Here is a 70135-nt window from a genome sequence, read left to right as displayed (position 1 = left end):
CTGTGTGCTCCCAGCCAGCCAGCGTCCTGGCCAGGAGCCCCCGGTGCTGAGGGGAAGGCCCAGCGCTGCCCGCAGCCGGCCAGCAGCCGCAGACGCCCCACGCGCACCTATTCTGCACCTTCAGAAGCCACTGCCCTCTTGTGAGCACCTGCCGCATTCCTTGTTGGTGCCTTTCTGGCCTCGAGGGAAACGCTGTGTTGAACCTTCAAGTTGGCAATGGGGTCCATCATGGAGGACAACGAGACACCAGTTCCCAGTCAGACAAGGTCCCCCAGGGGCTTATTAAGGGCAGGGGACCTGGTGTGCCACCAGCCCCAGCCCAGACCCTCCCCAGCCCCTTGGTCCCACCCTCCCCTCCCACCTGAAGCCACGTGAAGGGAACTCCCAAGGGTCACCTTGGAAGGGGCAGGGGCTGAGATTCAGAGATGAGAAGCCGGCGAGGAGACCCCAGGGCATCGGTGGGTCACTCGCCACTAACTGCCCCCAGAGCCAAGGACAGGGCTGCAGAGGGGGTATCTGGTAACTTCAGGGTGTGCACAGTCACCCAGAGCCAGGCACCGGGGCGCAGCGGCTGTGAATTGGGCATCGTGATTTCGCAGGTCAGGGCTCTGCAGAGTGTCCCTCAGCTCCGGGTGGCACAGATGGGGTCCTCGGTGGTGTACAGCTGGGGAATGGGCTGCTCGCTAGCTTGGCTGGAAGAAGAAGTAGGGCAGGCTCCACTGTGCTGTTGCTGGAAGCTTCTGCCGTCTCCGTCTCAGTGTGGCCCACCCTGGGAGCCTCAGATTCCTATGGCTCCTTGCCCGAGAGCTCAGGCCTCCAGGAGGGTCCATGGCAGCCCCAGGGGTTTAGGATCCAGCATCGGAAGTCCCCAAACGTTCCTTCTGCTGTATTCTGTCAGCAAAGGAGGCCGCCGAGGCCAGCCAGCCTCCCTGGGAGGGGACGTCTAAAACCGGAAAATGACCAGGACTCTATGGGAGCTGCTGAACGCTCCTTACGGGAGACTAGACAGAGCACATTCGGAAGCCAGAGTGAACGGATTGCACCGTGACTGAAGTCAGACGACACGGTAAATGGACAGCATTTCCATAATCGCCCACGTGGGCGATGCAGCTCACCAGGGGCAGGCTTGCAGGATCCAGGGCGCTCATTTCTGAAGTACGGGGTTGAAGCTTCCTCCAAATGCCTCGCTGCACGGGCCCCCACCTGTACTCCGAGATGCCGGCAGGGACCTGGCACTGTGCAGGAAACTCTTCCTTAAGCTTTCAGGTTCCGTAACAGGGGGGTGTGAATTAAACTAAGAAGACTGACAATGGAAAAGGCCCCGGGTGTGAATTAGATATCACAAGCAACGGAGCCCATCGGAGAGGAGTGAAATTCCAAGAAGCCCTTTGGCTTGACGTTCTCGTACCCTTTTAGCAAAGATCAATTTGGGGTCAGGGATGACAGTTGTGAGGAAGTAGCCACGATGGCTTTATTAAGGTCTGTTTCTGCAGACTGGGCTGGGGTGGGCCCCTCGTCCCGCCAACTCTTCTGTCCCCCGTGCTCTATGTTCGGGGTCAGTCACCCAAAGGAAGGCAGCCTCTTGGGTGGACAGTGGAGTGAGGGCTGCCGAGGGGTGACATCTCAGAGGCAGCTGGAGAGAGGACTCCAGCTGCCCGCGGTCCAGCAGGCTCAGGGGGAACTCTGCTCACCACACCAGGGCAGAGAGCGACACGAGGGAGTGAAGAGTAACCACGAGAGTGACCGCGTCGTGGGGACAGGTGACGCTGTCTACAGAGGGCTGGGTGGGGTGTAGGCGCACGGTGGATACGCAGGAGCCAGGGCAGAAACAGGTGACCTCACCACCCTGACGCTGGATGGGCCTGGAAAGGGGAGGGCGGTTCTGGGGACATGGAGGCGACGTGGGCTGCTCAGGAGGAGCCACGACCCTTGCAGGAGGCTGCCAGCCCAGAGCACCTGCAGAGGGGGAGACCGGGAGGAATTGGGGGATCCCAGCCCAAACCAGCGGCCAGGCAGCCCCGGGGGGGGGTGCCGGAGGAGACTGTGGACAATACCAGGCACGGTAACAACAGAACCGCATCTGTCATGGGCCCCGTTCCAGCCCCGGGCCGAGCATCTCAGGGCCGTTTGTTGACCGAGTCCTCACCTCGCGTTGGCGCAGCTTCTATTAACATTGCTAGATCACAGGGGGTGACAACTCACCAAAGTGCCCGGCATGTCACACAGCGCAGAAGGGAACACCTGGATCTGAGGCCCAAGCCCTTGACCCTGGACGACCCTGTCTCTAGGACACAGACAAGCACCGGGTCTCAGGCCCTGGCCTGAGTGAAGTCCACCCTAGGAGTTCTGCCATCAGCTCCCGGAGGGGAGGTCGGGGCCATTCTTCCTCCTCCAAGTCTCAGGACCCCTGGAGGAGAGGGGGGACAGTCAGGGAAGGGCGTGGGGTGCAGGCCGCGGGCTGCGGTGGGGGAGGACGCCTCTGGAAAGTGAGAACAAGTCCCGTACAGATGACCACAGGTCCGGGACTTCACCCACGAGCGATGCAAAATCAGATGGTTTGTCTCGGGGAGTGCCGGGCCCGGGGACAGGGAGAAGCGCCCGGGTGGCTTCCCCGACAGACGCGCAGGAGGCCCGGATGAGCCACCCCAGAGCGGCCACCTCGGCCTGAGGACGGTTGGAGCTGAAGGCTTCTCCCCGGGCACAGACACAGGAGGGCTCCCGGCCTTTCTGTGTTGGCCTCAGAGCCGGACATCCGTTTCCAAAGGTGACCTTACCCACTGCCCACCAGGAAGGACCAAGTTCACCACCAAAGACCACCTTGGGCCCTTGGCATGCAGAGGGCTCTGGACGTCCACTGACCAACCGCGCTGACCAGCCCTTACGAACTACTGACTTGCCCTCCCTCCGTTCCCCGTCCCACGAGGCCCAAAGTGCTTTGCCTTTGTCCCGTCACTCTGAAAACGCGCCCCGGTGGCCCCGTGACCCTGGGATCGCAGCCAGCCCCACCTCCTTGGGAGCGGCTCCTTTCCCTGGGACCTGCCACCTGTGCCCGTGGGCTGTGTGCCTGTGTCCCTCTAGCTCATCTCTGTCCCAACCGGGAGCTCCGACCTCATAGGGGGAATTATTCTTCCTTCACTCATGGAACGAACGCGGCCATCTTCCAGGGACCCCGCCGTGGGACGGGACTCACCTGCGCCGTTATCTGTTTTCAAATGGCTCCTGAAGACCATTGAGAGAGGCAGAGTCGGGTAACCCTCCCCAGAGCGCCCTTGGATTCTCTGAAGGGACATCACCTACTTCAAACGCTCTCCTGGTTACTCCTGATGGCCACTCAGGAGTCTGGAGCTTGTCACCTGCTCCTGGTGCTTCTCAGGCTTGGCCACCCCGGGGGGGAGGGGAGAAGGCACGGGGTGACAGCAGAAGTCCCCTCTCCCAGGCTCCTCCTCCTGGGCCTGCCCCAGACGCCCCTGCCCCTGGGTGGACGTCCTTCATTTCTAGCAGGAATCCCCCCGCCCTCCCGCTCTGAGCCTTCTCTCCTGGAGTCTCCTGGTGATAGACCTTTGGTGGCTAATTCACTAGGACTGAAAACCCACTTCCTCCTCTCTCCTGGGCAGCCGGAGCTTTAATTAAGTCTTCAGTCCTTTTAAGGAGGGGAGATTTCTTCCTACTCCATTCTTCAAGGTGCTAAAGAAAAAAAATAAAGGATGCAAAAATGAAGACCCGACTGCAATTAAGGGAGATCGAAACTCTGTGTTAGAGCTTTCTTCCTCGGTGAGTGTCCCTGCGGTGTGACCTCGGCTGACCACTCTGCTTCACTTGGGAATCTCTCGCTCACGCGGCTGAGCTCCCCCAGCCTACAAGGGTGCGCCACACGTAGCTGATGCTCAACAAACGCTGTCCGAGTGGGTGACGGTGGCCTGGGCCACGAACACCCTTTTCCACATGACTCATTGGCTGGAATTCCGGGCTGCACACGGCTGCCACGTCACCTCCGCGGCTACCCTGCATCTTCTGCCTAAAGTCAGGGATCAGGAAGCAGGAGTCAAGTTCCAGCGCCCTGAAATACGAATGAGACTGCCCAGTCCAGGCTCCTAGGGGCAAGAGTCTGGCCTCTCGCCTGCTCCCAGGTGGGGAAGACTCAAGTGCATGAGCCTTGAGCGCTTAGGCATCAGTAGGGGGTGGTGCTTGAAGAAAAGGCATCAGGTATGGAAGTTGGTGTAGAACAAAAGAAGTGGTCACAGGGGGCCTCTTAGCAGGCCTTGGGGACCTGGATGACTTCTCTCCGAGGTGTCCTTGGGCATTTTCCCAGGAGGGTTCTACAGGTGTGCTGGCTGCCACCTGGCCCCCCTCCTGGTTCAGAGGAGCAGCCTGGGGGCACCCCGCTGGAGAGATGCAGAATCCCGAGCCCTGCCCAGGCCCACTGAATGGCAGCCCTCCTGGAGGAAGGTCCTGGGGGCTGATCTGTGGGCCCATGAAATCTGGTGACTCTCCCATAGGTTTATGGCGCTGACCTAGCGCCTTGCTTTGGCTCTGCAGCCCAGGAGCCCTGCAGCTGCCATTTTACCAGCCTGGGGGTGAATCCTCCTCAGGTGTCCTCATGACAGGGTTGGGCTCACTGCCCACCAGGGCCACAGTGTGCCATCTGAGAGACCAGACTCTGGAATTCGGATCAGGCCCTGGCTCACAGCAGGTTCTCTGCATTAAGGGAGCAGGTGGCATCCCGACATAGCCCGAGGGGACCTGTAGTGATCAAACAGAGCACGCGTGGGCAGGCAGGGGGCTCCTGGCCCTCCTCAGGGGGAAGGGGACGGAGCAGAGGCCACCTGTGTCCTGCCTGCCTCCCCTCGGGCCTCAGCAGGGCAACCTGGCCAGGGCTTGGCGCCTACACCTGAGGGCCTGAGCGGCTGGGACCCTCGGCCAGGGACTGAGGACAGGGGCACGCTCAGCACTCCATCCAGGGACTCCCCATGGGGTCCCCCGGGTGCACACCTGGTTCCTTACCTGAGAGCAGACGTGCACGGACCTCCTTCCTTCCCTGCCTCACTCCCCCGGAGAGAGCTTCCTGGGTTCCTTATCAAATGGACGGCTGGGTTACAACCCTCAGGCTGCTGCTGGGGTGGAGGGCAGCAGGATGGAGCAGGGTCACAGGGACAATCCCAAACTTATGTTTCTCCCCCTGGAAACCAGGCCGCATCTGCCCATGCAGACCCCTCCTGGGGAACAGCTCAGCTCAGGACACCCCAGGAGCCGCAGAAGGAACCGGAGGCCAGCCTCCCTGACTCCACCCAGGGCTGACTCGGTCCTCTCCTCATCGGCATCTGGACCAGGTAATTCCTTGCTGGGGGCTGGGAAAGGCTTGGGGAAGCCGTCTCGTACTCCCACCCCTGAGATGTGGCCATCGGATACACTTCCAGATGTTGAAAACGTCTCTTGGGGGCGCAGGTCGCCCCAGTTGAGGACACTGGGCGAATGGAGCCCCTTTTTCTTTGGAGCAACGGGAAGCAAAATCCAGACTCTGGAGCAGTGTCCCACCCGCAGGAAACCCACAGCCTTTGGTTTGCCTGGCCGCTCCTGCCCCCTGCCCTGCCTTCCTTCAAGCCCTCATTAGAAAACCCACTTGTCCCCACGCCCTCTCCGCGAGAGCATTTCCAGGTCCACTGCCAGCGTCTGACTGGGGCTGTGTTTCCGGTAAAAAGGCCCCACAAACGGGCTCCCTCCTGCTCTCGGGGTTCCAGAGTGCCCTCCAGTGGCCAGAGGCCGCCATCCTCTGGCTCCTGCACATTCCAGGCAGCTCTGGAAGGAACTGCTATGGGGGAGGTGGAACCTTCTAGAAAACCCATCTGCTCACATAGCCAAGCTCCGCCGTGGATCCCCAGGCGGCTTCCAGGAGCGCACTGTGGGGCACGTGGGAGAAAGGCGTTTCCTACGGCGGGGTGTGTGTGTGTGTGTGTGTGTGTGTGTTTTCAAAGCCTGATGGACAAGAGGGGACCGAGCACCACTGAGCCCTGAGCGCGATGGCCCTGGAGTGGGCAGGGGCGTCATGGCCCTCAGGGAGCGGGGACGTGCCCACAGAGCTCTTTTAAGTGAAGGCGTGATTCTGGCTGGAGGGAGGAAAGGCTTGGGGCACAGGGTGGCATCCGCCCACCCGCCACTCTCTCCAGGTTGGGGGGGGGGTGGTTGGCACTCTGCTCTCGGCAGCCGTATTTTTAAGCCACTAAAGCACAGAGAACTCAAAACAGGTTTGTCACCTGTGCACGTCTCCTGAGTGCCAGTTCTCCACGGTGTAGAGGGCTTCTCCTTATCACCCTTGCTGAATTGCGCAAGGCCAGCTTCCTGGACAGCCTGCAGGCTCTGGGGACACCATGTGGCCTCTGTGTCCCTCAGTGCTGGAGCCCTGGGGGCTGCACAGGCTCTGGCTAGTGGATGAGCTCAGCTGTGTCTTGCTGAGTGAATATCCAAGGCAGGGAGGAGGGGGGTTGGCAAGACAAAAAGGGAAGAGAGAGAGAGACCAGGGTCAAGAAACACGCAGGGCCTGATGCCCAGCGAGAAGACGTGTCCCACTGGAGAGGAGGGCTCAGATGGACACAGAATGGAACTGCAAGGTCACGGAGGGTTCAAGGTTAAGGGAACAACTGATCTTAACGTCCCCAGGCATAATCTGTTTTGTTTTTTTTTTTGGTGGGGGTGAGGGTACCAGGGATTGAACTCAGGGACGCTTAGCACTGAGCCCCATCCCCAGCCCTATTTTGTATTTTATTCAGAGACAGGGTCTCACTGAGTTGCTTGGCTCCTCGCCATTGCTGAGGCTGGCTTTGAACTCGCAATCCTCCTGCCTCAGCCTCCTGAGCAGCTGGGATTACAGGTATGCGCCAGTGTGCCCAGCTAAAGAAAATGTTCCCAGCCATGGTCCTAAAGTTCTACCTTGCTTTTCTTAACAGATATGCCCTCATGCCCTTTACCACCCTGAAACGAAATTTATCTTAAAATTATAACTTACCTACTCATATAATGTTTTAAAAAGCATGATGGCCCAACTCTAGTAAAAAGGAGAAATCAGAGAAACGCTCTTGGTAACATCATGTGCATAGGCCTGGGCTCCTTAGGAGTGCTTGCAACTCAGAGGGGGAAAAACTGAGAGATAAGAAATATCAGATAACCTCCAGCCAAATCTGCACATCTGTATGGGATGGTCCTGGAGGCCGCAGGTCACATCTAGACTGTTATCGGCGTGTTGTTTGGGTGTCCAAGGTGCCCTGAGAAGCCTGGCTACTGTCAATTTTACTTTTCAAGTGGAGAACAGCTTTCCTATAGAGGAAAAGTACATTATTCCCTTGATTTACATAGTGGTTGCATTTCTAGAAACTTGGATACCTATTAAAACTGCAGAAAAAAAAATGCTGTACTTGTATGTAGGTGGGGAATTCCGACAGGGCACAGAGAGACAGCTTGTCTCTGCTCCGTGCCTCATGGGGTCCCTGATGGAATGTCCAAAGGCTGAGGTCCAGAGCACCTGAAGTGAGGCAGGGGCTTCACGATCCACTTCCTGCCTTGGTCAGCTTTTCATTGCTGTGACATAACGCTGGAGAAAATCAGCTGAAAGGAAGAAAGGTTATTTGACTCCTGGTTTCAGAGAATTCCATCCCTCGGATTGGCTGGTTGCTTTGGGGCTGGGGTGAGGCAGCTCATCCTGGTGGTGGGGAAATGAAAGAGAAGAAGGAACTAGGGTCCCAATGTCCCTCCAAGGGCATGATATTGACCAGCTTCCTTTCACTAGGCTCAGCTTCCCAACCGTGCCACAGGCTGGTGACCAAGCCTTCCACACATTGGCCTGTGGGGGACTTTGAAGATCCAAGCTCTGTGGCACCCACACAACTGGGAAGTGGGTGCCGGCTGTTGGCTGGAGGCCCCAGTTCTTCTCTGTGGAGACTCCTCCACAGGGCTGCTTGAGCGTGCTCTCAACATGGCTGCTGCCTTGCCCCAGAGCTAGCCATCCAAGAGACGGGGAGGACAGACAGAACAACCGTCCTCCTCGCTCAACCCCAAATTGAGCCAGCACCACTCTTCGGAGAGGGTCCCTGAGTCTGGGCCACACTCCAGCGAGGGGAATGAGGCTCCATGCTTTCTTTGAAGGGTGCATCAACAGATTGACAGACATATATTAAAAACCCAGCAGCTCAGCCGCAGAGTGCTGGCCTACCGCGCACGCAAGCCCTGGGTTGGATCCCCAGCACTGCCCCGAAACAGCTCAGAAAACTCAGAATTTTGCCTACACGAAATCTAATGATCCCATGTGAGGTGCGGGAGAGTTCATCACGTGGGCCAGTCCCTCAGGTGACAGGGTGTCTGATACCCTGGGACCCCACCCCTATGCCGGCAAATGCTAGCAGCCCTTCTCGTCACCGTGGAAACCAAAAGCATCCCCTACATTTCCACAGTGGCTTTTCCTTGACAGCTACCCCGGTGAGGAACTCGAGGGCAACTGAAAATTTGGGACAAGGAACAACGAGAGCAGACCCAGGCTTTACGATCCCTCTAGAAGAAGGGCACAGGGGGGCCTCCCATGGCTTGGACGTTGTGCCCATCACACGCCACCCCCCCACTCCTCCAGCCTGGCTCCCCATGAACAGCAGGAGAAGAGACGGCCCGGGGTTCTCTGGGTTCGTTGCTTATGCTCAGGGCCTTTGCGCCTACTGTTGGTCTCCAGGACACTCCTCTGACTCCTAGATGTGCTCACTGCCTCTCGGGATGCCATCTTTTTTTCTATTCCGAAGATACCCGGTGCCCTGGAGAGCTCCCTTTACCTCTGTGGAGCGGTCACTGCAGTTTTGCTTATAGGTCTGTGTGATTATTTGTACCGTTTGTTTCCCCTGTGCAAATGCGAGCTCCGTGTTGGCAGAGAGAGGAAAGAGAGGAGGAGGAAGGAAGGGGGGGGGGGAACGCTCCCATGAGTCACCGAGCTGAGTAGCCTCAGGTGCCAGGGAAACTTGATCCCTTGTTGGCGCCCCGGACCAGCAGGCCCACATATCACCTGGCGGAAGGCAGGCGTGGGAAGGGTCCGGTCCCTTGTGAAATTTCGGTGAAGATATATTCCTGACGGTGCCGTGCACACATAAAGAGGCTTATTAGCTCCCTGGCTTGCCATGAAAAACCACAGTCGCTAATGGTGCTGCGAGACTGCTCTGTCCACCGTGATTTTCTGTTTCAATTACTGCAGCGCTGGTGATTTAGCGGCCACACCATCCGAGAAATGCTCCCGAGAGGTTGGTCCTAACTGCCGACGGGAAAGAGGGGGCTGGGGCTTCTGATCGCTCGCTCTCTCCCCGGCTGCTGCTCGGCCTCTCGTGCCTGTGGGGAGCTGGGCCTGTTCGGGGTTCGTGTGGGGCTTGGTAAGTGCTGTGCACCCTCTATGGCCCCGCGGCAGGGCTGGGCAGTCTCCAAGAACGCTCCCCTCCGTTGCCACACAGAGAACTGTGGTGTGTGCCAGGCGCTCCGGCTCATAGGTAGACGCGTCCCCGCCAGGCTTGCCCAGACAGGACTTCTCACCACCACCCAGTGGCTGCTACTGTCACCGGAACCCCCACTTCACAGCGGGCTCACGGAACTCGGAGGAGTTTCCAAATCAGTTGCTTCAGGTCAATGAGGTGGAACCCACTGACGCTCGGGCTTCACCAGGTCCCTCTGCCTCTCCAGCCTGAGCTCTCTACCTGGCCCAGTGCTGGGGACTCCTGTCCCACCCGCCAGCCAGGACGGACAGTCCCATTCCTCTGTCCCTGTCACCATTCACTGGCTCTGCCTGTGGTGCCTCTGAGGGCCTTGGGGTGACCTCCAAGGCATGAGGGACCCTGGGCGAGCTCAAAAAAGAAGGGGAGGGCAGCGTGCCAATCTTCCAGCAGCTGGAGGCGCCCCCTGCCGACCGCCCTGAGCACCTTGCAGTGGGTGGGCTCGAGGATCCCTGTGACCCCACGAGAAGAGCCTCATGCCACCAGCACCCCATCTTCACGGCCCCCCACGGTTAAGGTGCTTGGTGCATACCTCTGTGTTGAATGCTCTGAGTCTGGGCCCCGCAGTCGTGGGCATGAGGGGCAGTTGTGGGGGCAGCAGGCTTCCTAGACCACATCCTTGGCAATGCCTGGAACCTGGAGCCAAGTTGCACCCCGACTCCTGTTCCCCAGCCCTTCCGCTCACTGGGTCATCTTCTGAACCCTGTATCCAACTCTCTGCTGGAAAGACCTGGGGTGGTTTTGGTTTCCAGCAAAGCTGACTCATGCCACCCTCTTCCGGCACCCCGGGAAGTTGGTTGCATAACTTTCCTGAATCTTCCTTTGGGTCCTCCCCAACAACACACACCGAGATCTGTTGGTCTTTTTCTTCTCATTTTCAGGTGTGTTTTTTCCTCACCACGAAAGATACATGCTCGGTCTTTTATATTGTCTCATGCAATCTTCCTAAAAAGCTTCCAAAGTAGGCATGACTTTAAGTATTTTGGTCAGCTTTTTCACTTCTGTAACCAACAGACCCTGAGATCTTTGAAAGAGGAAAAGTTTATTGGGGCTCATGGTTTCCGAGGTCTCAGTCCATAGGAGGCTGACCGTCTTGCTCTGGGTCATCGTTTGGCTGAGACAGAACATCATGGCGGAAGGGCGTGGAGGAGGACAGCAGCTCAGGACAGGGCACCAGGAAGCAGAGAGAGCTCTGCTCAACAAGAACAAAATATATACCCCAAAGGCACAGCCGCAGTGACCCACCTCCTTCAGCCACCCCCACCTGCCTACGTCACCTCTCAGTTAATCGATATCAGGGGATAAATGCGCTGATTGGGCTAAGGTTCTCCCACCCCAGTCATCTCACCTGTAAACCTTCTTGCATCATCTCACACACGAGCTACGGGGGACACCTCACGTCCAAAGCACAGCAGTGAGGAACCCGAGGCTCAGACAAGTGAAGAGGAGGCCTTGGCTAGCTCTGGTGGTCTCTTGAGAAGTTGAAAAGAACACCTCTTCTTGGAGGAAGACTTTCAAAAGGGCCCTCTCTGACTAAATGACAAATCACTCGGGCTGATGGGGGCCCAGAAGCAGACGGCACAGCCAGGCCAGGCACACAGAGGAGACACAGCCTACCCCAGTGTGGGCAGCCCCCCGTGGCCACAAAGTTCTGAGTGGTCGTAGGGCTGGGTTCTGACTCGGTCCTCTTCTTTTTAAAATAACTGTATTATGCTCTTGGATAACAATCTAACTCTTTGCCAGCATTTCTCTTCGTGCTGTCACTGGATTTTTGACATCTGTACATGCACATTTGTGGATATTGATTATTAGCACCTCGGGCTGTGCCTGTGCCTTCAATCGGTGCTCCCGGATGAATGAATGAGTCGTTTTATCAAATGGATTATAAATGCATGAGAGGAAGGGGCTGTGGCCTGTACCACTTGCACTCCTCTGTGTTGGGGACTAGTCCTTTTATGCATCAGTCACTGAGTAGTGATACCTTGTTAATGGTGAGGGTGACTGTGTAGCAGGGAGTGCTGCTGAAATTTGTCAGGGAGGTCACTGGAGAAGGTTCCGTGGAGGATGGAGACCTTGACCGAGCCTTGAAGAATAAGACTCCCATAGAGAAAAGGCGGGGGCGGGGGGGGTCTCCCTAGCTGAGGGAGTGGGCTATACAGGAGCGTGGTGGGTTTAGAAGGAAGAGCCAGGAAGATGAGCCCGAGCAGGAGAGAGGACGCGTGCCGGGGAGCGGTTGGTAATAAGATTGGCTGGAGTTAACCCCAACCCCACATCCAGCTCTGCCATATGCAATTATCCCAGACCTTTATTTACAGAGAGGAATCCGTAGCCGAGGCCACAAAACCAATCCATCACGGCTCCCCAGGGACTCCAACCACAACCAATGACATGAAAAACCACCAGGCTTCTTGGGCCCTCAGGACCTGGGGAGGAGGATGGCCATAAAGGACATGCTGTCATTAAGACCGTCAACCACTCTGCGTCTAGTGTTTCAGGCTCCGTGGGAGAGCACGGGGTGGGGAGGAACCGTGCAAGGAGGGGGCAGAGGGGGACACGCTTTGCCAACTCCTGCCGGCCTCCCTCAGCTGTGCGTTCTGCCCCCCGGGCCTCCACAGTGGTGTTCTCCGCCACGCAGATCTGTCATGATGTAATCTGGGGCAGTGATATTAGCCGAGGTCGATATGAACCAGGCCAGCTCTTGTCCTCCCTCGGCTCGGCTCCAGCTCAGGGAGATGGACACCTGGACGCTCTCTCCCAGGCTCCTGTGCTGGCTGGCGTCCACCTGGACTCCATCACTTGGAAGTCCTGGTGGGATCCCGGAGGGCAAAAGGAGGAAGATGGGACATTTCCCTCCTGTCCGTGCTCAGGTGACATCCCAGGTCCCTTTGCTGTCCCTCAGTGGCTCCGGCTCCCCCCCAATAGAACCACCACAGCTTCATCTTCTGCTGAGTGACCCAGGGCCTGGGGGCACCAGCACATCCCTCTAGGAGTGGCAGAGGTCACCTTGCCGAGCCCCCCTGACTTTCTTGGTCTCTTCCATCACCTGTGGATCCAGTCCTTGTGCCCAATGGCTGTTTTAGCACCTCGCGTGGTGTTGACCCTCCTGACTGGTGTGTCCCCAGGGGAGGGTCTGAGCGCTAGGTCTTTCCTGGGATGCGTGTGTGAGCCTACGTCGGCTTCCTCATTCTTGGGTTTAGACACAGTGACCTCACAGACTCTGACATGGAGAGTCAGAGCTCAGTAGCACTGTCCCTAGAGAGAGAAGGGGCCACTCCTGGCTTGTCCTGTCCACTGTGCACATCCTGCCTGCCCCAAGTGCTACGCAGGGACATGGGCTCCAGGCTGACCTCTCAGAACGAGGGCCTGCACCTTCCTTCTGGATGCCCCGTTCCAGGACCCAGAGGCACGACTGGTCCTTATTCCTTATTGGGGAGGGTCCTCTCACTGTGCCTGGGATTCTTCCATCAGCATTAACTACGTTCTTTTAACAAAGACATCATAACTTCTCCAAAGGAAACTCGATGCATTCCAGTGGAAGCAGGAAATGCAAATGCATAGGACACAGAGATGTTTCTGAAAACTTGGGTAAAAACACACAGGAGGGGTATCGAGGAGGGGCCGGGTGGAGACTGCTTCTTCAGATTCTCTTCCGCTTCTCTGTTAATGACATGCCTCTCCTGGACCCCAGGGTGTTAAAGATCCAGGGACCCCCAGGAGGGCCACCGTCCCCTGAGGCTCTACTTCCAATTCCCAGGGAGGGAGAGTCTGGTTGGTAGCCACTCAGCTACCAACTCAAGGGTATGGCTGTCAAGGGGGCGTATTGTGAACGGCAGACACCCAGACGGGTGACCTGAAGCAGGTGGAGAATGAAGCCACATCACCCCATCCAACCCTCTGGCGCATGGAGCAAGCATGGTCTGAGAGCCTGCGGTGGCCGGCAGCACCGTGAGAAGCCGTGACAGTCCACCAACTGCCCTCTGGTCTGCGGGCGGCGCCTGGCCAAGCTGCATTCTGCTCCTCGTCAATCCAGGCCCAGGCTGGGCTCCTTGGCTCAGGGCTTTGGGCTTCTAACAAACGGGCTTGGCTCGGGAGTCAGCCTGCGGTCATCTGCAGGTGATCCACGGGACGCTGGCCTCTGTCTGGCAGACCCTGTTGGCAAAGTTATTGCCCATTAACAGATTCTCGCGGCCCTAACGCCCACCTTGGAGGACAGCTTCATTACCGCGCTGTGGGTGTCTCTGCGCCTCTGTTTACTTTGCCTCCTGCGCAGCTGAAAGCCAGGTGCCACCTGCTCTGGGGAAGGTTAGCGAGGCAGAGAACAAGCCATCTGTCCCCAGGGAAGAGCTGGGGGAGCTCCAGAGCCGGGGCTTTGCAAGGTTCTTTCTTTTGTTCTTAGAATAAAAATAGCTGCTCCGTTGAGTCCCTGATGTGTACTTGTCACTCCGAGAGTGCCCCCATGGTCATCATCTCCTGCCACTCATGCCCTAGGGTCACCCCTTCCTGAAATAAATCAGCTGACCTGTGTGACCAAGAGGCTTCTAGAGAAAGGACAGTGGGTGGCTTCCCAGGTCAGGTGGTAAAAGCGTTGAATCTCCTGCTTTCCCTCCTGGACAATGTGTCCTGGGGAGCTGCTGCCATGCTCAGAGGACACCTGAGCAGCCTTCAGGGAGGCCCAAGTGGAGCAGAACCCAGGCCTTCCACCAGCTGCCAGCACCAGCTCTCCAGGCCAGGTGCCGTGGGCATGGACGCTCCAGCCGCAGCCTTCAAGCCTGTGGCCTCTCTGAGGGATGCTGTCCTCCATCCTCAGTTTGCAGGGGAGGGTCCTGGGGTCAGGCTGGTTTCTTCCTAACCTATTCCACAGAGATACATATGGCTCTGTGGTGGCCTGTCCACATCCCTCTGGCCCACCCTCCAGTCCTGCCACCTGCTACTATGACACTCTGCCTCTGTGGACTCCCTCCCCACCTCGCATGGGCTGGCTAGAACTGCACAGAAATTGACCCTTCTGGGAGCAGCCCTTGGCTAGGGGATTGACTGCCTGATGAGTTATGAGATTGGCAGCCCAGCCTCCTTGCTTCGGGAGGGTCACTGGGCTGTGCTTTAGTGGTCTTCCAGTTTTCCAGCAAGACAGAGCCAGAGAGGGGCCCGATGGACACACCCCCACAGGCACCTCACCCTCCAGCAGTGCCTCCCACCTGAGCCGTTTGTGCGTCGATCCTTGCTTCGGGGCCAACTTCTAGCAGGACTCAGTAAGAAGGGACAGAGCTGGGGTTGGAATCAGGCGCTCAGACCCAAGGCAGCTGTGTGCACCATGACCCGACATTGTCAACCCTCACACAAACCAGACTCTGGGTGTCTGAAAGTCTCATTGTCAAATGCAAACAGAGCAAAACCCTGGTTAGACTGTGGGATGCTAAGTTGCAGTTAGAAGGGAATAAGGTATTTTTCCACATTAATTTATTGGTGCATTAATAGTTGTACATACTGATGGAATAAGTTTTTGTTCTGTTTTGTTGGGTACTAGGGATTGAACTTACAGAGCCCCATCCCCAGCCCTATTTTATATTTTATTTAGAGACAGGGTCTCACTGAGTTGCTTAGTGCCTCAATTTTGCTGAGGCTGGCTTTGAACTTGCCATCCTCCTTCCTCAGCCTCCTAAGCCGCTGGCATGACAGGCGTTCACCACTGCGCCCAGTCCTGGATTAAGTTTTAACATGATACTGCATAGCGCTGGAGATAGAGATTGGGTAGAGGGTACCTCCAAAGCCTACAAGAAAGGGTTTTGAATGTTCTTACCGTAAACAACCGATAAAGATCTGCCATGGTGCATTCAACCCCTCACACAAGGCTACGCGTCTGTGGAAACATCATAGTCCGGATACGATGTTCCTGTAGACTCGTGCATTTTAATACAATGTACATCCATGTATCAGAACACTGACAGTAAGACACTAACAGACACAATTTCTGTGTTTCTATGTGGCAGTTAGAATTCTATTAGATAAAAAAAGCAGAGTTGGGGTGACCTGCTGTTTGGTTTTGCACAAGCTGCTCCCTCCCTCCACGGAGATGGCTGAGAACTGGCCCAGGCCACGCGAGGCAGGGAGAGCCCCTCGGGGCTGGTCTGTGTCCTCTTCGTGTGGCGGAGCCAAGCTTGTGCTGAAACTCTGCCTTCTCCGGACTTGGCCTGGCCGGATGCCTCTGTCTCCAGGGCTGGAGCTGCTGCTGCCAGAGCCTTGGCCACCAGCGATGGGCGGTGAAAGGGCTGCCGGTCATTTCTGTCCCTTTGTTGGCTCTCCTGGAAGCATCGGTGCCTGCAGGAAAGCAGAGGCTCTGGAAAAATCCATGTGCTCTGGAGCAAGCCGGCCTCCCGGGCCTGAGCCTCCAGTGCCCACTTACCCGCTGGCCTCCCCCCCCGGAGCTGCCGGGTCACTGCTCCACCAGGGCAGCAGGACACTAGCACCTGTCTCTGTCTCTCCTTGCCAATGGGGTCTGCAGGAGGCCTCCTGTCCAACACCTACCTCAGGCCCCAGGCCGAGCTCAGCAGGGGCCTTTCCCTCCTCCATAAAAATGCAAAGAAGGGAGCTGAAAGGAAATTAGCAGTGGAAGAAGCTTCCTGGAAGCCAGCACCTCCACGCCACTGCCCGGGCTGCCGTGCTGGAGAGGGGACAGGTGTCCTGCGGCCACATGCGCTTAGGGACACCTCACTTGGAAACTCTTCAAGAGATTGTTAAGACTCATCAGCACAGGAAGCGCTCAGACAGGGCCCGCAGCCAAGAAACCCACCCAAACCAGTATTTTCCAAAACCCGGTGACTACACGCAGCTCTCCTGCTTTGTAAAGCTATGCATGGTCAGTTGCGGTGGCCCACACCGGTGATCCCAGGGGCTCAGGAGGCTGAGGCAGGAGGATGGCGAGTTCAAAGCCAGCCTCAGTAAAAGCGAGGCCCTAAGCAACTCAGGGAGACCCTGTCTCTAAATAAAATTCAGAATAGGGCTGGGGATGAGGTTCAGTGGTCGAGTGCCCCTGAGTTCAATCCCCGGTACCAAAACCCAACCCACGCCTGTAGGACCATCTGGTAGAGCTCCCTATTGTGAAACGTTTGGCGATCATTACCCCAAGGATCATAATCCTTGCCCTCCCCTGGCCTTGTCCCCCGTTCCTGCTGGGCATCCTGTTTTTGAGACAGAACAAAGCCACAGCCCTCTGAAGGGCCACTGAACTCTTCAGATTTCAGAGACGTCCGATGAGCACAGGAGACTGGGGAACTCCGTGCGTGTGCGGCAGGTGGAGGCTGGAAACAGAGTTTGAGACGCGGGACCTGCTGGTTGATTGATGCCAATGCGTCAGGAGAGGAGCAGGAGGAGGCCGGACAGGGAGGAGCAGGGCCTGGGGCATTCAGTGACGGCGAAGGCCAGCCCTGGACCCTGGAGCTGGGTGGCTGGGGAGAGGCGTGGGCTGTCACACCCCTGCGTGGATCCATCACCAGATATGGCCACCCCCGAAAGGAGACTGGCCTTGGGTGAGGAGGCCGTATTCCCCAGAGGCAGCCGCTGCCTGGGGCCACCAGCAGTTGGGAGGGTAGACCCCTCATCCCTGGTGAGGGACCCGGGTGGCATGCCAGGGCCCCTCGGTAGTGTTCCATAAAGTTCCAGGAGATCAGTGATCCATGTCCTGACCCTGTTTAGCCTGTCACCTGCAATCTGCACTTCTTTTCTGTGTAAGTTTCCCAGCCTCTGGTGTTTTTGTTATAGCAACACAAAACAGTCTAAGGATCAGATCACAACTTCCCCTTGATACGCACCCACATTAGGCAATGCAGTCTCTCCCGACAGAGCCAATTCCCCCTCTGAAGTAGCCAAAGGGCCTCTGAGGTTTTGCTTCCCTTGTGTCCACAGACCTTGACTCTGAAATGGGCTTCTCTCCCTTGCTCCTTGGTAGTAGTCATCCTTGGTCCTCTACCACTTTTCCCACCTTGGCTTGTGCCCCCAAAAGGGCTGGCCTCAGGGATTCAAGAGCCGGCTCTTGTCTTCCAGCTTCTACTGTGGTCGGGCTCAGGCTGTGGGAGGCAGCAGCAGGAGCTCGGGGAGGCTGGCTTGTTCCCAGTGGCCACGCTCCTCTCCCCGAGGCCGGACTCCTGCCCACTTCCTGGAGCTCCTGCACTCCCAGGAGCCCCTCCCTGCCCTTGTCCCTCTAGGCCTGGGTCTGAGGACAGTGAGGCCCGTCCACGTATCGGCTAGGGTGTGCCGAGCTTCCCTCCGGGTCCCCGGAAACTTCCACTCATTCATTGCACTTTCATGAACCTCTCCTCCCTCAGCCCTGTCCAGTGTTTCTCTGCCTGGATCCCGACTCTCCGGAAGATCCCCCTAATTCTCCTTAGACATCCCTGTCTTCTTGTGCAGAGGGGAAGGCACTTTGCCCAGGGTCTCCTGAAAGGCCAGGAACCAGGGACGCTCCGTGCTATCTGCGTGTCCTGGTTCTTGGAGCCCCAGCTTGGGGTCCCCAGGGCCCAGCTCTGCTAACTTCCTCTGCTCCCCTTTATCTTTGGTCCCCAGGACAGTGGTTCTCAGCCCTTTTAAGTGACGTGATTCCCACTGGTCATCATTCAGAGGCCTGCTCCATGTGGATGTCCTCCTCCTCCCTGCATCTTGTCCTCAATATCAGCTTATGCAAAGAAGGAGTGAATGTCTCTGAGCCTCAGCCCCTGAGGATGAAGGGAACAACCCCATGAGACACTTCTCAACTGGGTGTCCTCATGAGCACAGTCTTACAGGGCTGGAAGGGAGGGGCCAGAGGAAAGAGCAAGGTCTGAACTTGTACCCATCACTTTTTTTGGGGGGGGGGAGTACCAGGGCTTAAACCCAGGGGTACTTACCCACTGAGCCCCATCCCCAGCCCTTTTTAAAATTTTATTTAGAGACAGGGTCTCACTGAGTTGCTTAGGGCCTCCCTAAGTTGCTGAGGCTGGCTTTGGACTTGTGATCCTCCTGCCTCAGCCTCCTGAGCCCCTGGGATTACAGTTGGGCACCCCCGCGCCCGGCTGAACCCATCACTTCTGACTGTAGATAATTGTGCTACAGCCCATCACCCTTCCAGAGCAGTGAGAAGAAACCAGGGCACTCTTAAAAGATCAGGAAGACAACAGGTAGACAAATAGATAGACACATTTTTTTCCTTATTATTTAGAATCTTAAAAACCGTAGTTGAAATCTGCCCTTCAGTTCCTCTGGGGACCTGGGCTGGACACATCTCCCTTCTGACTTCCAACATGGCTCCAGAAATCCATTATCATCCAGACCCTTTGCCTGTCCTTGGAAGAGTTCTGGGGTCTTGACCTAACCCCCCCACCCCACCCCGTTAGCTTTAACGACAAGGTCGAGGGCCTGGGGGTGGCAGAGCATGGATGGATTGGGCGGAGCTGTATCAGGTGCCTAGGGGCCTGTTTCAGACCCCCAGAGCTAGGTTTGCCCACCATGAAATGGGAAAAGGTGTTCACTGCTCAAGGTGACAGTGAGCGTCAACTGTGAGGACCGGCCAGCGCAGAGTAGCTGCTCAGGAAATCTAAACCTCACCCGCCCACCTCCAGGGTCCCAGCCACTTCCTGGGCATTGGCAGCATTGGCTGCCCTGGGTGGGTGCAGGGGAGAGCAGGGTCCCCGGGGGTCCCACCCTGCTCTGCCTTCTCTACAGAACGTCACCTTCCCCATCAGCCAGGCTATGGAAGCCAGCCACCTGGGCTCTGCTGTGTGTGGTGGCACCGTCTGGCCAGGACCCTGCGGCAGAGCTTCAGAGGTCCCCGTGTGTGGCCACCAGCACCTTGTCCAGCCCGACAGCCACCATCTGATGTGAATGACCTTGAGAGCCAGCAAGAGCAGAACCGTCCGTGAGACGCAGAAATGACCCAGGGGGAGAGAAGCCGAGCGTGTGGGGGATTCGGGGCGGTGGGTGCCAAGTGCTTCCTGGCTCCACGGGGCCTGTGGGGCTCTGTGGGCGGAGGTGGAAGGATCTAGAAGTCGTTTGGATGTGAATAGTGAGGGCTACTCATGCCGGCTGCTGAGGTGGCGCTGAAGGAGAGCTAAGCCAGAGGGCTTATCCCAGGGCGGGAGCCTGCAGAGAGGGAAGTCCCAGCTCTGCGGTTTGGCCTGAAAGTCTCTCTCTCTCTCTCTCTCTCTCTCTGTCTCTCTCTCTCTCCCTTTTATTTTTTCAAATTGTTTCTTGATTCAAAAAGAAAGAAAAAAATGGCAGGAAGCCCAGCAGCTGGCTCCCGGGTCAACCCGCTCCAGCAGGGAGGGATGGCAAGGACCCAGGGCCTCAGGGCCTGCCTTCTCCAGGCTCAGAGATGGCCACAGATGGCTGGCCAGGGTGCCCCGGCTCATCTGGGGCAATAAGTCCATTCTGCGTGGTGGCCTTCCTGCCCAAGCCCGCATGCTTCCTAAGCACTGCCTCCTTTGCAAGGAGATTTGGGTGACATCTTTTGGCTTCCTGATGATGCCCGCTCAGGCGGCCCTAGGCCTTGGAGAGGTCTGTTCCCTCTGTCTAGAAGGCCCTCCAGCCCGGCTCCTTCTGCGACTTGACATCATTTCACCTTCAGCTCTCCAGTTACACTTGAGATGACAGAGCCCCGGACCCTCTTGTGGTCATCGGTTTCATGCTCTGGTAACATCCAGAAGCCAAGGACTTTCCTTCGCTGTGTTAATCACAAGTGGAGTGACCTGTCCATTCCTGTGATGGTTTCCTGTTAGTCCCCTACGCTCAGCCGTGAGGTCCAGAGGCAAGGATTGCTTCTTATCCATGTCTCTACCTCCGTGTGGTCGGAAGGGTGGGTTCCTGCTCCATTGCCTGTTGTTCTCTAGTGTTGGTCAGCTCTCCGTCACTGTGACACAACACCTGAGAAATATCAACTTAAAAGGAGGAAAGGTGTATTTTGGCTCATGGCTTCAGAGGGTTCAGTCCATAGCCACTTGGCTGTCACTCTGGACCCGTGGTGTGGCAGCACACCATGGCCAGAGCATGGTAATTGCTCATGGTGAGCAGTTTTGAAGCAAGGAGAGAGAGAAGAAGGGACTGGGGTCCCAGTGTCCCCTTCATATTCCCAGTGACCTAACTCTTCTCACACAGCTCCACCTGTTAGCGCAATTCCACACCCTCCCAGGGGTGCCACATGCTCCCAAGTGCTCAACACATGGCCTTCAGGGGACGTCTCAGGCACAGTTATAACATGGAACCACAGATCCTAAAGTGACTTGCTCCTTATCATCTCGTTTTTCTGATAAGGACAGGCCAGTGAGCAAGGCCACGAGCCTGCGTCAGCACTAAAGCTGCAGGGACCGGGGTGGCCTCTCAGACACCCCAGCCCTTGCTGCTCCTCCCCGCTGCCTGCAGAACAGGCCAGCATCGCTTCCTTCCAGGACCCAGCCCTCACGGCTGCTCAGGACATTGTCCCACCTGAGCGGCACTTTGCTTTGAATCCACGGCCCTGAGAGATAATTGGCGGGTTGGTCTCAGGCACCCCAAACCCTGGCCGTGGGTTAAAGTCCAAATCCTTCCTCCCTGCAAGGCTCTGCTCAGGAGGGCCCTGGGGGTGGGGGGGCTAATCAGTATCCCCCAGTGACCAGCCGGGAAATGGGACCCCCGGGGTGCCTGGCTCCTGTCTGATGTTTCTGTCCACTGTGGCTACCTGGAGAGGGGACAGTAGAATCCTGCAGTGACAAAAAGCTAAGCCGACCTTTTTATTTAAAGGGAACGGAAGAGAAATCAGAGCCAGGAAGATGCAGGAGGGCAAAGGTTGTCACATGAGTGGCCGGAGGAGGGTGTGTCTTCCGCTTGCTCTGAGTCTCAGTAGCCCAGCACCTGGGGACAGGTGGACTCCCAGGGAGACTCTGGGGCTGCAGAGCTGGCTGGTAAAGAGGCGTACGGCACAGCTGGGCCTCGGATCTCATAAATATTAACAGCCGTGATTAACCAGCCACGGCAGGCCGCGGTGCCTGGTGGGAAGCTCTTTTGCTCGGTTATTGAGTAACCAGGAGGATTGTTGTGCCCAGCAACGTCCCCAGGTGAAGTGTGGTACTCTGGCCGGGTGACAGCGAGGCAGGGGAGGAGGGAGCCGTCAGCTCTACTGAGCAGGTTGTTAACTGAGCACTTACTGTACTCCAGGCGTGGCACGAGGGGCTCAGGGTGTTTTGAGGAACAAGATGCTCTGGTCAGTCTGCGAATATGTCAGAAATCCCTTCTCCCTTCTGAAGTTGCCCCAAGTGGTGTCAGAGAAGGATGTGGAAGAGACGGACCCAGCCGCCAGCCAAAGTCTTCATTGAAACTGTTGCCCGTTGGGGTCCTCAGGTGTGGACCGCAAGGAAGACAGGGAGCGAGCTCCCCGTGGCAAGGCACTCAGGGGACATTGCTCGTGTTTGTCACCAAGGCTGGCAGTCGGCAGAGACGCAGGACAGCTGCAGGGGAGCCCTGCCGGAGGCTGTGGGGACATGCCTTGGGACTGGCTTGGAGCACACGGTGGGCTTCCTCGGTTGGCTTTAGGGGGGAAGCAGAGAGGAGGAGCCGGGGCAGGTGTCATGGATTCGCCCCGTCCTGCTGGTTGGGCTGACTGCTCCGGAGTCCCTAGGCCTCCCCGGCTTGCTGCTCCCGACGCAGCCTGGATTCCTGGGCTGGTCCCAGTGTGTGGCAGCCGGCTGCTCCCGGATGTGGGTCAGAGCTCATTTTGTGTGTGGCGTGGCCATCGTCCACGCGGCTCTCGTGGGGCTGCCATCACCCACCGCGTGGCCAGAGAGAGCAGAGACTCATGCGGTCATGGCTTTGGAGACTCGGGGTCCAAGATCAAGGTGTCGGCAGGCCCTGCTCTCTGCTCACGTCTGGTGCTGACCGCCGGCTGCTGCGCCTGGCTTCAGTGGGTGGCTCCCTCTGTCTTCATTGTCACGCCCGTGTCTTCCTCCTGTGCACCCGTGACATCACCTGGCCTTCTCCACGCGTGTCTGTGACCCTTCTCATGAGGATGCCGGCCATTGATGAAGGGCCACCGTGAGCCCTTACGACTTCATCCTAGCTTGGCCACATGTCGGCTGGGGAGCCCTGTGCTGGACCCTCCTTCCTGGACATGGCAGTGCGTGGGGCCTAGAGACGGTGTCTGGGTCGCGCATGGATTCACTCTGCATAGCCAGAACGGGGTGAGCTCCTGCGGGGACTTGGCCGGATTCATCTTGCAGACGGGAGCCCCCCTCCATCCTTGCCCTCGTTATAAAGCCGAGGAGCCCCCCCCCCCGACGTGGCCGCCCAGTCTCAGTCTTTCTAACTTCCAGGACCTTGAGCAAAGGAGACGTCTGTCCTCTGTGAATTCCCCAGTTCCAGCTTTGGAAATGGACTAGGCCATCCGCAGAGACCCGGCTTCCAAGGAAGGTTCCGTTCCAGGGGCCAGGACTTGAAGGTCCCACTCAGGCCCCCTGGGTTAGGACTTGACCGTCCCGTTCTCAGGCACCGGGGGCCAGGACTGGAGTGGATCAGTTTGGAGACAGCCAGCCCCTGTCACGGGGTGGGGGGGAGATGTAACCGAGCAATGGAGCTTGTTCTGACGGGTCTCCGGGGCGCTGGAAGGAGCAGGCAGGCCACGGTCCAGGAACGGTCACTCCAGGGTGGTTCCCAGGGGAAAGAGAATTGCTTTTTGTGACAATATGATGTTGTGGGGAGGAGAGGGGAGGGGCACTTAGGGGCAGGGTCTGCACTGAGGGGGTGGGAGGAGCAGGGGGAGGACCCAGGAGGGCAGTGGGCCGGTGGGGTGGGGGGACTGTCATTTCCTCAGCGTGTCCCAGGGGCCGTGGCTAGAAATGGTGGTAGGTGCTGGGGCCTGGAGAGTGTCCAGGACCTTCTGCAGACGCCCAAATCACAGGTGCTGCAGCCCCGTATGTAAAATGACATGGTGTCAGCACATAACCCACACCTCCTGTCTACTTCCGATAGCAGCTCGATGGCTAACAATACCTGATATAAGGGCCACAGGAATGGTGGGCATGTTGTTTTGTTTGGGAATAATGAGCCAAAACAAATCTGTACGTGTTCAGTGCAGACGCACTTATTTAAATATATATATGTATATTCCATCCAGAGTCGTCTGGATCCGAGGTTGCAGAGCCCACAGATACTGAGGGCCCATGGTGAGCTTCCTGTGGTCCCTGTAACACGGTCCCAAACCCTGGTCCCCAACCCTCGGGGTCTGCTCCCTTGTGCCTGTGGCTGCAGGTCCGAGGCCGGGGCTGGCTGGGCGGACTCCTTCCTGCTCAAGGCTCTGGGGAAGACTGTGCCCTGCGTTCCCCCCGGGTGCTAGCCCTGACCTGCCGTCCCGGGCGAGTCCAGGCTGGAACCTGACTCCCTGCAGCCTCTGGGCGCTGTGCCCACACGTCACACCCGTGGTCTCCGTGACTGTGTCCAAAATTTCCGCTTCTTCTGAAGACGCCCTTCCGACGGCAGGAAGGTCCACCCTAGCAAGCTGATCTTTGTCACTTCTGCGACAACCCTATTTCCACATGAAATCAGGTATGGGGTGAGAACGTCAGGGTGTCCTTTGGTGGCCACAGTGTGACCGTGACGCCGGGGATGCAGGCAATGACCCACGGCTGTGAGTCCCGCGTGGGCCGGGAAAGCCGGGGAGCCGCGGGGCTGAGTCCGGCTGGATTGAAAGCCACAGAGGCTTCAGAGAGCAGCTGACCTCAGGGTTCAGGCTGCCCGGGTGAGCGGGCATGGACGGGGCACAGGGGTTCCCGGAGGTGGGTGGCGCTGCCCAGGCCAGAGCTCGGCACCTCTGTGAAGTTCTGTCGGGTTCAGCCTGGACGGAGCACGAAGAACACGGGAACAGGACGAGATGGGAACCGGGGGAGGAGAAATGGGGCTGTGCCTGCTGGGACCTCCCAGTCACAGACACCGAGGTGGGGGGGGGAGAGGGAGGCACTTGGGGACACTTGTGGGACATTTTCCTTATGCTCCAGTGTCCGAGTCACCTTCCTATGTGCACCACGCACTGCGAAGCCGGCAGACCTGTAGCCAATGGCCTGGCGCAGAGGGAAGAGCTGGGGTGAGTGACAGGACCTCCCTCTAGTGAGCTGGGGGACACGGCTGCCCACCGGCCGTGCGGCACCGAGCACCCGGCACCTCGGGGGAGACACGGGGCTCAGACCACCCTTCAAATAAACATTTAACTACAAACTCAGACACATCAGGAAGGACAGAGTTGTAGGGTTTCTTCCCTTTTAAGATGCCACAGTCACGGGGGTCCCAACACATCAGTTCCAACACATTTCTCTCTTGTAAATGAAACTCAGAAACAGCGAGAAGGGTGGCTTCACAGCCATCAGGAGCTCAGGAGCCATGGGGGGTCTGGGCAGGGCTGGGGGTGCCTGGTGGGTGGGACATGGGTGCTTTGAGCACCTGCTCTGCGTGGGTGGCGTCAGGCCCTGGGACCCAGGGGGTGGAGACCCCCGGCTGCGGATCCTGGTTTCCTGGGAGGACAGCCACATCCTGACTTCTGCTGAGCCCTGTGCAGGAAACGGAGGGGGTGAGAGGAGGGTGAGTGGCAGGACCCACTGGGGGTGGCAGCAGTATGAAGCAGGGGCCACCAGCACCCCAGGCAGATGGCCGTGTTGAGGGTCTGCCAAGAATGCGTTACTCCTGGAGGGAAGTCAGGGAGTGAGACGAGGCCAGGCCGGGGTTAGATCACTAGAGGCCTTGTGAATCAGGCTAAGGAGGTGAGTGTGAGGGGCCGGGGGAACGTCAATTGAGGCAATAACGTGACACAGGTTGAGGTCTAGAGCCTCAGTGCCGGCGGCCTCCCTCAGGAAGGCAGAAGGAGGCAGGGCTGCAGTTACTCAAACAGGAAGCTGCTTTCCTTGCACGTGAACTTCCGCCTGTTGGGATCCCCATGAGTTCTAGCGCTGTGGGCGCTTCTGCTCCTTGTCAAATACACGGGGTCGGGTCGACTGCCCCCATCCGAAAAGCAGAGATCCAGGGAGCTCTGAAAACGTGACCCTTTTTTTCCGGTCGGCCATTCGACAGCGAGAGCTGAACTCAGCCTGGCTTTTCCGGTCCCCAGAGCTGGCTTCACCCGGCAGGAAGTGACCTGCAATCGCCTCCGTCCACTCGGCGTGAAGAGCGACATGTTTTGCTGTTTGGAGAGCTCCGAGGTCTGGATGTCAGATAGGAAGTGGCAGGCGGTATAGGTTGGGTCTCACCTGACACCTGAAAGATTCCAAGGTGTAGCCTCGCGTGGCCCAAGAGTTCTAGATAAGGGGCGTGGCTGTGCGTGTGGCCCAAGAGGCCCTGGGTTCAGGGTAGAGCGTCCTGGGCTGGGGCTGCGTTTGCAGATCACTGGAGCAGGTCCAGGGAAGAGCTGCTACGGGCCACGGACGGTGAACTCAGCCTGGACCTGCAGGGGCCCACGGGAGCTGGACGGTAATAGCCCCAGAGGGCGCGTTCCTCTCTCCCTGGTGGTAAATCCAGAGGGGTTCATGAGGCTGACTTAGGGTTACCAGGACCCAGCCCTCCTCCCCACAGGTGGCGGTGGTGATGCATCCTACACAGGCTTTAGGTGGTGTCCACGGCCTTCCTGAAGATGTCCTCTTTAGTTCCTGAACCAGCCACAGGGGAGGGACGTTGGCAGTGCCGACCTACAGCCAGGAGTCCAAGCTTGGAGAAGGGAGGCGACCCGTTCACAGTCTCTTAGGTGACACTGAGACACAGGGCCCCGGGCCAGATCTGGTTTTCAATGACCTTCTTCGAAAAAGGCTGATAAACTTTAAAAGGATCTGCAGCAAAGAGCCAGCAGAATAAATAGGACCCCAACCCATTCCAACTCCCGGGCTACGGCCAAGGGGCAAGCTCAGGTGGGATTCTGAGGCTGTCTACCTGGGCTTGGGAATCCATCCACCACGACTACCAAGGTGTAAGGCCGTGGCATGGTAGCTACGTGGATCACCGTCCATTCACAAGGGTTGACTTTTCTCCCTTCATTTATTGGAGAACCTATTCAGGCCAGACAGAGTGGTGCACACCTGTCATCCCAGTCATTTGGGAGGCTGAGGCAGGAGGATCACAAGTTCAAGGCCAGCCTGGGCAACGTAGCAAGATCCCACATTCAAATAAAATAAAAAGATCTGGGCACGTAGCTCATCGGTGAAGTGCCTCAGGCTCAACCCTCAGTACCCCCCGCAAAATTACTAGATGCACACGGGGTGCCAGCAATGCTAGCTCCAGGAAGCCTCAGTCCCTATCCTTGGGGCAGTCAGCAGGCCCCTATGCTGCCCCAACTGTATACAGAAAGGGCTGTGGGATCTGGCACGCTGCGGAACCACAGCCCAGAGAGGCGAACTGGTCGCCATGCCCCCCCCCCCAGCCCGGGCCGTGGAGGAGACTCGTCCCAATCCCACTTTGCTGACAAGAGCCAGTGGGGAAGGGCGTGCCCCAGAATCACGCAGGCCTGTGTCCACGGCTGATGAATTGGGGGACCCTGGGGACGGGGCTCAGCTTATCTAAGCTCCAGGTTCTCCGTCAGCTAAAGAAAGATAAATGAATGGAAATAGTAGTGATTGGCTCAGAAGATAGTCGCGAGAGTCACAGGTGCTGACGGGGTGACGGCCACGACGGGCTGAGGGTTTTGCAGGCCCTGCCTTAGACCTTCATGGGTGGGACCCACTGAGGCAGCGCTGGTGAAGACGCACACCTGGGGTGCCAGGCCCGGCTGGCTCGTGGCTCAGATGGCTGAGGTCCTGCCGCTGCTGCCAGGGCTGCTCACACCGTCCTTAGGAGCTGCCCTGGGTCTGGAGTCTGACCCACGGCTCCAATCTCCGCCACCGGCACTCTGGGATTGGGGACAAGTCACTTGACTTCTCCAGGGACTCAATTTCCTCTGCATAAAGAAAAGTTTTGATTCGGGAATGGTGGCGTACGCCTGTCATCCCAGCGGCTCGGGAGGCTGAGGCAGGAGGATCGCGAGTTCAAAGCCAGCCTCAGCAAAAGCGAGGTCTCAAGCAACTCAGGAAAACCCTGTCTCTAAATAAAATACAACATAGGGCTGGGGATGAGGCTCAGTGGTCAAGAGCCCCTGAATTTAATCCCTGGTACCAAAAAGAAAAGAAAAGAAAAGTTTTGATTAGATGAAAATTAAAATGGTGGAGTCTTTTTGAAAAACACCACGCCTGGGTTCCTTTCCCTACAAGCAGGAGCTGGGCTGGGAACCTGTCCCACCCCTTACGGCCTCCCCTGACCCTTGCCCACACCCTCCCCCACAGCAACGCCCTAACTGCCTTTTCTGCAGGTGCCCCTCCTTCCTGTGAGACCCCGTCCCTCTATTAATTCTACGCCGAGGCACCAGTGCAGCGTCATCTGCAGCAGGAAGGAATCATAATTCCTCCGAGTCACACACAAGCAGGTTCTGTGCAGGTGCAGTGCCCCGTGGGGTCTCTGATCTGTCAGGTTTCAGCCTCCTGGGGACGAGCCACCTTGGAAGGTGTTTTCAGACCCCATCGGCTGCCTCTTCCACATGCGGAGCGTCCCAGCTGACAGGTTTGAGTCAGCTTCCACCTGGTGGCAGGGACGCTCACCTGGACCTCAGCCTGGCGAATTGAAGCCGGGTCTTAGCATTGGGGTGGCTTTGCCACGGAAACCGCCGGGCACATTCAGGAAGTGATTAGGACCCCGAGATCTGCCTCTGGCAACAGTCCGAGCCATCGAGTGGACGCCCAGCCAAGAGTTCCACCGGGGCATCCTCTGTCCTCAAGGATGGATATGGCCACCCCAGGATTGAAAAGATGATCACAGCTCCAACCCAGAGGAGCCTCCCCTCCTCTGATTCCCTCCAAGGAAACCTCTCCCCATATTGACCCCACGGAGTCAACGCCTTTATTGGAGCCTTACCCTAACTCAAACTTCTAATTACAGAAGCTTCTCGCTCTTTGAAGATTGGGTTCACTTTCGGGAGTTTAAGATCAAAAGCCTCTATTAACCACTCCTTGGGCATCTTTCCGAAGGAGACATGTTGTGGAGACTGGCCAGTTGGAGGAGCCACGGGTTGGCCCAGGGTGTGCCCAGGGCCAGATCCGTTCCCAAAGGCCTGGGACCATGTGCAGGTCAGTGCCTGTCTCAGGGGGTAAAGGCTGTGCCCCACCCTGACGCGGGGGTCTGCAGCGTTTCTCCATGAATTCTGAGAAGCGATTTCATCCTCCGGATGCTAAATCACAGCCCTGAGTGGAGAACTTGGCTGGGGAAACGCCGTTCAAGTTTGGAGTAGCAGAAATTGGCCGGGGATCACAGCGTTTGCTGCTTAAAGATGCATCACCAGGGGCACACGGCCGGGTACTTGGAGAGTCGGTGCCAGGCAATGTTTTCCTCGTTTGCTTCTACACGAAAGCGTTTTCTGCCGAGGCAGGCGATTTACATTATTCTAGTTTTCAAAGCAATCCCTTCAGAGACCCGGCTGCTAGCACCTAACCATCTGCAGAGACCAGGCTGGTCCCCAGCCATCCCCCTGTGCAGTGACCGCCAGAGAAAGAGGTCACAGATACAGATGCCTGCACATCCACACTTGGGTAGGGAACTGAGCTGGACTCCAGCTGCAGAGTCATCTAGGTGGCAGGAGAAAGGCGCACCTATCAGCCACCAGCTCCCTCCCACCCTCTTCCTCTGGGTCTGCTATTCTGCAATGCCCTGTGGTCACCACTGGTCACTTGGTACGCTGAACTACAGACCCCAGAGACAGCAAGCCCGGGTGCCCAGCCCTGCAGCCCTGCAGCCCAGGAGGCAGTTAGAGACTCATACTGTGAAGCTTGGGCACAGAATTCTTCATGGCTGAGATGACCTGAGAAGGACCGGGAGGCAGGGATGCAGGAGACAGGCCCAGGAGGAGGTGGACCTGCAGGCCGCTGCCTGCTCAAGGCAGATGGATCGTAGCAGGAGGGCACCCAGTCCCGCTTCCCAGGGCCACCACACCCAGAGGTCCTGATGCAGTAGCCCAGAGAGGTCTGGAAACACTGACCCCCTAATGGACCTTCTTTCCCTGTGATTTGGGCCATAAGCGACAGGAAACTGGCTCTAGACCTTCCACCTTGTCCCCTGGCTCTGTGCTGAATTTAGAAGTGACGAGTGTATGTGTGTGACCTGAAGCTTTTGATGTCTGCCTTTCAGGCCAGCCTGGTGACGGAACTGGTTCCAGACCCACGTCGCCTGGCGTTTCCGCCACACCTCGTCCTGCTCCCACAGATGCGGTCCTCCGGCTCATCACGAGGGTCGTGCTCCACTGGTCAGTAACTGCGATGCATCTGAAGGGACCGGGGAGGTGCATGTAGGTCTCAGGTGTGGAGAATAATAGGACAAGAATGTGACTCAGAGAGCAGCAAGGATCACAGACACGGAGACTTCCTGGGAAAATGTGTCAGTCCCTGAGCTCAGGCTTCAAGGAATCCATCAACAGCCCTTGAAAAACTGTACCTCCCGTAAAAGTGTCACAGTGTCACAATGAAGGTGCTGCTGGCTAGGGGTGGAATAGATGGCCCATTAATACTCATTGAAGGGCTTATTGATTGGAGTGTCAGGGTAATTAGCCCCAGTGATCTCGGATCAATGCAGCACAGGAAAGGGCAGGAGCCAGTGTCTCCAGAGCAGGGGTGAGGAGCTGTCCCCAGGACCCCTGCCTCACCCTGTAGCCCCAAAGCACCCTGCGTTCCTTGGGGGCTCGGTTTCCTCACCTGTAAAATGAGACAAGAGCAGGTCAGTGCTTCTCTCAGGGGTTTCCAACAGACCTTGGCTCTTTCAGTGAGTATCTATTTTTCTATCAAAAGTGTCAAATGATCAGACTTGGGTCACAGTGATTTTAAGCAAATTATGTAGGGCTTCTAAGAGCTTTGGGTGTGCTAGATATTAGGAGTTTTTAAGAAGAAGGTCATCCAGCAGCTCAGGAGGCTGAGGCAGGAGGATGTCAAGTTCAAAGCCAGCCTCAGCAAAAGCGAGCTGCTAAGCAACTCAGTGAGACCCCGTCTCTAAATAAAATATATAAAAAGGCTGGGGATGGGGCTCAATGGCTGAGTGCCCCTGAGTTCAATCCCCTGTAGCAAAAAAAAAGATATAAACACTTGGAACACATAAAAACACACATTTTTTTTTTTTTTAAAAAAAAAGGACATAAGACACACTTGTCCTCCTGGTCCACATTAGTGAGCACCAAATATATGACAGGCTCTATACTAGTTTCTGAGGACGTGGCAGTAAAAAGGCCCAAGTCCCTTTGTCAAAATATTTGCACTCTAGTGAGGGCATACGAATAGAGAGGCTGTCCACCAAGATAATGTGGCAATAGGCTAAATCCTGGGCACGGAAACAGAAAGCCACCTGTGCAGCAGGAAGGGGTTCTATTTCACACGAAGACGTCAATTTCCTCTCTGCTAAGGGGACGTTGGAACAGAGACCTCAAGGAAGCCACCGAGCAGGTGATCTGGAGGGAGGCTGAGGTGGTGCATGGGCCCTGAGCTAGCAGCTGGTTTGTTCTGGTCCTGAAACCCCAAGGAGGCCGATACAGGGGGTGCAGGTGCAGCCGTGAGATGACTGAGAACCCAGAGGGCAGGGTCGTGTCCCGGCTGGGCGGGGAGGCCTGCTCTTCCTGACCGCTGAGCTCCAGAGTTTGCACAGTGAGCTGAACAGCAGGCCTGACGGACAGACGGGCGGGCGAGCTGCTCCCCCAGCTCAGGCTGTCGCGCGGGGAGCTGGGTTTTCAAACCGCTTTCCCTGGGATGAGGCAATTCCTGGGACCCGTGCCCACTGGGGCAGAAGGTTCCTAAGAGCCGTGCTAACGAAACGACAGGGTGACCGGGTGGAATGCTCTCAACTCCACAGTGCAGAAAGCGAAACCTGGGAATCACACAGTTGTGTCGTTCTTCTCCTTTTTTTTTTTTTTTTTAATTCATACCAGATTTTCATTTGTTATTGAGTTCTCCAAATCCAAAGGAATAACTGGGCTGTGTCCACCACCCCTCCGTTCGCCGGCTGCATGTATCAGGCAATTATCTATTTGACCTTTCCAGATGTTGGCGTGCTCACCTGTAAGATGGTAATACCCCCTGTTCTGCCATGGTGGCCAGCGTGAGGGTCACCTCTGAGGGGGTGACTCGAGGGCTTAGCACAGTGCCAGATGGAGGAGGTGCTCTGGAAATGTCCCTGCTGTGACTAGGAAGGTTTACCCCAGTTACACACAGAGAAGGACAACACGGACCCAGCACCCGCTGTCCCCAAGGCGTGGTGGCTGATCCTCGGCTGCTCTGCATGTTCTGCATCCCCGGCTGCCGTCCTCCACAGCGTCTGTCCGTGCTCTCACACAGGGAGAGCCGCGTCCCTTGTCAAGTTCCATGTCACCTAACTTATGCGGCTGCTTCCCCAGGAGAGCGAGCTCAGGACTCAGCCCGTCTTCCCACAGCACTGTGGAGGAGAAACTGTGCTACAGGGCACGGCACTGAGTCACCTCTCTGCCCTGAAGACGGCCAGCCGGGGCACGGGGCTAGGGGAAGGCAGCAGCAAGCCAGTCCTGGGAAGTGAGGCTCTGCTTGACCACTCCCCTCTAGAGCAACCCTGTCCTGAAACCCACCCCTCCCTGTGGATGTCTCAGGTTCCAGAACCAACAAACGGCTCGATGTTCTAGCAATTCTCGTTACCATCTAGGAGAGGTCCACTCAGCCAATCGAAGAACAGGACACAGAGACAGCAAGCAAGCAGCAGATTTACTGCAGATGAAACAGAGACAGACTTCTCCAAAGAGAAGAGCCCAGAGCTAGGAATCAAGTGGGATTCTGTGTTGGAATTTTCTCCTTTCCTACCTCCTCCCTGTCCATGGTCTTCTCACTATGACTGATCGGTGGCCCCTCTGTCCACACAGCTGTCCTGGTTTTTCTATTGGACCCCCGGCTTAGGAGCACAAGCATGGGAGTGTCTGTCTGACTGGGTCCCCACCTGTGTCAACGGGCACTTTCGTCAAGCAGGAAGTTGACCTCACTGGAAGACCCTCTCACGCTCCTTGTGCTGACCCTGTCCTGTCCTCCTCACTCGCCATCTTGCCCTGGCCACCCAAGCCCTCCTGCATCTCCCCCATGCTGAGTTGGATTTTCCCTTTATATTACAGCCTGAAGCATCCAGATACCAATCAGATAACTTACCCCATCAGATCGCCATGACAACCCTGCTTTAAGACGCGTCTTCAATGCATTTCGCCTGTGGAGGAACATGCGGAGACCATGGCTGGCCCACTTTGGGGCTACTTAGGGACCCCTTTTTTTAGTAGAGTGGATTGGGGGGGCGGGTCACAGGTCTGTGTTCCTGCCTTGATCTAGGGGCTCTGTTTCCTCCTCTATAAAATGGATATAGTTGTTTAAAAAGAATTGAAGGGCAGGACACAGAGTCAGCAAGCAAGCGGCAGATTTACTGCAGAAGCCATAGAGGCAGACTTCTGTTCTCTGGAGCTCAACACGGGAGCTCAATCAACTTCTTGGCAGGAAGCAGCATTTACGGTTCCTACACCAGGGTTAGTCCTCGTGAAAGTTGTAGGTTGCTGGCCCTATCAGCCCAGCTCAGCTTATTCTTTGATGCAGGCGAACGCCCTGGTTTCTGGCTTATACTGATATTTTGCTGAGCAAACCCATCTTTTATGGCCAGTAAAGATCTGGTGTGGTTTGGACGTGAGGGGTCCCCAACGGCTCCTGTGTTCATGCAGGAATGTTCAGACGAGCGATGAATGCACTGGGAGAGCTGGAACCTGCTAAGTCCATCCTCGTTGGAATGGACCGATGGGGTGGTAACTTTAGAAAGGTGGGGTGAGGGTGGCTGGAGGAGGGGGGCCACTGGGGGCTGCCCAGAAGGGGTCATCTTCCCCTCTGGCTTCCCGGCTGCACCCGGGTGAGCAGTGCCCCCCCACACGCACACACACCAACCATATCCTTTTGCCATGATGCTGCTTCCCCTGGGGCCCAGAGCCATGGACTCAGCCAACCGTGGACTAACCCTCTAAATTCGTAAGGCAGAATAAGATTTCTCTACATTGTTCTTGTCGGGCATTTTGGTCACAATGGTGCAAAACGGACGAACACAGAAATTGGTACTAAGAAGTGGAGTCCCTACTGTGACTAACCTGCCCATGTGGTTCAGAAGCCTTTGGAGCTGATTTGTGAAAGGGATTTGAAAAAAAAAAATCGTGGATACAGGCTGGTGAAGTCTGAGAACATTGTAAGTAGAGTCTAATGGGTAATTCTGGGGGGAGCTCAGAAGACCAGAAGGCGGACAGTAAAGACTGTGCTCCTGCAGTTTCAGCGGGAAGGAGGCCTCTGTTGGGAATTGGGCTAGAGGCCCTTCATGTTCTATTTTAGCAAAGAGCTTGTCTAAAATTTTGTCAGCATCCTGAGATGTTATGTGAGGCTGAATTTAAAGGTGATGCAGTAGTTCGTCCGGGGGAAGAAATTCCAAGGCAGCCCAGCATTAAGTCACGGGGTGTGGATTTTGTGGACACCTTTTAGCCAGGTTCACCGTGAGGATCAGGAACAGAGTGAAGAGCTGACAGATTTTAAAAACGTGGCAGTTTGGCCAGTCAAAGTCTCTGTACAATTAGGGCCAAGGAAGCTGTGGTAGTGAAAGAGCTTGTAGCCACTAAAGAGATACTAAGTACTTTGCACAGAGACAATTAAAAAACAAAACGACTGGAGGGCATCTCTGGAGTTTGTGTGATCACACCCACTTCAGACTCAAGGACGCATTTTGCATTGTGAGATGAACAGGGGTTTTCGGGGGACCAGGGGTGAATTGCTCTGATTTGGGTATGAGGAGTCCCTCAAAGCTCCTGAGTTAACGTAGGCATGTTCAGAGGTGAAGCGGTTGGACTGCGAGAGCGTAACCCACTCAGTCCATTCCAGCTTGAATGGACTGACGGGGAGTAACTGTAGGCAGGTGGGGGGTGATCGGAGGGTGGGTCACTGGAGGCTGCCCTGGAACGGTTCATCTTCCCTCTGGCCACTTCTTCCACTACGGGGTGGGCTGGGCTCCTCCTCCATGTCCTTCCGCCATATTGTTCTGCCTCACGTTGGGTCCAGAGCAAGGGACTTTGCCGACCATTGACTAAACCTCTACCTCCATAAATGCATGAGCCAAAATAAACTTTCCCTCCTCTAAGTTGTTCTCATCAAGGATTTTGGTCTCAGTGATGCAAACCTGAACGCAAGATCCAAAGTCAAACCTGGCCCCTGACTCCACGGGTCATAAATGGGGACTGAGCCCACTCTCAAGCAGCTGACCTGCTTCTCGCACCCACCCTCGAATGCCCACCCCAGGGCCCCCATCTTCTTGGGTCCCCTTGCCCTGCGCCTTTTCCATGGTGGATTGGTAGATTTCCCTATGTCGTCTTCGCCTCCCAAATGTATATTTTGTACTTCCTGCCTTGGGGGATTAGAAAGATAAACATGTGTCACCATGCAATTTTCTCTTGTTGGGCATCACTTGGAGGTAAAAGTCCCTGTGGTTATCGAGGGTAATGGAAGTGAAAGGCGGTGTATAATTCAGACAAGAGGCTGAGAATTTGTCCTCACCACGGATATACCGGGATGATTTGCCTAAATGATCTAGAGTTGACTTCCTCAAATAGATTAATCTCGACCACGGCGTGTGCTCCTCTTTGTGCTGTTTATATTAGGATGGAGTGCTTGTTTGACAGGGCCCTGGCTTAACAGGCACCGTAGAAAGGAAACCCGTGAAATAGATTTATCCCTGTTGTTGGAGGAATGTGGGCTCTATTGTGCACACTTTGCCTCTGGCTATAGAGAAAACCATTTATCCTCAAGTCTTCTCCTTGCTTTTCCTGTGCCTCGAGGACCAAGATTAACGGATGCTTTAACAGCCTCGTTCTGGGCTGTATTTATGAAGAGCAGCTCTTCTCACGCAAATAACTTCTAATATTTTTTTTTAAGTCGAAGCATCTTTCATAAAGATGGGATGGTAAGACCTTCAGTCATAAAAGCTGAGATATTATCTCACATTAACCACTTGAAAGGCATTTGAGGGTATTTATTTTTCAGGAAAGGAAACACCAGTTGAGGATCGGAAAAAAGGGGGATTTTTGACGTCACCATGACTTGACTTGAACTGGTCGGGTGTCAAGGGAGGTAGGTCAGACTAGGTCAGACTCTGGGTGACTCTCCAAGCAGTGGGGTGACAGGGCATGTGGCTTGTTTTCTTTCCCGCTGATCAAAGGCCTTTAAAATACACTCAAGGCCGGTGGTGCTGTCTGTCCATCCCGCAGACTACGTATGTACAACCTGTTTACACGGCCTTGCTCAACGTCAACTGTCGGGTTCCAAGGAAGGAGGGTAATTCAGGTTCAAGGACAGCGCTTTAGAAATGCTTTCCTTTCTGAAAGAAAACCCAAGCGTCTCTCTGTTTACGAAATGCTTGCATTTCAAAAGTAATTTTTCTCTGCTGCTGGATTTAAAAAAAAAAAAAACATACTCCACATCTGGTACTACTTACAGAATAGGTCTGATTGTTTTTTTGCAAATTGAACAATTAATTCAGGCAAACAACCCAAGATTTAATTCAATTTAAAATTGAAAAGGGTGGACGGCCACACTGGCTGCAATCCTAGGCTGGTGGACTTTGAGGCTCCGGTAATTAGTTTTAGACAATATTGTGACCCAAGCAAGTCCACGCTGGGAAGAAGCCCAAGTGTGTTTGGTACCAGTGCCCGGCCTGCTTTTATAAAGCGCTTCCCCAGAGTGCCAGTGAGGTGACAGAAAATGACCAGAAACCACGGGCAGAGATTTGGAGGACCCCGTGGCCTTCCGCATGGGGATCCAGCACACGGCCCAAGGGAGTTTGACCAACGCTTTGCATCCGGCTCTTGAGAAGCAACGCTGGACATTTCGCCAGCTGCCCAAGGCCAGAGAGAGCTGGCAACGTGACCTGAGACTGCGAGGGGCGTGGGGGAGGCAGGAGCACCCACCTGTACTCGGGGGGGGGGGCAAGAAGAGGCACAGGAGAAAGCCCCAGTCCAACTGCAGATGGCCTCAAAGACACGGTCACGCGTCATGAAGCCTGACACAGGGAACAGAATTAGAAAAGGCGGTGAGGTCATTGCTTTTCCGAAAGATTCCGTCACTTGGGGAAAGAACTGCGGAGTGTGGAACCCAGGGGGTTCTAGAACCCTCTCTCCTTCCTCTATGGCTTAACAGGTCGGCTCGCTTCAGGCAACCCCAGGTTTCCTCCTTTGGGCGTTGGGTCTCCCTCCCCCTCTTTATCCCTCCTCCCTCCCTCCCTCCCTCCCTCCCTCTCTTCCTTCCTCCTTGCCTTCCCTCCTCCCTTTCATTTTCCCTTTTTTTCTTTTATAAAATAAGTTGTGCATGCCTCTCTGCAGTTGCTGCACAGGGATAAATCCAAAATAAAGCATCCTCATTAATGCATCCTGGTTAATGCAACGTGGTTAATGCAACCTGGTTAGTGCATCCTGGTTAATGCAACCTGGTTAATGCAACCTGGTTAATGCATCCCGGTTAATGCAACCTGATTAATGCAACCTGGTTAGTGCATCCTAGTTAATGCATCCTGGTTAATGCAACCTGATTAATGCAACCTGGTTAATGCAACGTGGTTGGTGTAACCTGATTAATGCAACCTGGTTAATGCATCCTGGTTAATGCAACCTGGTTAGTGCATCCTGGTTAATGCAACCTGGTTAGTGCATCCTGGTTAGTGCATCCTGGTTAATGCAACCTGGTTAGTGCATCCTGGTTAATGCATCCTGGTTAATGCAACCTGGTTAGTGCATCCTGGTTAATGAAACCTGGTTAATGCATGGATGTGCGTTAAACCTACCAAGGTAAGATCAGCCTGGGCAATATGGACGGGACCTGTCACAACACCACCCCATTCCCACCTCCATTTTCAGGGCTCCTTGCCCAGGCAAGTCCCGCCCAGCCGTTGAGCTCCAAGTCAAACAACCTTCCCACACACTTCCTGCCTCATCCTGGCAGACCTCGGGGGGTGACCCCCTCCACCGAGCACCCGGGTCCCCTACAGACAGTTCCTGTACACCACTTCTCAGGGATATTTTTTCCTCCCAACCTGTTTTTGTTTGTTTGTTTAACATATACTTGTTAAGTAACAGTGAACTAATGCTGGGTTAGGTTTTGCATCACCAGGACCAATGTACCCAAGAACAACCACCTAGAGGGGGAAAGTTTACGTGGGGCTCCCAGTTTTGGAGATCTCAGTCCACAGACTCCACAGCTGTGGGCCGAGGCGGGGCCCATCATGGTGCAAGGGCTCAGTGGAGGGAGGCTGCTCAGCTCATGGAGGGTCAGGAAGCCAAGAGGGCCAGGGCCACAGGGAAGCTGCACCTTTCCAAGGTGTCCCCAGTGACCCCCTTTTTGTAGTCACGCCCATCTGCCTACAGTTACCCCCCAGGGGGTCCATTCAGACTCGGAGGGACTGATGGGGTCACAGCTCTCACCGTCCAGTCATGGTACTTCTGAATATTTCTGCATCGACACGGAGTTTTGGGGGACACCTCACCTCCGCACCATAACAAATGCAGAGGAAAAAAATCCCCAAATGGCCCAAGACCCCTTCGCCTGTGCGCCAATCCCCCTTCCACCCAGAAGCCATGACGTCAGAGCTGTGGGCCCCGCTTCCCGAGCCTCCTTCTAGGGGAGACACACATGGCCACGCACCTGCAGACGAGTCCTTTACCCGGGCCTGTGATGTCACACTGCAGGTGCACCTCAACACCATGCTTATCTCTGATCATGCCATACTCCATGTCCCCACCGACTCGTGTCCTCTTGTATCTGCTGATGGCCTTCCTAGGGGCATGACCTGGTGCCTCACTGTGGCTTTGATCTGCCTGCGTTTCCCTGGTGACTCGTGCCCGTGGGCACCTTCTCGTGGGCTCACTAGGCCCCGGTATGTCTTCTCGGAACTCTCTGCCCGTTTTTAAGCTGGTGATTTGTATTGTTATTATCGGGATATGATCGTGCCTTCCACTTTGTGAAAAGAAGTCCCTCGTCAGGTGTGCAGTTTGCAAAGATCCTCTTTGACTTTGTGGGTCGTTTCTTGGCTTTCTTGATGGCGGAGGTTGAAGAGCCATGGTACCTCATTGTCATTGAGTCCAGTTCACTGTGTGTTTCTTTCATAGAGCGGCACATTCGAGACCTTTGGCTGGAGACAGACGACAGTGAGTCAGGGTTGGACCTGAGCTATCTCGATATTTGGGATAAATGTTGCTTTTTGCTGTTGGGGCGAAGGGTTCTTGTAATCCTTGCTCAAAGGCCGTTGGGCCTGGGTTTCACTAAGCAAAAATTAAAAAGGACAGACCGAGGAGCCACCTGACCACCTGGCCCTTCCTGTCCCCTGCGCGGCTTAGAGGAAAAGGCCTATGTCCAGGGGCTGGCTCCTTGGGAAACACCAGGACCCGGTGATTTCCCCACGCTGTTTCCTCTTCACCCCTGTTCCCGCCCGCCCACGGACGCTAATTTGGTTTCAATCTGCTCTTCTGTCATTTATCTTTGAGAAAGAGGCAATTTGGGGACGCAGCGCAGTCTATTTATTTATCCGATGTCTCTGGACTGAGTGTGAAAGCCAAGAAGACCAATTAGCGACGTCATGAATCAGGTTCGATTGACACTTCACTTGTAGGGGAAGTCGTTTGTTAGTTTAAGACCATATGAGTTAATTACCGGCCTTGGTTCTTCAGACCGTCGGCCGAGCCTGGGTGTTTTCACTCTAAACAGAGCATGAAATCAACACACTGCACTCGCATGTGGCTTCAATTTACCAGGGACCTCGGCTGGAGTCAACGGTGCAGCTCGGCGGCAGAACCCAAGCTCGGTGCTCTCGGGTCTGCTTGCTAATTGTTCTTCTTTCCCTCCCTCCCCCTTGTCCCCAAACCAAGCAAGGTCAAGGGCCCGTAGAGGGACAGTCTGGGACGCTTGTGACCCACAGCCCAGGCCCACACACACTCCTGGCCAAGGTGACGTCAGCCACTACATTGAAGTCTCCACTTCTCTTTCCCCGCGTTGTGTTTGGAGAGACAGCAGAGTCGAACTTGTGTGGGTGACGGTGACCCGTCCACCTCGGGTCAGCTGGGTCTGTCTGAGAGTGGAACTCGGAAGGCCTGGAAAGGGGGGGCCGGCTCTTGGGGATCCTGGTGACACTTCTGGAAACTCAAAGACGGAAGCCACATGGAGCCAGGAACAGAACTACAAAGCCAGGCGGGAGCTCTGGAAAGGCAGCCGCCGGCCCTGCCCCGATCCTCTCTGTGTCTCCTGGTGCGGGGGTCTCTGCATGCATGCACCCTGTCTCTCGGTCTCTGGGTCTCTGTGATGCACGCTCACCTCCTGTGTCTGTTCTGTCTCCAGGTACCCCCTCTCTCTCTGCCACGTACACACCGACTCACTCTTTCCACCGCTGTCTCTGAGTGCACGGGATTCTCGCTTCCTGTCACCCACAGTCTCTCTCTCTGTCACGTGCTGTGTGTGTCTCTCTACATGTCCCTCTCTGAGTCTCTCCCCTGTCCCCTTTCTCCAGCCTCCTTCCCACTTTGCTCCTGCAGAGCATCACGGCGGCCCTGTGACCCCACTGAACAGGGTGGGCAGCAAGGGCTCAGCAGGGTCCTACCTCCCGCCGCCCCGAGCTCTCCACGGCCCTTGTCTACCTGCTGCACTGGATGGTCAGCGTCCCCTGCCCTGCCTCTCTCCAGCTGTGAGCGCTCTGGATGGGAAACGGCTTAGTTCACCATGATCACTGGTGCAAGGAAGAAGCTCAAGAAATGTTTTCAGGAGCCGGTCGCCGTGGCGATGCCTGTCATCCCAGCAGCTCGGGAGGCTGAGGCAGGAGGATCGTGAGTTCAAAGCCAGCCTCAGCCAAAGTGAGGCGCTAAGCAACTCAGTGAGACCCTGTCTCTCAGTAAAGTACAAAATAGGGCTGGGGAGGTGGCTCAGTGATCGAGTGCCCCTGAGTTCCATCCCTGGTACCAAAAAAAGAGAGAAACATTTGCCAGAGTCAATAAACTGGGGCCGCCCCCTGGTCAGGTGAGAAAGACTTTGAATCTCTCTGCCACACACACTGCCTGTCCCATCAAAACCAAAAGCCCCACGTGGTGGGAACGGATGCTGGGGACACAGTCCACCAGGCTTTGGCACAGGAGGGGTGGGTGGACGGGGCAGCACGGTGGGTCCCAGCTCTGGGTCCCTGGACGGCAGTGGGTTCTGAGGATCCACTCATCAGGAAGCCCTGAGCCAGCCAGCGCTGCTCCCGGCCTGGGGTTGCTTGGCGCCTGACCTGTGGCCTCCCCAGCGGTTTCCTGTCAGCTTCCCCATTGATTCTGAATTTTATTATCGGCTTTCAGAGCGCGCCAGGACCCGGGGCTCTCCTCCACATCGATCTGCTTGTTCCTGGCTGAGAGGCTCGCCTTCCCATCTTCATCTGCTGCCTGGTGACCGGCCCCCTGTCTTGTACTTGGAGCTCGCTGGCGTGTTCTGGGTCAGGTCATTTCCTCGGACATCTGTGACGCGGAGTCAACCCGAGCTCAGTTGGAGGCTGCGTATTCCCCGGAGCACGTGGCCCGAGCTGAGCTGTGCCTACTGCACACTGGCCGTGTGTGACCTCACTTCATCGTCCCCAGGACCCGGGTGCATGGATGATTCATCACCGGATCACCAACAGGGAAACTGAGGCTCAGAAAGGCGCAGCTGCTCAGCGGCCCTAGAGGATTGGCCTCAGCTCTACAACAGAGCTGCAGAAGCTCCGCAGCTGCTGGGTAGTCTCAGCACCAGCCTGAGGCACACACATCTCAGGCCACACACAGCTCGTCCCCACGCCCACGCTGCTCTGAGCCACGCTGGACAAGACAAGTCCATGGATCACACACTGAGCTATCTCGACAGCGTGAGATAGTGATGAGGTTTCTAATGGCTGCGGGTGAGCTCAGGAGCAGAGCCAGCATGACCTGGGTGTCATCCCAGCAATGCAAAAAAAAAAAAAAAAAAAAAAATTATTTTTAAAAACGTTCTTATAAGCTCAGTTCTGTACTGCACCTGGCTACCCACTGAACCCCCAATTCTCAGCTCACACTCTAGTGGCCCTCGTCCGGGGACACTGCTTTTTCCCAGTATACTCTCCCCACTCCATTTTGTCCCCATCGTCACCCAGGGAGTGAGGCTGGAGCCACAAGCTCAGCGTCCCCTCTTGGACCACTAGGGAGGTCTGTCCTGACACCAGGGTTTCCAAGGCCCTGGCCGGCTCGCTGGCTCCTGTCTCCCACGGCCCAGGGCTCGGCAGAACTTTCTGGCAGGTTTCTGCCCTCTGTCCCCCCTGGCGCTCTTGTTCCTTCTCAGCTCTTCCTCCTCCTCCTCCCCCCTCTCCTCCCCCTTCCCGTGCTGCGGCCGTCCACACCTTCCTTCAGCAGCTGTGTCTGTCAGTCTTGGTGTCTCGGGGAAGGATAGGGAGTGGACGTTCCGTGGCATGACTCATCTTGACACTGGTACCTGCATGTGTGGGCAGCAGGACCTAGCCCCATGGCCAGCTCCCTGAGGGCACTGTGGATCAACCTGACAGTGTGACAGGGAGGCCCACGTCCCCCTCAGTGCAGTGACCACAGGAGGGCCCTTGCCAGCAGAGGCGCACCTTCATCCCAGGGACCCTGGCCATCAGGCTGCACAATCGCCTGGCTCTCCCTGTGCCTGCTGGGACTCAGAGCCAAGGACCAGGTGTGTGCTGCCCAGGTGGGCATAGGGGCAGGGGCCAGGGCCACTCACACCCAGCGTGTCAGTGTCCTCATTGCCACCACCCCTTTGCTAGTAAGTAACCTTCCAACATAATTCAGCCCGGTAAGGGCTGACTCTGTGGGTCAACTTGATGGGGCCACGGCACCCAGGTATTTGGTCAAGCATTATTGTGGAGGTTTCTGTGATGGTGATTTGGGGATAGGACTAACATTTAAATAATCAGTGGACTTTTGAGTCCAGCAGATTGTAGTCCATGACATGGGTGGGTCTTGTCCAACTAGTCGAAGATCTGAATGGAGCAAAGAGGAACCACCCTGAGCAAGGAAGAATTCTGCCGGCAGACTGCCTTGGCACTCCAACTACAGCCCTTCCCTTGGTCTCCAGCCTGCAGGCCTACCCAGAAAATTTTGGCCTTGAACTTCCACAATTACATGCGTCTACCTACTTAAACCCTGTCGATTCTTTCTCTGGGAAACTCTCATACGGTGGGGAAGAGCATGAATTCTGGAATCATAATACTGAGAGTCGATTCCTTTTTCTCCCATGTTCCTGGCTGGGTGCCTTTGAGCATATTGACTTCTCAAAGTCTCAGTTCCCCCCTCTGTAGGCCAGGCATGATTGTAGTGCCTGCTCTTGGGGTGCCAAGGGGATTCAGTTGAACAGCGGACGTGGCTTATGTGAGAGGTACAGGCCCCGGGCTCCTGGAATTACCCAAGCCCTCCCAGCTGGACCCGTGCAGTTCCTCTCTCTTGCCGTAGTTAACAGGATTCCCAAGGTGGCACCCTACCCAGTCCAAGTGGTTGACAGAATGGATTTAGAAAGATTTATGTACCTGGAAATGGAGAATCTCTTTCCCCACAGAAAGGCTAACCTGTCTCCAGATTACCCGCCCCCCAACAAAGCGCCACATTGGCTGGGAGCTTGGAAGCTCTGCATCTCCATTTGCATTAAACACACTCAGGCCATTAACAATTACCAAACCTTCTGAAAAATCAACCCAGGGGTGGAAAGTTAGCCCTCCTGGCTACAGAGCTGTCTCTCCACTTTACCTCCCTGGCGTTCCAGAGCTAATAAGAGCTTAAGAAAAACGGCATTAGGAAGCCGCCGTACAATAAGGTAGCTCAAATTATACAACTTATCTCTCTGGGTGGCTTGCTTAGGAAGCCACATATGAGTTTCTAATTAAAGGAGTATTAGAAGAACACATCCATAAATTTCAGAGCCAGGCTTAATTTTCTTGTTTGAAAACTGCCAAGGAAGAGAGTAGATTGCAAATATGTGAAATATGAGAAAATGAGACTTAATGAATTCTGAGTTTATTCACTGAAGTACTTAACTATCCAAGCCATCAAGTGAGGATAATAAATTTGAGTGTGTCATAAGCCTGGGCCACTTTAATTCACATTTGTAAAATGAGCTATAAATAAAGGGCCCGATTCAGTGCTTAATTTTTAGAGATGTATTAACTCATAATGCCTGTGCCTGCAAGATGCCCAGCGCTGGAGGGAAATGGAAAGGTCTTTGGCTGGAGATGACCCAGACACTTGGAGCCACATGAGGACCCGCCTTGCCACAGGGCTCAGCACAGGGCTTCATATAGCCACCGCCTGCATTTGGAACCAGAGTTTTGACTGAAACTCGATTCCATTTCTGCTGGCAGGTGAGACCAGAGTTTCTTTGTTTCTGCTGGTGGATGGGGGCTACATAGGCAGCCAGGAAGTGTTGGCGCTCTCAAGCATAGGCTAGGCAGCACCCCAAGGTTCACCTTTAATTTCTTCTTTACTGGTTCTCATACCAAATTTGAAAAATAAAATCCACAGACCAGAATAAGCAGGGAAATTATTGAAAAAGAGAAATCAGGAACAAAACCCTGCAACACAGCAAGACACCGACCAAAACACACCTTCTCCCACAGAAAATCCGAGACTCAAGGTTGATATAGCACTTGAGTCACTGCTATCCATCCAAACTTATGCTAATTAGGGTTTGAAAAATGTACCAATGCTATTGCTCCAAACTTATGCTAATTAGGGTTTGAAAAAAGAACCAATGCTATTGCTCCAAACTTATGCTAATTAGGGTTTGAAAAAAGAACCAATGCTATTGCTCCAAGCTTATGCTAATTAGAGCTGGAAACGGTCTAACGCTATTGGTCGGTCAGCTGTCGAGTCTCGGATCCCATTGGCTCTGCCCGCTTCCGGTTTTTTTTTTTTTGGGGGGGGGCGGGTCAGGAAGCGGAAGGTTGAGTTCTTCACAGGTTCCCGCCTGTGGCGCTCTGTGGGGCGGGCTTTCTGCCGCAGACCTCTGCGCCTACAGGGCCTGGCCGCCCAGGGGGACAGGTCAGTGGCCTTGGCTGCTGAGCGCCCTGTGTCTACTTGGGGTTCTGTGTGGCCCCCGGTGCCGCCTGGGCCCCAGCCCACCCAGCTGCCGCTCTGCCAGCCCCCCGCTTCTCTGAGCAGGTCCAGCAGGCCGGCAGGTGGCGGTGTGGCCTGGCCGCCAGGGAGCCCTGTCACGGCGCCTGGACCGGGCAGGGGCAGGAGGACCCTGCAGTGGGCAGTTAAGGCAAACTTAAGGAAAACCGAGCCGTCCGTCCGTGGGGGCCAGCTCGCTGCTGCTGTAACGAGCGCCGGAGACACGGCATTTAGGGAGTTCTCTGGCCCTGGCCCTGCGGGTGGCGTCCAGGAGCGGGGCGTGCAGCGTGGCCAGAGGGCAGCAAGCAGCCACCAGGGCCACCATGGGGCCCCACCCATGACCTCCTGTGGTGATTATTGCCAAAGGCCCACCTCCCAGACCATGAACACCTGAATTTAGGGACGTTTCCGACTTACAAACTCGGGGGTGGGGGGGGGGCAAGTTCAATCTGGGGCAAAGGAGAGGACAGTTGTGAAGAAACCAGCCAACCCTCAAGGGACAAGAGGACCGCGTCCTGTGCGGCTCTCAACAGCCTGCCCTAGGGAGTCCACATTCTTGGGGAAAGAGAGGGACAGGTCAATCCAGGGGGGAAAAAAGCTCCCAGATACTGAGGCTTACACTAAAAAAAGGGGGAGGGGTCACTGCTCAGCTGGGCTCAGTGCACCTGGACCTGAGTGAGGAGGAGCCCCGCAGGGGACAGCTGAGCATTCCTCAGGCATAGGATCTGTGGTGGCCTCAGCAGAGCAAGCCTGAGGGTCAGAGGAAAGCCCCAGGGCTTGCAGGCGGTGAGCGGAGGAAGGAGCAGGAGGAGTTAGGGGGAAGCTGTGAGGAGTTGGGGTTCCCTTGTGGATGTGGTGGGGAATGGCAGAGGACCTTAGGCCTAAATGACCACTGCGGCTGCTGCAAAGAGGACACACAAAAATAGCATCAGGGAGACCAGTCACCAGCTGCCTATGGAGACCAGGGGCTGGCACCAGAGGGGAGGTGTCAGGGCAGGGCAGTAGATGGAGATATGATGTGTCCTACCTTCCCCACTTATCCCTCTTCCTGCACTTGGTAGACAGGGGTCCCCTGAGCTTTGAGAAAGTCGTTATCTGAAAATTAAATTGACTTTTTTTTTTTTTTTTTGCATAGCATCCTAAATTTTGTGCATGCTATATTTACTACTTATGAAATTGAGGCAAGCAAATAGCATTTTTTAAAAAACCGTTCAACAAAAGAAAGAAGGGTGAAGGGCATGTTGGCTTAAAATATGTGGAAGAGGGAAAGAAGATATAAGGGCCTTTAGTAGATGGTAGGCTCAGTGGGGAAATGGAATTTTTGTTGTGTGATCAGAAAAACGGTGTCTAGAATGAGAAGGGTGATTCTTCTTATAATGATGGGGTTGAATATCCATGTAGGTGATACCTCAATTGGGAATCTGTAAGTGGGAAATTTAGTAACTTGAGAAACAATCAAGAGTTAATCACAAAAATCAGGGTATTCTTGAGAATAGAATGGGATCCAAACAACCCTCTAAGAAAAGAAGACTCGGGTTCTGGAGAACCATCATTTTGATCACTTGGATGGAGAATGAGGAGGTCCTCCACCAGGCTGGCCCAGAGCTTGGGTTAGCTCTTCCCATACCACTCTGCTCTTCCAAAAAGCTTCCTGAGTCCTCACGAGTCCCCATCCTCTTGTACTGAGCTGTCCCTGGAGGAGATGTGTCCAGGTGAAGGGCACGAGGTTCCAGTCTCTGGAAACACACTTGCCCTCTGCTTCATCAGCTGTTCATTGGTCTATCTATCAGTCCCTTGAGGGTAAGGTGAAGAGGTGACAGCCTCTTAGAGCTGACCTGTGTGGCACACCTGTGTGTGTCCTATACGTGTGTGCTCAGAGGTGCACACACACAGCTTCACATTCTCACTCCGGATCTGCATAAGGAAGAATGAAAATTTGAAGCTTGTGAGTGAGGCCCTACACATGTGTCCCTCCCGCACTCCTCTGTGTGTCATCCAGTCTACAAAGATTGTACCTGCTACTTTGTGACAACTTGGTACTACGTTGGTAGTACTTGTTTAGCTTTTTTTTTTTTAAATCAATTTTTAGCAAATTCTTTGCCCGTCCAAACTGAAAATGCCTGGAACTAGCCTCTGCCTGCTGTCGAGAGCTTTTCCGTTTGTTCCCATCATTAAGTCAAAGTGAGGGTCTTTGCTGGACCTGCCTCTCCACTGCTGGACTAAATTACTGCTGGATGCTGAGCAAGTGCCTCACATGGGTCTGGCCACTTTCACTTTAAGAGACAGAAGCCTGATTTGAACCAGCCCGAGTTAAATGAGTCCTTTGACTGAAAGAGCTAGGGAAAGTCCCAGATTGAATGGGAAGATCTGGAGCTCAGACAATGCCTTGGGGCGCTTGCTGTCCCCAGCTCTTGAAGGATGTCCACTTTGCAGCAGCCTCGTAGCCAAGTGGGGCAAAAGGGACTGTCGTGGTTGGGGGCATCGTCCCTCATGTTTGCTCACCAGTGAGGCTGGGCTCGCAGCACCTCTACCTCCTGCTGAATCTCCATCCCCCTGTGACTCCTGGGCCAGGTGCGTGCTCAGGGCCAGGACACAGGGTGCCACCTTCTGCTCCAACTGATTTCCATTCTCCAAGTGAGTGACCTGGAGGTGGGGTGAGAATGACGTTGACCCCAGTCTGAGTTCCAGCCCATCCCTCCAATTTCCATCTATCCTTGCTTCTCCAGAGTTCATTGTCTTCCTGCTCATTGGCCAGATTTCAGGTTCCTGTTCAGGGCGTGGAAACAGCTGGCTCTCAGCTTGTTAGACCAGCTCTTAGAGTTGCACAAAGCCAGATTCCTACAACAAATCCACAATTGGGTACATGTGCTTTTCTGAGTGAGCTCTGATTTACATAGCAGGAAAAGTGACCCCCATATGCGTTAAATTCACACCCTATAAGATTAGCACTAGAATAAATAAATAAATCTCCTACACTATCTCCAACCAAAAAAGAGGCCCAGGAAAGACTCACAGGAGAGTCATGAGATTTGCTGAAGTCTGAGTTTCATTCCTACCTTGGCCAGAGAGAAGAAACGCAGGAGGCCTTTTTATCTCCTTTTAGTCTCCCCAATAATTCTATGGGGGACGGAAGCTCAGTTTCAGCGTATTCCAGGTCCTCTACAGCGACTTGGCCAGTGAGCCCAGGGGCTAGCATTTGAACTCAGATCTGTTTGCCATACTCCTAGCTTTTACCCCATTTTCCCTTAGATACCTAGAAGCCGTGTCAAGTTCAATGTTAAATGCATTACCTCTCTGTTGCTTGTGCGTCACCTTGGTAATTTGGGACAAATGGACAAGTTGAGAAAACTGTCTCTTCCTCCCTCCCTGCAGGCAAGCACCGTTGCCACTGGAAGACACAGAGAGCCGCAGAGGACTTCTTCTATCAGCGCCCGGTAAGACAGGACGGCCCACATTCAGGGACGCTGGTGGGGTGGGGAGGGGTTGGGAAGGTTTTAAAGTCTGGCCACGAGAGCTGCTGACATCTGAGTGCAGTGGTAACATGACTGTGTTATCCACTGCTTATGAAACGCGACTCCATGTGACAACGGAGACTTTCCAACTGTTCATTATTGGTTCCGAAACGAATGGTCAAAAAACAAAGGTTTAAGTTCTAATCCTGCATCTATTTCATACATGGAATCAAGTGAGGGCTTAGGGAAAGGAGGTGTGGAGGGTGGTTCTCTCTTTGTTCACCAGCAAAGGCTCCAGGAACCTTGAGGTCCCTTTGCACACTGGAAGGGCAGAGAGCCACCTGTCATGGGCAAGATGGATGGCTGGGTTTTCAGTGTGTCAGCAGCTGGCTGGCCGTGTGTGCCTCTGCTGGAACTTGCAGCTCCGCAACGCTGAAGACATTGAACTGGGAGGGGCAGACAGAAGATGCTAGAAAGTTGGGGAGACTTGTGCTTCTCTGTTCACCACCCTCTGGGTAGTCAAAGGAGAAGACCCACAAGCCCAGGCTGCCCAGAGGCCTGGGTCCCAGACTTCCCTGTGGTCTGTTGATTGATGCCTTACCTGGCAGGAAGTCCCGGGCCCTGGGTTTGAATATCAAAGTCCTCATGACTGGTCCTTAACTTTCCTTAGAACAGGTAATTTCCCCCAAAGCTATTCAGTAGCAACAGATAGGAAAGAAAAGATGCCTGGGTTTGGGGGGTACTTATTCTCATCTCCACGTCCTCGGCACCCGTCTCTAGCCTTCATTCATCACGGGTGTCTGAAGGGAGCTAGGCGGAGAAGGAGCAGGGAGAGAGGCGCCTACCCCCGTTAAGGACACGTTCCACCTGGGTTTGCACAGCAGGTCTGAGAAGCCCTCTAGGTTCAGGAGCAGAAAGACAGGAGGGGCTCATCCTGAGGTGTTGAGGTGGAAACCAGGGAGCGTGGAGGGCACAGGAAGTGGCTGCATCTTGAAATAGCTTGCTCAGAGCTGCAGCCAGTCATTGTGCATAGCTAGGACATTACAATGATGCCAGCCAGTCTCCATTCTGGGGACCTTCCATTCCCACCTGTCCCTCCACGTTCTCTGCCTTAATCGATGCACCCTACGTATTGGTATAGAGAGAATGATCTGCAATGTTTTCTCGTGTAGGACTTTTAGCTACACCGGTCATTTTCAGGTGGGTGAACTTTGAATTTCTTGTAGGAGTTCGTATTCATGAACAGTGTTGAGGGAAAGGCTAGCTTTAGGCAACTGAGCTTTATCCCCAAATTCTCTCAACCCCAACTGGTGGCCCAGGATTTGGGCATTTCAAATGGCTTCCCTAATGCCAGGTGCGGTGGCACACACCTGTATTCCCACAACTCCAGAGGGTGAGGCGGGAGGATTGCAAGTTCAAAGGCAGCCTCAGCACCTTAGTGAGCCCCTGTCTCAAAAAATAAAAAGGGCTGTGGGCGCCAGCGCAGGGGCACCTCTGTCCCTTCTTGGGTGCAGGTTACTTTCTGTGTTCCTTTTTGGCACAGGAGACCTCTGGCTGCTGGAGAAAACTCAGGCAAGAAGATGCAAATGGTGGCCGTGGGTGGCCCAGTGCAGGGTCCCTGCAGTGGTCAGGTGTTGGGGACAGGCGTTGACCATACAGTGGGCACAGTTTGGTGGTGTTGGGGGGCTTCGTCCTGCATGCCCAGCTGTCATGGGCCATCTTGCCAGGCCTCTCAACCTCTTCGCTCTGGGCAGAGGCCGCGCTGACAGAGCTCGGCATGCACACCCCAGGTCCCCTTGCCCAGCCTCGACGAGGACACAGTTAATCACCCACCACCTGCTTAGTTCCACCAACAGCCGTCTCCCTGGCAACCAAGGGCCTCGTTCGACAGAAAGGAACTGCTTTTAAACAACACGTATGTGTATGAGAACTATTAGAGGCTCCCTTTACCTTTTCCTAGCAACGCCTTTAAAGGCTACGGGGCTTTTGGACAGTGATGAAACCTGACTCATTCTGCAGCCCTGGGTCAGAGTTCTTCTGGGTCAACCCCTTGCTGCTCTAGATGGTTTAGGGATGCATGTTTCTAGGTGATGGGTACCAAAGCTCCCTCCAGCTGAGGCACCTGCTGGTTTTAGTAGCACATGACACACTGCCACGCGGTGGCCCCAAAGAGCTCTGCATTGCCAGTCACCAGCCTGGGCTGTCTTTGGAAACAACACTACTGCTGTGTGACCTCAGATGGGTCTTTACCCTCTCTGGGCCTTCCTGGCCCTGTGTGTAAAAGCAGCAAGCTGGCTTCCAGGAGTGTCTCTGTTCTAAAGCAAATTCTGCATAAGTGTTTTTGTTTTTCTGCCTTTTCCACACCGTCCTATAGAGTGTGCAGTCTGGCTTGTCTTTGGGGACTCTGTGTCAGGTCCATGCTCTCACCAGGGATTCAGGGTCCCCCAGATCCTTTCATGTGCCCTGGAGAGAAGTGTCGTTCTTTCTCCCCCTGGGAGGGGACTGCTGGGAGATGGACAGCATCTGCCGCTAGTCCTGAGGTGGCAGATGTGCAGGCTGGGATGTGAAACGCTCCCCGGTGCTGGCTCCCCCGTGCTGGCCTGGGTCTTAGGGGGGCAGTTCACCTCGCGGAAGCGGTTTCCTCATCTGGAGCTGGGATGAGCAGTTTGACTGGCACACTCACGGGAGGTGATCGTCAGACACTATTCAGGAACGTTCTTTGCAGAACAAAGTGGCGTGCCTTCTGAGGCCGGGCTTTTCTTTGCCACCTCTGTCCCTCACTTCCCTTTCCAGCTCTTAGGAGTTGCTCTCTGCTGTGGTTGGGGCCTGGCATGTCCCTCCAAGGCCATGTGTTGGACTTGGTCCCCCATCCTTGGTGCCATTGGGAACTGACAGAGCCCTTAAGAGGTGGGGCCTAGGGGGAGGCTTTAGGTCATTGGGGTGTGTCCTTGAAGGGGATCCAAAGACCCCAGTCCCTTCCTTCCTTTCTTCATTTCTGGCCAAGAGCCCAGTGGCTTTGCTCCACCCCTGCTGTTGCCATGATTTGTACCTCACACCAGAAGCAATGAGGGCAACCCATCAGGAACTGAGACCTCTAAAACAGTGAGCCGGAATGAACCTTTCTTCTTTATATGTGGATTGCCTCAGTTACTCTGTTATGGTTACAGAAAGCTGACAAGGTTTTCTATGATTTGGGGAATTTTGTCTTAAATCTCTTATAGGGATTCTTAAATATTTACAGTTCAACTTTGTGGATGGCAGTTATTACAGTTATTATTTGTGTCTAAGTACAGGGGACACATGTTCACTGTAGAAAACATCAAGTAAAAAAGGCACAGATAAATAATGAGGTAGAGGGGACAAAATCCTACACCCGGAGGCAACTATGTTCAACAGACATGTTTTTGGGTGTCTTTTGGGGGAAAGGGACACCTGGCTGAGCCTCCTGAGCATGTAGATTTTGGTGCCCTACCTCTCACGTCCCGTGTTTTCAAGCCACCACTTTACTATGCCGTTGAACCTTGCCATGATGGTCCTTTGACTATGTATTATCCTGCGCTTGACCATTCCTCCACTGCTGAGTATTTAGGCTCTTTTCATATTTACCTATTAAACCGACACCCAGGCTCGGGTGTCTGCCTCCCGGCTGTCCTTGCCAAGCCCTCTGGGGCAGCCATGCAGGGCACCTTTACCAGGAAACCTTCCCAGAGCGCCACACGGGAGTCAGCTCATGGTCTGCTCCCTCCTGGTGAGCCTGGGGGTGGGTTTGCTTCTCTCTGGAGGAGTTCCTGGGCCCCTGTGAGGAGCCTGCTCTCTTCTTCCTGTCCCGCCCAGCAAGGCCCCTCCTGTAGGCCAGCACCCAGTGACTCAGGCCTGCTATTGAACCAGCCATGGCTATTGGTCCATTGAGCAGTGACAGGCACCAGGAAGGACCAATCAGAATCCTTCCCTGAGATAACACACAGATGCCGGAGTTAAAGGGTGCGGGGCGGGGGCTGTCACCCCACCCCTGGGCGCAGAAGGCACTTTGAAGTGGCAGCCCTCAGAAGGAAGAGTGCAGAGGCAGCCAGGAAGGGGCGGGGCCAGCTCTGCTACTGAGCCCCGCCTCCTGCACCTGCCTGGCTGGGAGCCCATGGCAGGAGCCTCCCACGTCCTGAGCCGCGCTTTCCCTTTTGGCCTGCACTGGCTTGAATCGGAGTTCAGTCCCCTACTTCGTCCTCGAAGACACATCCTGCAAAGTGGCCTTCCCAGAAGCTGCCAATGGGGACAGGGACACGCTCCAGGCATTGTGGAACTCTTCTCTGGAATGTGACAATAGTGTCTCCAGAAAGAAAAGGAGGAACTTATGTAAAATGAGCCCCTGAATTCCCTGCCCAAACCAACAGCTGTCACCACGCTCACAGACGCAGGGCCCTCGGCTGCCCCAGGGAAGAGACAAGCCCCTCCCAGCAGGGTTGAGCTTCCTGCCAAAAACCACACGAGACCCGCAGAGAGGAAGCCTCTCTGGGTCTGAACCCCTGTTTTTAAAGCTCAGCTCTTGCCACTCCGTTTTCAGCCTGTCCTTAGCCTTTTCTGTCACTGGAGAAGAAAGGAATAAAGGGCTATTTTTGGAAGCGTGATGCAGAGGAATACCCTCTTGTCCTGTCCATTCAGAAGCAGAAGCGGCCGGTGGCTCTGAATGGCCGCCCAGGGTGTGAGAACCGCCACGCCAGGGCTGGGCTGGCATCAAGAGCTACTCCACGCGGTGACAGAGCTTGGGGGAAATTGTCTTTGGTTCTGTTTTAGCAAACAGACTCACAAAGCAAAGGCTGACTCATCTGCGCCCGGCCTTTGGTCCTGCCTGTGTCTGGGAAGAGCAGGGGCCTCCTCTGACATGCTGCCGCACAGTCCCGGTGGAGGTGGACACGGGCGGCTCCCCGCCTGCGCCCACGTGACTCAGAAAGCACGCTGCCCATGTGTCCCCAGAGCGGGTCAGCTTTGATTCTTCGGGATAAATCCCAGGGCGTGCTACAGCTGGAGGGTGTATATCACAGTGCAATTCACAAAACCAGGTTCCGGAAGCAACCTAGGTGTCCCTCAGCACAGAAGTGGACAAAGCAGAGGCAGCGTATGGACACAATGGCGTCTCATTCAGCAGTAAAGAAGAACGAAATTATATCATTTACAGGAGCATGAGTGGAACTGGAGGCCATAATTATGAACGAAATAATCCAGATCCAGAGGGGAGTGTCCTGGGCTTTCTCTCATCGGAGGAAGCTAGAGAGGGAGAAATGGGGGGTCATGAGAAGGGAGACCATGGGGCAGAGAGAGGGTGGGGAGGAGGGAAGTGGCTTGGAGCAGGGGACTGATCCCTTACGTCCCTCTGTGTCCAGGTCTGCACAGGCCCTCCACCACCTGATTCATATAGTGAAACAGGCTGCCGGCCGTGCAAACGCGGAGCGCCCAGCCCTGTGGTGAGACGCAGGGACCCCAGAGGACCCCCGGGAGCTCCCCGCAGCCTGGTGCCCAGTCCTGGGTGAGCTGTCCACTGCTCCTGGTGCCCATCATGAAGGCCTCGCAGGGCTCGGTTTCCTTTTAAAGCACGAAGCTCCTTTTGACTAGTCCTCAGGCCCCCAGGTGGAATCTGAAACCTGCCCTGGACACCCAGCGCTCCTTGCTGGGGTGGAAGTGACGTCCACAGGTGACAGGAGGAAAGCGTTGCTCAGGGATCTCAAGGTCCCCTTGTCTGAAGTGTGAGTAGTGGGAGTGGCCACACTGGGGATTGAGGGCAGGCAACCAGCCACGGAAGCTCTTTCCCCCGATGGCCAGTGGGGCCTTGAAGGGGGCGGCAGGGCACTGGTGCGTGGCTCTGCAGGAGTTGGGGGGACTTGGGGGTGAGGGTGGTGCTACCAGGGCAGGCAGGCCTGGGTGGGAGCCTGAGGTGGCCCTGAGGGCTGGGCATGGGTGCCTGGAGGCACCAAGCCAGGCCGATGGAGGTCACATAGGGTCCCTGTGTTCACCCGTGTCTGGGCACCGCTGTGGCTCAGTCAGCTCTTCACGTCCAGCTCTCACATCCAGAGCCAGCACAGTGCTGGTCCTGGCAGGTGCCCCATGAGCGTCCCCAGCCGTGTCCTTCCTCCCCGGCTCCCCTGGCTGCCTTTTCCTTTAACCCAGGACAGGCTGTACCCATCTGTGCCCTGCAGGCTGAGAGGGCGGCTCTCTGGGCCTCCACGCTGTCCCCTGACCCCAGGAAGGCATGTTTCTGGCAATGGGAGCAGGGGCTGAGTCTGACTGTCCACGGCCAGGCTGCCTTCGCCGGCCTCCCCAAAAGTCTCCATGTCTCCACCAAGGGACACGAAGCCAGGGTCCTGCCAGGCTCTCACTCTCGGTCCCTGGGGAGCGGCCAGGTGGCCCAAGTGGAGCAGCAGCTCCCACCCTGCAGTGGGACTCCCCAAAGGCAGGGATCCCCACAGCAGTGCATGACACTCACCTGGAGAAACTTCTAGAGAAGCAAGACCAGGTACTGGGCCTGCCCCAGCCGTGCTCTGTACAGGCTCTGGATGACGGTGTTGTGTGAAAAGTTCTTGGGGACCCTGACTGCAGCCCCTGTGGAGGATTGCTGCCTTGATGCAAGAAGCCGAATCTGCAGCCACCGGGGCTGACGCCCTTCAGTGTCACCCGAGATGTGTGGATGCAAACACGTCCGCTCCAGAGGCGCCGACCTCCGCACGTCCTCCCGGGTGGTCTCAGGCCTCTGGGTTGCTTACAGCGTCCAGCTCAAGAGCTGCACTGGGAAGAGCCGTTACCCTGTGTCCTTCAGGGGGTCAAGACAAGGAAAGCCACCCACACGAGCTTAGCACAGATACGGTGACTTTTCCCACGTTTTCAGTTTGTACTTGGTGGCATCCTGGGTGCAGAACCCGTGTCTACACAGGACCCACTGTATCGAATTTTCAGACAACTTCTTAACCCTTCCCACTTCCTATGCATCAAGGACTAAGTAGAATGGGGCTGCCCTCCTCGTGTGGCCCAGATGGCCCCCGAGTGACCTTACAGAGTGCTCGGGACCGTGCACACTGGCCTCTGATTGATGGCAGCCCCATGTCACCCACAGGCTGGCTTTCTTCTTCTAATGGCAGGTAGCTGGCCAAGCCACTTTCCCAGTTGCGTGGGCCCGTGGCCAGCGGGTGGGCAGTGGGTGGGCTGCAGTTTCTTCTCCTGATCTCCGCGTTCTGCCCACTACCTTTCCCTGCCTGGTTCTGGTTCCCATCAGCCTGCAGCTCTGGTGTTTGCTGCCGAGTGGCTGCTTGCCCCCAAGTGTTGTCCCTGAAGCACCGGCCATTTCCTTTTTCTCTCACAATTCTAGAGTTGCCCGGGCCCCTGCATGGGGTGTGTCCACTAACCAGGCCTGGCCACTCCTCAGCCTCCCGTCTGTCTCTCGTGACGGGTGGGTGGTGCCGGTGGCCTCTGAGAACCCAGCCCGGCCTTGACCTGGCTGCTGCCTGCCGGCAGGACCTTTTCTCTCTGTGTGGCCTGTACTTTGTCACAGCCTGGAGCCTGGGTTCCAAACACAAGAGCACCAAGACCAGCAGGCAGGGTCTCTGCTGCCTTGAGTGACCGTCTCAGGAGTCACATTGGCACTTCAGTGGCCCCGGTCAGAGGTCCTTCCGGACTCAAAGGAGGAGCCATAGATACAGCCTCGTGTCGGAGAGTTGGCAGGGAGTGTTTAAAACTGCCACGTCCCTCCAGGAAGGCCACCAGACCCCTGGAAGTCGTGACAGAGGCACGCGCTCTGACAGTCGCTAGCAACCTGGGTCTGGAGTCCCAACCGGACTGTGGAGCCGGCATCTCCCCCTGCCACTGGGTGACCTCAGGCAGGCTATCTAACTCGTCTGGCGGTTCTAGCAGTGCCCCTCACGGTGCGCTGTCCTGAGGTCGGGTGCCGGGCACTCGCGAGGAGCAGAGGACTTCCGTGGCTGTTCACGGGTGTCCAGAGGTCATTCTTCCTGTTGAGCTGGGCTCCCCAGTGTCCTTATGAACGCCACTGTTTGGACCCCGGTCGGGGTCATTGCTCTCTGCTGCCTGGCATTCAGAGATTCCGAGGTGGACAGATGACTGTCACTGTGCTCTGAAATTGTGACATGTAATGATCAAAGAAATGACAGGCTGGCCATTTCAAAGCCGCCTTGTCCTCTCTAAGAGAACATTCTCTCTCTCTGTTCACTCAACCTCTCCTCTCCTCAGCCACTTTCCCAGGTGGCTCTGGGCCGTGCTGTGAGGACGAAACTGGCTGTGAACCTGAGAGACCCCCCTCACCGACGCCTCACCAGGACGGAGCCAGGGAAGCCCTCAGATGGCTCTGTGGGCACCATAGGTGCTAGTTCTCAGCAGCAGTTCACGACAGCCAGAAGCTGGCCCCCTTGCCCAGGGAAGACCACTGTGAATGACGCTTTCTGATTAATTTTAATTAGACCAACAACCTACAAACACATTCTCAGCAAATACACCTGAAACTGTGCAGGTAGAGCTGCTGCTCCCTTGGGACCCTCTGCCTACACCTCCCACGCCCACATCATCTGTGATGTGACCAGTGCCTTTTTCGTCTGCATTCCTTAGACATCTCTTGTGCCTTTAGATACACTTAGACCTGGAGCTGTTGGAAATGGGTAGATCGGTATGTGTGTCTATTTTTGATAAGCATAAATGAATCCCCAAACTTAGTTACTAAGACCTTAAACACTGGCTGTGCCCAGTTCTGGGTCAGGGCCTGGGGACTGCCTTTGCTGGCCCTGGGGCTCATCCTTGATGAGGTGACAGGTGAACCCTCAGCTGCTGAGTCAGCTAAAGGTGGGGTTACAGGGGGGGCTGCCCATCAAGCCCTTTCCCGTGGCCATCGGTGCACCCCTTCCCTGGCCCTGAGGGCCCCTCTGTTGGGCTGCCACCTAGAAGACACTCGAGTCCCCCAGCGTGGGAAACCCCAGAGATCACAAGGGATAGGGTGTCCAGGACTAACCCAAGTCTTCTCTAACCTGACCCCATAGCGACCCACCCTTTCCCCATGTTGTGTCCAGTAGCTCTCCTGACGGGGAGGGGATGATCAGAAGGTCAGAGGTGGGCTCCCTGGTGGCCAATCCAGAGACCGCCTGGCACCGTCTTCTCCTCAAGGTCATCCGACGCTACCTGACCTCCACAGCTGGGTTTTCCGGGCGACCGTGTCTTAGGGATCTCTGTGTTCACCTTCAGTTCTGCTCAGTACAGCGTGTGCAGAGCCTGGGTCAGGGTTTCTCAACACTGCTGTATCTGGCCCTTTTCTAGCTAGTCGGGCAGGCAGTAGGGACCAGGTTTCTGTATGTGGAGGGTCGCTGCCCTGAGAGCATCCCTGAGATTTCCAGGTGCAGTCAGAGTGAAAACTGCCGGTAGAGACCTCTGTCATTTATTTGCCATTTCCACCCAGGGGGGTGGTTCTCTCTCCTGCTCTTAATGGCTGGGGCTGCCAGGAACCGTCACTGTGGCTGGCGCGTGCAGAGCAGGTACAGTGATCGAGAGCACTGTATTTTCACAAAGCATGTTCTGCAGGAGAATGTGTGCTCTGTCTTACGGACACAGCAAAATCACCCTCAAAGGTCCACCCCCTCCAAAGAGCCTCTATCTCCCCACAATCTTCCCAATGTTAAGTTTGATCAAACTTTTGAGTCAGGGACATCCTGATGTTGGAAAAATGGTATTCATTCATCTTTTACTCCCTGTCAGAACCATCCAGCTGTGCTCACGGTCACTGTGGGGCTCTTACTAAAGAATGGTTTTTGGCTAGGATGTCAGAAGGTCTGGGGGGTCCTGAACTTCAAGCCTCCCCTCCAACTGATGTGTACAGTCTGGAACTCACTTCTTTTCCTTTTTAGGTCCTTTTTAAAATTTAATTTACTAAATATCGCCAGGTGTGGTGGCCATACCTGTGATCCCAGTAAGTCAGGAGGCTGAGGCAGGAGGATCACAAGTTTAAAGCCAGCCTCAGCAACTTAGCAAGGCCCTAAGGAACACAGCAAGACCCTGTCTCAAAATAAAAAATAAAATAAAAAGGGCTGGGGATGTGGCTCAGTGGTTAAATGCCCCTGGGTTTAATCCCCAGTATAAAATAATAATAATCATCATCATCTAAATATTTTATTGTTTATTTTTTAAAAAAGGAATGCATCTCTTGTATAGATTTTTCTCTATTCTTGTTTTCCTTTCTTCCTTTTTGATCTTGCCCCACTCCACTCCCAGTGAATCCACGGCCCCTCTTCTGGGGGGCAATGCACACGTACCCCTTCTCCATTTCCAGCACTGGCCAGTGCCCTGAAGGCCACCTTTGGCTTCTGACCCCATGTGAAGGAATCGTGATCCACAAGCTGAGCAGAGTTTTCAGAGCTGTGTTTTCTTTCACTGTTGCCCTTGAGATTTTGTAGAAAGAGAGCGCTGTGGCGTGTCAACGTGATTATTATGATCACCCACACTGTGGAGCGCATTCCCAGCAGCCCGCCAGGGGGCCATTCACAAGACTGGAGAAGAGGGCGGAGAAGCTTCAAGGAACAAGGAGAGGGGGTGCCACTCAAGTCCAGCCTTTGAAAGCCATTCTGCTGGGATCCACCCCCACTCTGGTCCCCTCTGTGACCCAGTTAGTCTCTCCTCCAGTGAGGGGGAGGAGGGGAAGCACCTCCGTTGTTAGATTATCCACCCTTTGGGGGCCACACCACGGCTAGAACCTTCTCCTAAGAACATACTTTATCTTTCCCATCACAACCCAGAGTTCTCACTTCCCATTCGCCCAGCAGTATCCTCACCCAGTGCCCAGGATGCAGTCCTCCAAGGTCGACTTCACGTCTCTTGTAAACCTGCAGGAAAAACATCCGGGCTTCAGTCAGAAGAGGGAACTCAGGAGGTGGACGCTCACAGGGGCCTTGAGAGCGATGGTGAAGTCATATTGTAAAAGTTTTTAATTTTCTGTCAAGTGGTGACATTAGAGCCAGGACACTTTGTCAATACTAATCCCTTTATGAAATGTAAGCTGGAATATGTCTTAATGGAATGTCACCGCAGGAGGCCAGCTAAGGTCTTGGCTGGAAGTCCCTCCTGGAATATTTTGTTTCCCTTGGAATAGACTCGCCTGTCTGGTTGAATCCGATTTGACATTCGGACAACTGGAGCATTGTCTCAGGCACAGTGAAGCAGAAAACCCGCCCTGTCCTGCTTCCCCCTCGCCCCTGCTTGTGCAAACTGCCCCGTCCGTCCCACTGAAGGCCACGCAGGGAAGGACCCCGTCGAAGCCAGAAGCCAGGCAGCCCACAGACAGCAGGCTCGCATACTGAAGGTCTTTCCTTCCTGCAGAGGCTGTCCTTGGCGCCAGCTCTAGGGTTTACTGCATGCCCCACTAACGCATCCTGGTCTATCTCCACCTCGCGTCCTACCATTCTGCACACACATGTAAAAAGCACGCCTTCAGCTGGGCACGGTGGCACAGGCCTGTAATCCCAGTGGCTCCGGAGGCTGAGGCAGGAGGATCACGAGTTCCAAGCCAGCCTCAGCAATGGCGAGGTGCTCAGCAGCTCGGTGAGACCTGTCTCTAAATAAAATACAAACAGGGCTGGGGAGGTGGCTCAGTGGTTGAGGGGCCCTGAGTTCAGTTCCCAGTACCAAAAAAAAAAAAAAAAAAGCCCGCCTTCAGGTCCTGTGCACACGGCTACCTCCTGCCCCCACATCCAGGACGCGCTGTGTCCGTTTTTGCTTCAAACAGTAACTGACCTCTAGAGACATCCTGAAGGAAGGAGAGGTACTTTGATGTGCACCAGCACTGTTGGAAGTCTTCTTTATTCTTCCTGTAGATTGACATTTTTGTTTGTTATCCTTTTCAAATCCCTGAAGAAACTTCATTAGTATTTCTGGTATTGTGACTTTTTTTAGCTTTCTGCAGCCTGGAGAAGGAGTTTATTTTTCATTTCGCTGGGGAGTGTTGGAGGCAGGCCACTTTATTTTCTGTCTTTCTCTCTCAGTGCTGAGGAGATGCTGGTCCACTGTTTTGGCTCACACTGCTTTCCTGAGAAGTGAGCCATCGGTCATGGGACCATTCTCCTGTATTGACAGCGTCTTCTTTTCTTTGTTCCAAAACTTTGTTTTTATTACTGGGCTTTAGCATTTTTCTCGTGATGTGCCTTGGTGTGGGTTTCCTTGTGTTGGCCCCGTGCCAGGCCTGTGGCCTTCCCGGATCTATAGGTTCAGATTTTCCATCTAGTTTGTAAAGGTGTGGGCTCACATATCTTCAAATATTGTTTCTGCCCATCTCTCCCTCCCCTCTCCTCCTGGAACATGTATGGTATGTTAGACCACTTGATATTTTCCCACATCTTTAAACTCTATTTTTCTTTTTTTTTTCGCTTTTTGTGTTTTTGTTGTTATTGTTAGCTTTTATTTTTGTTGTTTTGGGGTTTTTTTTCTTTTTTCTTTTTTTTGTTTTGCTTTGGTTTCTTGCTGTGTGCTTCAGTTTTACTGGCTCCTAATGCCCTATCTTTAAGGTGGTAATTGGTTATTTTCCTGGGGCATTTCATCTTCTGTTAATCCCACCCAGTGAATTTTTCATGTCAAATATTATGTTCTGTGGTGTTTGGATTTTAACTTGCTTTTTAATGGTTTCAGCTTCTCTGGTGAGGTTCACCACGTATTCCCTCACAGTGTTGACACGTCCCTCTCTCGTCCTTGACTGCATTTGCAATAGCCATTCAAAAAAACCTGTCCTCCTAATACCACCGTCCCTCTGCTCTGCTCTGCTCTGCTTTGTTGATTGGCTTGCATTTTGTCCCTCACTGGCCTGCTCTTTGAGTGTCTAGTAACATTTCATGGTGTGCTAGGCATTATGGAGTGGCTGAATTCTGTGGCTTCCCTTTAAATAACTTGGATTTTGTCTGGCTGACAGTTAATTTCCTTACGGATCAGCTTGATCCCTTGGGCTCATTTTAATATGTGTTGGGTGCGTCTGGTACAACTCCAAGACATGGTCCCCTTCTCCTACCACACAGCCTTTCCCATGCATTAACCGAGGACACTCCAACTCATAACAGGGTCTGTTCTTGCAAGATCCTGTGTGCTGTGACAGCATCTTGCAGTTCTGAACATGCTACAGAACATCAGGACAGCCTGTGGCTGCCTTGCTCTTGGCCTGGCCTGGCCTCCTGTGCCCACATGCCTCTCTGTATTCAAAGACTGGTGGAGCAGGGCATGGTGGTGCATGCCTGTAATCCCAGCGGCTGGGGAGGCTGAGACAGGAGGATTGTGAGTTCAAAAGCCAGCCTCAGCAATTCAGTGAGACCCTAAGCAACTCAGAGAGCCCCTGTCTCTAAATATAATACAAAATAGGGTTGGGGAGGTGGCTCAGGGTCCAGTGCCCCTGAGTTCAATCCCTGGTACCCCACCCTCGGGCCCCCAATAAAGACTGGCAGATCTGACGCTTGGCTGACTTCTGAAGCCCTTGTCTGATGGCTGCTGTGTCCCCACGACTCTGCCCCGTGCCTCCCGGCCGTGTTATCAAACCTGACTCCAGGCTCATCGCGGCTGCTCAGGGAGACTCTGCTTCAGCTCTCCCTCCTGCACCCCGCCATCAGAGAGAGCTCCAAAGCCACAACCCAGGGCCTCAAGGGGCTTGCTTCGTGCATTTGAAAGCCAGGCTCCAGTTCGTGTGAGTGGGTCTCCAGCCCTTCAGCCGCGTTGTTTAAATGCATTTAATAATAAGCAGACATAAAAACGGCTTCTATAAAATACCTCTGCAAGCTGAATGAAGCCCTGCGTCTCCGCCTCTCAACCTTTCCCTTCCCTGGGAGCCTCATGTGAGTCGAGCGTAACACAGGTCTAGATTCAGTGTCAAAAGAGCAGGAGACCATGGCTCCAGGGACATTTCTGAGACCCATGCGGCAGGTCTCCCTGGACCTTCTGCCCACTCAAAGAAGGGCTGAGGACTGCCTCGCAGGGTTTGGGCCCCACCAGCCTCTTGAAGTCCACTGATTTACTCAGTAAGAATCAGTTTCTAGTACCAAATATATTCATTTAAAATCCCTAATTTTTTCAGTTAAAAAATGCATTTCCACTGTTCATTCTGTTCCTGGCCCAGGACTCTAGGCCTCTCGAAGGCTCTTGAATGAATGCCCCTGGACTATTTCTGGTTACAAGACAGCTGAACGCCTGGTGTACAGTTCCTCCCCTGGGTAGCGGCTGCCCCCGCCACCTAGCTAAAGCTGACACCTACAGAATGCCACCCCGTTCCTGGGGAGCTGTATCAACTGTCCTAATTCTCTCCAAGCAAAGGGCTGGTAGGGGAGAAGTCTAAAATCTGTGACCTGTGGGATCAGGTGCTGACGGGACGAGAACGGCCCCCTCTGCCAGGAGCCTGCGGCTGCCACAGCCCTTCCTGGAAGAGGCAGCATCCCTGGTCTCTCTCCGTCCTCCTCTGCTCCTGGGCATGGGGGCCAGGTAAGCCCTAGGGACAGAGCGTGACACAGGGCCAGCCCAGAGTCACACGGTGAGGCAGGAGATTTGGTGTAAAGAGCTGCTCACACTTGATGGCCACATTCCAGCTCCCGCAGCCCAGGTGCGAGTGGGTCATGGCCAGCTGAGAGGACTGCCCTGCAGACATGGGTGAGAAGTCAGAGGAACCCCAGGGATCAGAGAAATCTCACTGGACCAGAGGCTCCGATCTCCCCAGAGAAGTGCTGTCTAAGGTCAGATCTCAGCTGAAGAGAGCTGGAGGGGAGGGTGGTGGTTAGGCTGCAGGGCGTCCCCTGGGAAGATCTGCGGCAGGTGGGGCATTTCAAGTCATGAGGGATCGGGAGAAGCCCTCTCTCTCTGGCAGGGCAGAAGTCTGGAAATCCTGAGGAGTGATGCAGGCTGCTGCTCTCTCTGTAAGGGGGCAGAGGGAGCCCAGAACCACCCCTGAGCAGCCAGGTGTGCTCCCACTCAGTAAGCACAGGGGCACCCCAGGGAAGTGGTGCAATAGGAGAGCCGCCCCAGTCACCTGGTGCCACATTTCCCAAAGCATTTTATACATGCAGCCAGTGACGTGGCCCTCTTGCCCAAAATGTTTGAGGATCACCCCGTTGAATGGGCTTGTGGCCGACTTGGAGTCTTTAAGGAGCTGACCTGTATGGGGAAATGCTGGGCTGGTACGTGCTTCCCAACTGGTTCCCTCAAAAAACCGTCCTGAGGTCCCACCCGCCGATCCTCCTGCCATGACTGATTTCAAGCTACAACATCCTGGATGTGTAGTTGGGAGACACATAGTAGGGCTACCCCATACAGTGTTTCTAGTCAGTAGGTGGAAACCCCCTCGAGATGATAGGTGACAAGAAATTGTAACATAATTGGGAAGTGAAGGTTTTGAGTCTTTGCCATTTTCTTAATGTCACCTGTCAGTTCATATAAGTTAATTTTTAATGATGGCTGTGTTTAAAAACTAGCTCACAAAATTTCTGAAAAGGTGGCCATCTGCTCCTGTAAACCAGCTCCAGTACACCCCTGCTGGGACTCTCCGGGTGACAGGAATGGAGCTCCTCCCAGCCTGCATGGCCACAGGGCCCTTGCATGGGGCATCTGACAGGAAGAGTATTTTACAGACACCCTTCAGGAGGTGCTGGACACTGAGAAGCTTGCCCAGGAACTCGGGTCCAAACACAAGTTAAGCCATTTGAGCCCAAGCCTGTAACAAAACGTCTCGTGTCCCTCCTGCTTTCCAAACTCTCCTCAATTCACAGCTGCCGTGTACCAGGCTGTATACTGTGTTGGGTCCTCTGATAAACAATGACCATGGTCAGGTTTCATGCCTCCAAGCCCCTGCGAGATGTGCGGTCCCCTCGTCCCATCCTACAGAGGAGGAAACCCTGGTGCAGGGTGAGGCAAAGCCACGATGTGCTAAGAGACGCTGCTGTTAAGAGACCTCAGTGCCACCCTGTGCTGCACCAAGGCTGGTACGCAGGACAAGAGTGAGGCTCCTCCCCTTCTTTCCTCAGCAAGGAAAGAAAGAGCTTGCAGCTTCAGGCCCTGATCCCTGAGCCAAAATACCTCAGGGGCCACTCTGGGCAGCCTGTGTGCCAGTGCCAGTCACCCCACCAGCACTTGCTGGTGTGGAGAGGGTGCAATGGGGCAGAAATGGGAAGGAAGGAGGAAGTTAGTTGAGTGGTCAGAGCATCCAGGTCCACTTCTTGTGAGGCACTTGAGAGTCATATCTTTCTCCTTAAAATCTTTCATGTCCGTGATGCACTTGATCCTCAGAGGACTTTGTGGACATTTCCTGTCTAGAGAGGTCTGACCTTGTCCACAGTCGCGTAGCTCCAAGGTCGGCAGCTCTGCGTCAGCTGCTCCGTGTCATTCCCAGGACATTGGCAGCTCCACATCATCCCAGGGCATCCAGCTGCTGCAGCTCACTGTGGAGCATGGATTCAGTGCCCGTGTCCCGAACCCAGCTGTAAATGGCATCTGACGTTTCCTCCAGGGTCAGGAAATGCAGCGTGCTTCCCTTTACACCAGGGTCGAACAGAAGGAGCAGTGTTCACTCATGGGACAGAGATGACGTGGACGTGGAGACAGTTAGGGCCGCACCGGTGACTAGTACCACAGCCTCTATGCGGGCCTCCTGGGCATCAGGCGCGTGGCACGAGCTCTCCGTGTGCTGGTGTCCTCCTGGGCTGCAGTGTGGTCATCCTATGTGCTTACCCCTGACGGGGGGATGATGCACCAGGACAAGCACCGCTCTGCCTCAGGACGTCGCCATGTCTGGTTTGGGATGTGGAAGGTGGAGGAGCAGAAGTCATGGCTCTGGTGTCCTCTGAGTCAGAGTGGCCACCTTGCAGCTGCAGACACACCACAGTCAGCGTCTGGGCGGACCCCACCCCTAGTGGCTCTTCCACAGGCGTGGAACTGGAACTGCCCACGGAAGCATCTTTGTGGATTCCTTCTCAGGGGGCTTTGGTCATTGACCCCCCTTGGAGCACAGAGCCAGGGCCTTCATGCTGCTGTGAGAGTCAGGAAGTTTAGTCCTGAGCCCATCCAGAGCAAGTGACCCCGGGCAGTTCCCATCTGGGAGGCCATGATATCCCCGCTCCACGGAGCAGAAACCTGAGGCTGGAGGAGCTAAGAGACCCGCCTGGGCAGGGAACAGTGAGCACAGGGAAGGGACGGGCGGGGACACAGCGGCCTGCCGGGGACTCCGCAAGCTGGAAACTCTGGGAAGCACCAGGTGCTCGGTGTGGTCTGAGCAGGGGTGCAGGAGAGGAGGAGGAGGCGGGAGAGGGCTGCAGCAGAGGGGAGGGGACAGTCCCCGGCCACCTTCCCTTCACTCCAAGCCACCCACAGTCCCCTGTCATCTTGCAGCTGGTTCTGCATGTTCCTTCCAGGACTCCACGGCCCCCTGGGGTTCCGGGAACACTCTAGGGTCAGCTCTTGCCAGGAAGCCAAATCCAATTAGTTCCTGGTCATTAAGTCACTTCCCCATGAAGGCCCCTGGGGGTGCAGGCAGGCACGGGCTGTCGAGCTGCGAGGCCAGATTGGGCAGAGGCCCTCTCTCAGAACCCCAGGAGGCCTGGCTGCCCTGAGCCCCTCCAGGCTCCTCCCTGGACCGGGCCCTGGCGGGGAAGCCCGCAGGAGGGCACCTCCAGCCCCTGCTGCTGGGGCCAAGGAGGGTGGAGGTCCTGCCAGATGCTGCTCAGCGCTTCCTCCTCCGTGTCGCGTGGCAGGTGGCTGCGAGGAGTGAGGCAGCAACACACAGGAAGTGCCAAGCCAGGGCCTGGCTCCCAGGGGGTGTTGACCTATGTTGCTGCCCTCGCTGGCCACACTGCTTCTCTCTAAGTGGAGGAGCTGTGGTTGCCCGGGCTACATGCCAGGCTCTCACACCTGGCTTCTCCTCCCAGACACGCCCACCCCCCCACACACAGGCACACACCTGGACACAGAGATATACACACATCCAGATATGCGCACGCAGGCACGCACATACGCCCAGACACACACACACACGGATACACAGGCACACACAAACACACACAAACACACACAGAGACACGCACACCCATGCACACACCTGGAAACACAGGCAGACACACGCACAGACATGCACACATACACATGGAGCACCTGTGCATGCTCACACAGGGCACCCCCTGCAGTGGAGTGCAGCAGGCAGAACCTAAACGGGAGCTCAGCTCCACGCTGGTCAGAGCCCATCTCACGGGGTGGCGCTGGGCTGTTTGCCCCTTTTTGCTGGGCTTCCATGAGGACTTGTCATTTATCCAGAAATCAGTGGTGTGACCGTCAGAGTCCAGGACCCAGATTGCTCAGGCCCACAGACAAGTCCTGCAGGGTCACCACTGTGCTCTGAAGATGGGCAGTGTCCAGTCCACGTCCAGACACCTGGCTCCGCCACACTTGCAGCGACCTGTGCTGCGTTCCCGCTTGGGGCCCAGCGTGCGGTGAGCGGTGTCCGGCCCTGCTGCAGTCCTCCTGGCCTCCTGAGCATCCCTGCTGCCGCCCTGCGGCCTGGGCTCCATGATCTTGTAAAGCAGTGACCGCTCAGGTGTGTGTTCACTTCTGAAACTCAGCAGAGAATCCTCCAGTCGCCCACCCGGCAGGGCTGGGAGGATTTGTCTCCCTGCCACAGGGGGTTAAGTGCTGCTTTTGAGACTGTGATAAGATAAGGAGCTGTGTTTGCAGGAGGCCTCAGAAGGAGCGGCTTCTGCTGTGATCCAGGATATGGGCTGAGCCTCAGTCCTCACCCTCCTCCTGGAGGCGGGGATGTGTCTGCAGCTGCTGCCATCTGCTGGGGCACGGCATCACTGCAGTCAGCTGGAGAGGACACTGGCCCTGTATTGTGCTTTGGCCCCATCCTGCAGTTTCTGGCATTTATGAACACCTGCTGGGGACCACGGCCATGAGCCTCTCGCCTGCTCCATCCTGCAGTGTCCCGAGAGCCTGCAGCTGTACCTGTTCGGAGCAGGGACTCTCTGAGTGAGGGACACCAGAGGACGAGCACCAAGCCCATTGCGCCATTCCCCACTTTATGGACCATGAGGTTGTCACTCAGAGACACAGAGGCTTCAAGTGTCCCATGTGACCTTCAAGGGACGCTGGAAACGTGCTTGACCAGCATGGCTTGTGTATTGTGGCGGGTGATGTTGAAGGTAGCCAGCAGGTGGAAGGCCTGGAGCTGGGCTCCTTGGAGCTGGAAACCAGGGCTGCCAGCCCCCAGGATGCTGCCATGGGCCCAGGACCCCAAGGACCATGCTGGGATGAGAGCAGGGCAGGAGGCCCGTGGCACGTGTCCTGTGTGTGTGCATGATCACCTTTACTATTCTGAACAGTTGTAGATTTACAGAACAAGTGACTGGGAAGTGGACAGTCCCCAGCACCCTCTCCCACCCCACCTCTTCCCTGTCCTAACACCTCGCACGAGCGAGGGCCATTTGCTGCTGTTGATGAGCGGTGGTGACACATTCTTATCAACTCAAGTTCATGATTGGCGTTGGGGTTCACTCTGGGGGGTGAGCGTTCTGTAGGTTTTAGCAAATGTTTACTGTCCTGTGCCCTCAGCTTCACGGCCCTGACCGTCTTCTGCTCCACTGCTGACCCCTGGCCCCAGCTGGTGTTCACTGCTGTCTCTGCAGTTGTGCGTTTTCCAGAATGTCGCCCACTTGCCATCACATGGTGCTCAGCACTTTTGGAGTGGTCACTTTAACAGTTATAGACACTTGAGGTGCCTCCGTGTCTTTTTGTGACGTCCCCCCCACCCGACCAGCCCTGGTTGGGGTGCACCCAGGGCCTCACACCTGCTATCCAGCACCCTACCACAAACGAGCCTCACCCCAGCTTCATTTTACCTTGTCACTGTAGATTCCATTGAGAGGATATGCCACAGTGGGGCACCCGTCCACCCAGCGAGGGACACCTGGAATGCTTCCTAGTTCCCGGTGGTGACTGAGGTGGCCACAAGCCTGTGAATGTGTCTTTCCGTGAACGCAGGTTTCGCTCCCTGACGGCCCCTTGGAGCCAAGGAGCACACTGGCCGTTTGAATGGTGCCTTTCATGAGGAGCTGCCTTCCCAGCAGTTGTGTAAGGCTGTTTCCAAAGTGTCTGTGCTCGTTCTGCACTTTCCAACGTGGCCCTCAGTAACCGGCTAGCGGCTGGGGTTTCCGCTTCCCCAGGGTGGCGAGGCGGGGGAGCACGGGCCTAGGAGCCCTCCGTCCCACCTACACCCTGCAGCCTTGCTGAGCCACACCCACTTCCCCTGCTGGAACGTGAACTTGAATGGAGCAGCTTTTCTTTCCATCCCACAGAGAGGACCCGATTCCGAGGAGGGCTGCACCCTGGACACCCCTGGTCAGCCCTTGGCAGCGGGGAGCGTCCATGCTCTGCCTTCGGTTCAGAATTCTTGGCTAGAGTTTAGGGCTGGGGACCTGAGCAGACAGCTTCTGTCCTGATGGGAGGTGTGTTGGGTCCTAGGTCATGAGACTGGCGGAACCGAGACACTCTTCGGTCGTCACTCTCCCATCTTTCTGCAATGTCGACAAGTTAGATAGCAGCTAAAGTGACATCATCCCACCAGTTAGGGTACTTAGGATGTTCTAGAAATGGTGGGACAATAAGCTACGTGTTGACTTCACTTTCCCTGCCTTCAGGAAGAATCATGATCACTGCAGTGGGTTTATCCCAGCTCATTGCCAACATCAGCAATAAAGAATGTGCTCCAGAAAAACAAACGTAGGTGGGACGTTGATACGCACTCCCTGGCCAGCAGTCTCGCTGAGCATACAGAAGCCTTGTGACTTCACGTAACCTCTGACCTAGTCATTTTGGTCCTCCTTTACACTAAGGACGTGATGAGAGACACACGTAGGGTGTCCTGCCTCACGTTAGCATGCCAGACCTGGGAGACACCTTAACTATCCAGAGGAGGGGCCTGCCTAGATTTTAAACTCTGCATCTGTGACAGGCACTGCACCTACACTGAAGTCACATCAGTGAACTGTTCTCTAAAGAAAACAATCGCCAAGGGAGATTGGAAAAATATCCCTTCAAATTTCACTGTAAAAACCAAGCCTTGAAGCAGGCTGATGTCAGGCTGCCCCAGAGGAAAGAGACAGGCCTCCTCCTCCTCCTTCTTTTTTTAAGTTGTGTTTTTTATATTATTTTCCAGATTCTAAAATTCCATGTGTGGTTGCTTCTCTGCAATTGTATCTCTCTCCCTGCCCCAAAAAACAAACAAACAAGAGAACTCCGTGTTCCACCAGTAATGGGGAGCTAGTCCTTGGCCCGGGAGCTTGGTTTGCAAGACCCGTCTTCTCCAGGCCGCCTTGCGGGGTTCCGGGGATCTCACGTGGACTGTTTGAGTCCGGGGAAAAAAAGAGCCCCACGCTCTCAGGCCGCTGTGGGAGGGGGTTGGCTGTGTGTCCCGCTCCATGAGCCTCCACACTGCCCATGTGATCTCGGAGGAGGAGGACGGGGTAGGACTTTGCCAGGTCCCGGAGCATCTGCTCTGGTTTACTGGACGCTGTCCAGCCAGGGCAGACGTGACAGAGTACGTGTCTGCTGAAGGGACTCAGAGCCATTACTTTCTGTTCCAGCCAAGGTTTCTCAAAGGGGAAGACGGGGTGGGGTCTGGGAGGGGGGTCAGCAAACTCTCCAGATGATTGAGAGTCTCTCCTCAAGGGAATACTGTTATTTTTAACGTTTTAGCTTTCTTTTTGAGCTTTACCTACAAAATAACACATCCAGATCACGTTTCTTCTTCTTGTGTTCGACAGTCTCACAGAAAACATTTTTAACCCTTAAACTCTCTTAGGACTCTGCTTCTTCAACGAGGGCATTGTATTTCGTGACTATGACAAGGTGCCTGAGATACAGAACTTCTAGGAGGGAGAGATTCGTCTCCGTCACTGTGCCGAGGTCTCTGTCCATGGTCAGCTGGCCCTGTTGTTTGGGGCAGGGCATCGTGGTGGGGGCAACTGTTCACCTCA

General features: G+C 55.2%; 2 long non-coding RNA genes across 3 annotated transcripts; one reads left to right on the top strand and one right to left on the bottom strand.

Annotated features, from left to right (window-relative positions):
• Nucleotides 1–1615: 1615 nt before the first annotated feature.
• Nucleotides 1616–10258, bottom strand: LOC125611728. Of its 2 annotated transcripts, XR_007341939.1 has the most exons (3): nucleotides 10033–10258; nucleotides 5002–7593; nucleotides 1616–4740 (listed from the first exon to the last, which is right to left on the bottom strand). It is a non-coding gene; the product is annotated as an uncharacterized LOC125611728 (long non-coding RNA). The 2 variants fall into 2 exon arrangements; XR_007341938.1 differs by lacking the exon at nucleotides 10033–10258 and having other exon boundaries at nucleotides 5002–9293.
• A 21457-nt stretch (nucleotides 10259–31715) lies between these two features.
• LOC125611729 lies at nucleotides 31716–42727 on the top strand. The gene is made up of 2 exons (XR_007341940.1): nucleotides 31716–40392; nucleotides 40900–42727. It is a non-coding gene; the product is annotated as an uncharacterized LOC125611729 (long non-coding RNA).
• Nucleotides 42728–70135: the final 27408 nt, after the last annotated feature.

Source organism: Marmota marmota, unplaced genomic scaffold, assembly GCF_001458135.2.
Source record: "Marmota marmota marmota unplaced genomic scaffold, marMar, whole genome shotgun sequence".
NCBI lineage: Eukaryota > Metazoa > Chordata > Mammalia > Rodentia > Sciuridae > Marmota > Marmota marmota.
This window is presented reverse-complemented; position numbering and strand designations above follow the sequence as displayed.